This window comes from Pseudopipra pipra, chromosome Z (genome assembly GCF_036250125.1).
Source record: "Pseudopipra pipra isolate bDixPip1 chromosome Z, bDixPip1.hap1, whole genome shotgun sequence".
Classification (NCBI taxonomy): domain Eukaryota; kingdom Metazoa; phylum Chordata; class Aves; order Passeriformes; family Pipridae; genus Pseudopipra; species Pseudopipra pipra.
In genome coordinates this window covers 23,140,259-23,207,806 of record NC_087581.1, presented here as the reverse complement: position 1 = coordinate 23,207,806, position 67,548 = coordinate 23,140,259, and the positions used below count along the sequence as shown (strand labels likewise).

At 41.7% G+C, this 67,548-nt stretch overlaps 2 protein-coding genes across 4 annotated transcripts; both read left to right on the top strand.

The window, feature by feature from the left end:
• The first annotated feature begins 7,230 nt into the window (after window positions 1-7,230).
• Window positions 7,231-21,750, top strand: TMEM171 (transmembrane protein 171). Of its 3 annotated transcripts, none has more exons than XM_064643044.1 (7): window positions 7,231-7,376; window positions 7,691-7,736; window positions 12,246-12,300; window positions 12,812-12,894; window positions 13,361-14,054; window positions 15,763-15,904; window positions 21,428-21,750. In XM_064643044.1, the coding sequence occupies exons 5-7, from the start codon at window positions 13,424-13,426 to the stop codon at window positions 21,654-21,656; spliced, it is 1,002 nt and encodes a 333-aa protein (XP_064499114.1). In that variant the 5' UTR covers window positions 7,231-7,376; window positions 7,691-7,736; window positions 12,246-12,300; window positions 12,812-12,894; window positions 13,361-13,423; the 3' UTR covers window positions 21,657-21,750. The 3 variants fall into 3 exon arrangements, with proteins under 3 accessions (XP_064499114.1, XP_064499112.1, XP_064499115.1); XM_064643042.1 differs by having other exon boundaries at window positions 7,691-7,895; XM_064643045.1 differs by lacking the exon at window positions 12,246-12,300 and having other exon boundaries at window positions 7,691-7,895.
• A 3,007-nt stretch (window positions 21,751-24,757) lies between these two features.
• TMEM174 (transmembrane protein 174) lies at window positions 24,758-32,760 on the top strand. Its single transcript, XM_064643046.1, has 2 exons — window positions 24,758-29,059; window positions 30,018-32,760. Exons 1-2 carry the CDS (start codon window positions 28,428-28,430, stop codon window positions 30,112-30,114), a joined length of 729 nt encoding a protein of 242 aa, XP_064499116.1. The 5' UTR covers window positions 24,758-28,427; the 3' UTR covers window positions 30,115-32,760.
• The last annotated feature ends 34,788 nt before the right edge of the window (window positions 32,761-67,548 follow it).

Here is a 67,548-nt window from a genome sequence, read left to right as displayed (position 1 = left end):
AACACAGGGGGTAGGAAAGTATGTGTAGATAGTTTAAGGGTGATCATTTTAGGGTGATAAAAAGGAGTCTGTTCCAAAAAACAGCAACAAAAATGTTTATCTTCCACTGTGTTTTGGGATCCATACTAGCTGGAAATGCCAGAATCAATAAAAACACGAAAGAGAGAGAAAGAAAAGTATTTGATAAATATTTTGCCACGTTTCTTAAAGGATATCTAGATCATGTAGTCACATGGTGAAAACAGTTTGCAATCCAACAGTATCTAAAAGAGATATTAACACATCATCTACTAAAGCTAAATATTTTTAAATCATCATATCAGATAAACAACATCCAAGAATTTAGTAAGTTTAATAAGCCATACTATGGATCATTAATTTTTATTTCAGTGACTCTCAAATGCTGGAAAGTATTAGAAGATTAAAAAAAAAGATAACATTGTTACCAAAAAAAAAAAAAGAAAAAAAAAGGTGTCAATCCAAATAACTGTAATATAGAACTTGGTGAGAAAATTAAAAAAAAAAATTAAGATAATTAGTATCAATCATGGATGTACTGAATAGAGGTCTTAAACTAATTTAGGTTGAAAATCTGGATCATAAGAATAATAGGGTCAAAGGAAAAAAACATTTATATAAGATGCCTGATTTAGAAGTACACAATATTTGATTTATAACTAGAGCAATGCAAGAATATAATAGATTAAAAAATTGGTCTCAAGATCTAACTGAAGAGGGAATCAACTTTAAACACCTTTCTGATGGACTCCTGCAGACTTCATAATATTTCATACTTTTCCAGTTACTGATGTTAAAAAACCCGAAGTTTTGCAGATGACAAAAGGTTGGAGAAGAAAAAAAATCAGCTAGATCTCAAGTGCAAACAGTTTTTAATCATTTAACCATCATCCAATACGGCGAGAAGATACTTTAGGATTAGATAAATAAGGACAAAATAACATCACTTTGGGATAACTAAGGATGTTTCTGAACTATTCTTAGAAGTCATCCAGGGCTAGAACTTCTGACAGAAGATCTGAGGCTAGAGGGAACTCTGTACATCACCTAGCCTTTTCCCCTGCTCAGAGCAGGGACAAAGATCTGAAGTTTTACCAAACTTCCTGCAGTCTCCACCCTTATTTTCCTACATCCATGTCAGGCCAAATGAGGCCCTTAAAGACAATTAAGCTGTCTAGTACGATTCAAGCCCACAGTACGGACCAAGTCAAATGTTCTTGTCCATTAAATAAGAGTTCTAGCCACAAAGCTCTTCTAAATTCTATACACTATAATACAGTTAAGTACTGTGAAGAGAGACACAGACTTCACTTGGTGAAGCGGTCTCCTGGGCACTTTCTTCTTATGTTTCTGAAATCTTTACCCAGATAATCCAAAGCATATCAGTGACTCCCTGTTTGGATTATGGTGTAAAAAGGGAAACAGTCCATATGTCACAAAAAGGATATGATCAATATTCAGGAATTCTTCATGGCACGTAGACCAACCTTCTCCCTTTCTCTATCTCCCTATCTCTCTCTCTCTTGCTTTCAGAAATTACCTCTGGCTCCCAAATAAGTAAGAGAAATCTGAGTTTGAGAGAATTCAACAACCTGTGGTGCCACACAGACATTTAAATATTTTTCCCTTTGGGAAACAAGTAGCTTAGGTGTGTGGCAGTAGCATCCCATAGGTATTGTTAGTTAAAGAAAGACTTTCAGCTCCAGTGCCTGGATACATTCATACACAGACATGCACTTGCGAGATTCAGGAAGAAACAATAACCTGCCTTACTTCTGTGATGGTGAATTCCACAATATGGGAGAAAAAATCTTGAGGCTGCACGGAAATGAATTATCATCATCTATAACAGCAAAATAAATAGAGAAAGGAAGCAAAACACCATAAAAAAAAAAAAAAAGGCTTACGCAAGGCCCTAAAACAAACAAACAAAAAACAACCCATAAAACAAAACAAAAAAAACCTTATGCTGGGGTTAAATAAAATATAATTTATAATTATACCTGAAAGTACTGGTCATGATTAAGCTAACAGTCTTTGTTTCTTTTTTTTAATTTTTAAACCAGATGCACTAACATGTAAAATGCAGAGGTAGAGACATTAATCTTAATACTAATCCATTTACCTTACTTTAAATTCAATATGAAGAGTATTCAAAAAAACCCATGGGACTTGCAAATTGAGTGGAATAGAACACCAGTGACTTGGGTCTATTTTATACTATCAAAGCCTAAGAAATGACTTTATCATAGCTGAAATGCACATAGGTAGAGAAATAGTATTCCACGTGTGGCAACAGCACTATACAGGAAAAGTTGCCAGAAGCCTCCCCCATGTCCAACAGAGCCAATGCCAACCAGCTCCAAGATGGACCTTGCTGGCAAAGATGAGCCAATCAGAGAAGGCAATAACACTACTATGATAATATACTTAAGAAGGAAAAAAAAAACCCAAACCTACCTCACTACAATCTCCTTTCAGGTAGTTGTAGAGACTGATGAGGTCTCCTCTCAGCCTCCTTTTCTCCAGGCTAAACAGCCTCAGCTCCCTCAGCTGTTCTTCATAGGACTTTTGCTCCAGACCCTTCATCAGCTTTGTTGCCTTTCTTTGGACACACTCCAGCACTTCGAGGTCTTTCTTGTCATGAGGGGTTGTAGAAAGAAGTCCTTTCTCCTGAACTTGCTCATTTACATGTAAAAGTTAATTGAATTCAGTCAATGACACACTGTCAACGTGCATGTTTTTTCTGGTTAAGTGTATATCCAACCTACTCGCCTTGTGTTCCTTTTAAAGAAGGGCACTGATGATGAAATCTTAAACAGAAAATTATGTGTTTTTTAAGATTTCAAATATGCACAGCTGAGGTGGGGAAATATTTCCTCAAGTCCAGACTGGATCTCTGCATGCACTGGATGAGAAGTAGTAGAAGAGCTTTGCATCCCTCTTTGCTTCCTTCTTCAGCACAACAAAGCTGCCTTTCTGCAGGATTAAATTTCTGACTGCAAGAAGCAGCACAGCCTTCAGCAGGGAAGGGTTTTCTGCCCAGACCCCTATTCTGACGGATGTAGCATGTAAGAGCACTCACAGGGCTTATCCTCATTTCCTCTTCCCAGTGCCATCACAGTGCAGTGCAACAGGTTATGCGTTACCAGTGCCACCAGCTGAAATAGCTGTCATGCCTTTCTCTTAAAAGTCAAATGCAAGCAGAATAAGCAAATCCAAAAAATTAAGATGCAGATTTGAGATATGGATCTACCTCTCCTGGCCAAAACAAAGCTATTTTATTTTTATGATGGTTAATGAATAACCTCTTTGAATTTCATTAATTTTTAATCACTTGTCTCTCACTTCCTTTTGATACTTACAGGGGGCTTATAAGAAAGATGAGTATAGACCTTCAATCAGGGTCTATTGCAATAGGATAAAGGTTTTAAACTGAATTGAGGGTATATTCAGAGTACATATAAGGAAGAGATTTTTTATGATGATGGTGGTGCAGCACTGGAACAGCTTGCCCAGTTCGGTGGTAGGTGCCCCATTCCTGGAAGCATTCACAATCAGATGGGACAGGGCTCTGAGCAATCTGATCTAACTGGAGAAGACCCTGCCTATTGCAGGGGGGTTGAACTAGATGACCTTTAAATGTTCCTTCCAAGCCAAACCATTCCAATTCTGTGATTCCATGATTTACTAACACACATATTGAATAAGACTGTTCCATTCACACACTTTTTAAAGGGATGGAGCAGGAAGAGTGGGAAATAAGATTTAGGAAGAGGAGACAGTGACCATCAGCCAGGTCATGAACACCACTAGCATGCCCAGGCTCTGAAGAGAACAGTCAGCTTGGTCTTCTTACTGGGTCTTTCTCAGTTCCTCCCGGAGGAGGGATCTTCACAGGTCACTAGGGTATGCTGCATAAGCAGAGTGCCACAGACTCAGCTGGCTGCTGTTTTGTGGGGAGGGTGCCAGTACCTCATTCACCCTCCCTTCCCATATAGTCAGCATGATACTCTTTTCTGTGATTCTTTTGTAGCTATTTGCCAAACTGCAGAGAACTATTTCAGGATTAATTAAGTTTGGTCCAAAGCTTACTGAATGTTGACAGCAATGCTTTTGTCACTTCTGACTATTGACAATCCTAATAAAACAAACATTTTATATCCTTGTATTTCTAAGTATAGGTCTTTTGACTCTACCAGAACCTAAATAAAGCAAAACACACAGTTCTTAGCTATTCAACTGAGCTTTGCAATTCCTATGCACACTGACTGTTTGCTGTGAACTGGCTGTACAGAACTTAATGGGAGCTGGAGGACTGGGTCACTCTTGACTTGGGCATCATTGACTTGGGCATCTCATTTGGTCCACACCGTCACAGCAAGCAAGTAGCAATTTATAAGTTAAAATTTACTATGCATTTATTCCATGTGCTCTTCAGCAGCTCTTGCTTCAAAGCATACTAACAAGAGGTTAGCTCTGACTGAAACAAAGCAAGTAGCATCTGCCTTGACTCAGAGATGTTTTACAAAGCTTCAAAGTGTGCTGTAAATTATAAACACTGGGTATTTCTTTAGTAGTTACATTTTCACCAGGATACTTTAGGACAGCCTGAATTCTCTTGCTGAGTTTTCAAGCATCTGAAAAGGTTCTGCAGATCATGTTTAATGTTTTGAACTAAAGCACAATCTCTGCACATCCAGTATTTCGCATGTCTAATTTCAGCAGCTGTGGTTTTATTGACACATCTCATATTGCTCACAACAGATTAACATCTCTTCTGCACAGTGAAATTTTAATCTAGAAGTGACCAGTATTTAGTCTTAGTTACTGCACTTGTGCCCTCATTTGTAGAGAGCATCATCTTTAGTCAAACAATTCAAACAGTTCAAACATTTATAAGCATGTTTGCTCAATTTAAAAAAAAAAGAGGAATGAGAAGTTAGTAATTTCCATTTATATTTCATCGGATTATTGCCTTAAGTAGTGGCTTCCATCAGAACAGCCTCAACTGATTTCCAGTCAATAAATCATCAACCACTGTATTTCTCTGCTCATCATCACAAATGGTATTCTTCTTGTCAGTGTCTTCACGAGTGTTACTGACTGCGACCCCAGAAATAATTTCAAAAGCAATGACTTTCTGGTAGTTCTGGATTCTCTGTCATACTCCAGCTATGAATGTACTGCACTTTTCCATAGCTGTAGGATTGCGTTCCATGCCAGCCAAAAATACTTAATTTTCTCTGCTAACACTAGCATCCAAAAACTGTTATACAATGCTGTCCAGACTTAACACAAACAACTCTCTCAGTATTTTTCTGTATTGCAAAACATAATGTGGTTCCATTTTTGCCAAATATTACCACTTACACTTTGGAATTAAAATACTCATTATCTGTACTTAAACAGTTACTGTGTGAAAAGTTAAAAAAAATATAGTTAAAAAATAATTCCTGTCTTAAATCACAGGATATGGCTCAAGATTTCACTTTTATAACTGCAGTCCCATGACAGGAATCATCAGCCCCTTAATCCACTCAGAACTAATACCAGGCTGAGTCAGAATCTCAAGAACTGAAGACTGATGTCCCTGAAATCCCTTCTTTCATCATGGGGATCAAATCCATAAGCCCAACACTATAAGAAACCAAACTGGTGGATGGAGGGGAAAGGCTGATGACAAGCTTTGGAGAGAGAAATCATTTTTGGGTAGATACTAGCCAACAAGCTTGTTAACTTTTGTTAAGAGTGACCTTTTTTTGGTTTTGGTTTAGTTTTGTTGTTGTTTTTAAATTGAAATTCTTGACATGTTAGATTTGGTACAAGAAGTATTTACATAAAATGAAAAAACTGTTTATATAACAGCAAAAGAGACAGAACATATATCACAGCAGCGATAGTTTAAAAGTATCAGACAACTGAAGGAAGTTTGGCCTGACAAAGTACTTCATACTGAAATGTTTTTATTAATTATTTAAGCTCTATATTGGAAAAACAAGAGAACCAGAGTCAGGTATTAGGAAACTGACATATAAATGTAAGTAAATCTCCTTATGTCACTGTTGTCAGACATCATAAAATAGTCTGATTCTGCATTCTGATGCTCTTTCACTCTTTGCAACAATTAATCTTCATCTTGTGTTTCTAACAAGCAGCGCTGATCTTCTTTCATTCTCTTCGGGGTTTTTTTTAAATGCCCTGGGATTTTTTTCATTGAAATATTTTCCTCACTACAGAACACAAGAATTGTTACTTCCCAGTCTCTCCTTACCATGAGACCCTTCACAGCAGTATCAGAAGTGCTTCATAACTGAAGTCACCTTCCAGTCGGTGGTAGCTGAGTTGGGACATAAAACAGATCGGGACATAAATCCAGATCACCTTCAAAAACCTATATGTACTATTTCCTCCCAATCTTACCATGTAACCAAACTATCTCCCTGTCAAGCAAGACTTTAATCCACTCTCCTTTCCTCCTGACATCTATTTTCTGGGCATCACTCTATCCCTGTTCTGGCTCATCTTGTTTTGACTTGCATAAACTCAAACTATTCCCCCACACCTCACTGGCTACCAGGCTGCCACTAACCAGCTGGGCAAGATTTAGTCCCAGTGTCGTTCACCCAGTGTCCTACCGCTGCTACACCACTTACAAGTGGCACATCCTGATCTTTCTTCCCTGGCTCCTTGTCCTCTCACACAGCTGCTTATTACATGTCACAGCTCTCTGTCTCAACTTCCAAAAGTTGAGCCAGCTTCTTCCTCCATGCTGCCTATACCTAGCAAGAAGGAATCTTCTCCCGTTTCCAGTGGCTACACTGAAAGAAAACTGTCATATCTAGGCTCTGCCTGTCTTTAATGCCTAGCAAGTTCCCAAGTGTGCGGAAGTAAGGCAAACATTGGTAAGTCTAAAGTGACGACAAAAAGAAGGGCTCCTGAAGTCGGAGACGTGGCACTACCTCCCTCAGAGGGCTGCTCACCTACCTTACCTCGAAGCCACAGTATTGCAGGGGCACCCTAGACCTTTCTACGTACACAAGACTCTAGCAGTGCCTGCCACAGGCCTGCCCTGCGACCTGCACCCGTGCTCCTGCACATCACCCTGGCGCTGTCGCAGCCGGGCAGCGTACACACCCGCACCGCCCCGGGCCGGCTCGCAGCCCGCTGGGAGGATCCCGCCATCCCTCCGGGCCGGCCGGGGCCGCCGCCGGGCGGGGCGCTGGGCACAGGGGAGGCGGTGCTGCTGCGCCGCCGCTGCCCCGGGCGGCTCGGCCGGGCCCTACCCCGCGCTGCCGGGCGCAGGTGCTTAAATAGCGGCGCCGGCTGCGCTGCCGCGTCCTTCGCGCCGCGGGAAGGTAGGAGGGGGGCGGGCAAGGGGCCTCTTCGCAGGCCGCCTTTGCCCGCGCCGCCCGGGGAGGCCGCGGGGCCCTGCGGCTGTGCCGCCATGGCGGGGCGGGCTGGGGACAGTCGGGTCCCGGGGTGTTGGGGACGGTCCGTCCCGGGTGTGGGGGCAGCCCGGGAGCGCGGTGAGAGGGGCCGCGGGGCCGGGGGCGGGCGCCGCCGGGGCGGCTCGTCCTCCATCTGCCCCCGGCGAGGGGCTGCGGCGGGCGAGCGGGGTCGTGCCGCGTCTCCCAGCCGCCACCATTCCCGTGTTTTCACTCTCCTGCAGGGTGCGAGCGGAGCTGCCCCCGACCGGCGTCTGAATTATCAGGAGCGTAAGTGTTCGGTCTTCTTCCTGGAGAGCCCACGGCTCCCCATACTGCTTCCACAGTGAGCTTTACGCCATCTCTGTGAGAGGATGGGGTCTCTTCGGCTATTCTGCTGACACACAGTATTCTCGTGACTGATGCTGGCATACGACTGGGAGTGCACAGGTGAGGAGGCTCAGATGCTGCTCCCTCGCGGAGAGGTGGTGGACAGGCTGCCCTGTCCCACTCCTTGCTCCAGAATGATGCACGGGAGCTTTCGGGACATAGTCCATCCTGTTGAAGACCTTAGCGTGTCTTAAAACACCGATTGACTTAGAATAGGGCGTGCCTGATGGATGAGGGTGACTGGTGGATGAGGAGGGGTGTGCCATGGAATGCTGCCTTTCCTAGATGGAGTAGAGCTTACTTGCTTGTCCATTAAGTTGTCTGTGGCTTAATGCCCCAGGCCAGCCTCAAGAAGCTGGGACAGGATGGCTTCAGGTAGCTTTTGGAGCCCAACATCTCCCTGATGGTCTCCATGGTCTGTCCTGTGCATCGAAGATCTGTAAGTCTCTTTGTCTTGTGCCTTCTGCTGCTTTGAGGTACATCAGCCCTATGGGACAGAATTCCCATAACTGATCTGTCTTGTGTTACCTGTTTGAAAAATGTCAGCTCTGGCTTTAACTGTGTCTACCTTCTCCCCAGTCTCCCTTCAGGTACTCTAGAAAATAGGAGATGTTTTGCCATGGCTCTTGTGTGCCACTAGTGTGTCACATAAAAAGCATCCCACCCACAAGCATGGAACTGTTCAGAGCTAATTTTTGAATCTAGGTGCTGTCCTAGTTGCCTGCATGGCATCCAACCAACAGGTTACCAAGCTTTGTTTTGCAAGCTCCTTACTGTTTGGGATCCTTGCATCCAACTGCGGCATCAGTATTCTTCCCTGATGAAGTGAGTGAGGAACATATGTGGATCAGCTTTTACTGTAGCTGCTTTTCTCTTGAAGGCCAAAGAGACAGGAGTTGGCAGCTTTGCAGAATGCAATTCTGTCTAGCACAGATCAGAATCCCTGATAGTGCTGGTTTGTGGTGAGAAGGATCCCTGGATCCCTGAGGCACATGTGTCTGGAGACTGGCAGGATCCCACTTTCTGGAATTTCCCACTGCAGCTGTTTTCTAGCACTTCTCTAGACACTGACTCTTGCCCCACCTGCAAGTCATAAATCATAGCACAGCATTACCCTTCCTATACTGTGAGCTGAAACAATGATTTTGTCAACCTGGATGGGCAGAGTTTCTGGGACAGAGTTTCCCTCCTTAGTAATCTTTACGCACAGTGTCTAAATCTTGGAATCTTCCTCCTAAGATATCAGAGTTGTATATTCTGTGACGTAAGAGCATTGTCAAGCACTGATTAGAGACTGCATACATAAGAGATCAAATTGGATGTATTTGACATCTCGGAACTTGTTAGAGTATGTAGTCTTAACGTTGCTTGAAAGTAGAAAACTGAAAGTACATCCTTTGGGCATCTCCCCCTAGTTCTTCAAATAAGTTCCTCCATGGGGAGGGAAGAGTGTGGGGATGAAGGTTGCACATTCCAGTTTAGTTTAATCAGCTGTACTCATTGATGGGTGTCTCTGCTGAATGTCAGGTTAAGAGTCCAGTCCAGGGGGAAACTCTGTGTGTGTAAAGAACAGAAAATTATGTGGGTACGGAGGCAGATGAGAACAAAGAAGGAAATTAGACACAGGGAATGAGAAGAAGTAGGGAGCCATTCATGTTTTGACATGGAAGTTAAACTGAATGAAGTCAAGAGAATTTTTCCTTACAGGTAGCTTGACCTATAAGGAATTGTGATTTAATTTGAAACCTGGGAAGAAAAATAAAAGAAGACATGACAAAAAATAATCACGCAGTGGCAACTTCCCAATAGCAGTTCAAACTTTGGAAAAAGTGGAAAACTTGAAGTCCTTGAAAAGGATGGCTTGAAAATTCTACTGGGATTTCCATTGTGGACTACAGCTGACAGGGTATTATAGTTTTTGAAATAGCAATACAGACTAGACCTGAGAGGGAGAACTGGGCCTAGTCTGGGAATCATAAAACAGAGGGTTAGCAGTGTTGTAATTCTTCCAATGCTTTTTTTTTTTTCTTTTTAATTCTGTGTTCCTGAATTCATAATGTCTGCATGAGGCTATCAAATTTCATATGAGTAAGAGGAAAGTAAATTTATAGCCCTGCTGTTTGCAGTGGAAATCTTGGACAATAGGACTCTTTTGTCCTCTGAAGGCTGAAGAAGAATTGTATTAGAAATGTTTACAAATTATTGAAGTTGTCCATAATGTGAAAGTTATAATACAACTGTTACACACAGAAGTGGTAAGAAGTTGTGATGTTATTTCCTGTTCCATATACCTGGCATGGGCCTGACTTAGAAAAAGGTAAAGCACTATATAATTTAAGTTAAGCCTATATCCAGACTTCCATTACCAGCTATGTTTCCAATTCCCTTTTCCCCATAGGTAAATTCCCCTATATCAATATGCCTGTGGGGATATCAGATCTAGTGGAAATATTTCAAACACACAGTCAATTTAAGGCTTACTTCTTTGTTAAGATACTTTTTATTGAAACACAAGAAATAAAGCTTAATCTTGCGTGGGGTTTTCTGTTTAAATTTCATGATAGTGTAAATGAAAATTAGTCCTCTCTTGGATTTTGCAGCACAAAATCTGTGGCTTTCATCTTCAAAGCCACAACAGACTGTTGTAAATGTTCCTTCTTTTGTGGCCTGAAAGAATTGAAAAAATATGCACAAGCTTAATTTCTAATGTGTGTTTTAACTTAATCTCATAACAACAAGATTGGTGAAAGAGAAGCAGGCGCTGTGTTGGAGTAACGAGAACAAATCTCTAGATTTTTCTTTTTGAGGGCTATACATTTGTATTTACTTCTTCTTCCCCCCTCACATTTTTTTCTTTTGTCCTAATTTACTTGTACTTATGTCCGTGTTTTCTTCCCTAGAGGGAACTGCAAAGAAAGGCTTTAGAGTTCTGTCTAATTATAATGTGTTGTTGTTACAATGGTTAATGTGCCTCAGCAGAAAAATATCTCAAGACAGTTGTGTCTGGAACTGGGTTTTGTTGGGATTTTTTTTTTTTTTGGTGGTGTTTTTTTTGTCTGTGTGTGTTTCAGAGGCCCTTTAGTCAGTTTTGTGTATGTGTTGGTAAGTCAGTAAATCTCAACCACCTTGGATAATTTACGAGAATAGGGAAAATTTCTAGACAGGAAGGAGCATATGCAGTTATCAGAAACAATTTTATTAACTTAGGAAAGACCACTGTAATCAAGGAAGGGTGACCAACCCAATCCATTTTCTCTGCTCAGAAGAAGAGCCTTCAGACTGACTGTAGCTCGTGCAGTATTGAAAGTGTGCTGAAGTAAAGGTCTTCCATTTGAAATCAATCAGAATTTCTGTAGTTTCTTTTTTTTTTTTGTGACAAGCTGTCCTATCTTTGGTGCTCTTTATAACCAATTTTTTTCCCCAGTGTGAATCTGACTCTTCTACCAAGGGAGCCTCAGTAAGCAGTTTTTCAGATCAGTCTTAGTAGAGGGCTAGACTGAGTTCAGAACCTTGAAGAAACACTTTGCAGACATAGTTTACAAATTAACTGATCACAGTAATGGAACACATTAAGGGAAGGTCCTTCAGTTTTACTATTCAAGATAGCCAGATAGGAGATTTTGTTGCTTCCTGGAGTGGCCTTCTAGCTGTGTTTCCTTACTGTCAAGTCTTGTGCTTACTGTGCCTTTTACCTGTGTGATATGCTCTGCCTTCTCCTGTGCTGTTGGTGGACCTCGTTTGATGTTTAACAGTAAAACCTGTTGTAACTTCATCATTCGTGTGTCTGCTCAGCCAATTCTTTATTTGGATTCTGCTCTTACAAGTGGCTAAGTAGTGACTGAATAGATTTCCTTGCATTGCAGATAACTAATTATGTATTTGAGTGACTAGGGGGTTTTATGGTTGTGTTTTGTTTTCATCCCAGTGGGGCGCTGCAGTTACTGGGGAGTGACACAAAGCATGTTGTGGCTGATGCATGTTCAACAGTTTGCTTCCAGAAATCTCATGATACTTTGTTTTTCTTGGGGAATAACTGTTGGTGAGGCATGTGTAAGGAGGATCCAATCTAACTGGACTTTTTTTAGCTTCCAGTCATCTGAATTAGTAGCAGGGCAGTGGAAGCTGGTAGAGAAAAGGCTGAAGGTTAACTAACAAACAGCAGTAATTAAGTCAATTTCCTGCTTCCATCTGTGACAAACTTCACCAGTCCCTATATATATCCTTCCTCATATATCTAATTCATAGGTGAAATTCTTTGTCACAGGAGACTGCTAGTAAGGGGAAGAGGGCAGTAGTAAAACAGTGCAGCATGAGCATGCTTACTTCCTACACTTGGTATGGAATGGCTTTTTTCATGGTTTATCCATGAGACTTTTCTTTTCTGTAGTCTGAACTTCCCCTGTGTTTCAGGTTGGCTTTTGATGGATGGTAGCCAAGATCTCCGTGGTTGCTATTCACCATGGAGGTGAGTACAGATGTTCATCTGAGCCCTGTAGTCCAGTGTGTCAGAGCAGCACAAAATTCCTTGTCAGTAATGGCAGAATTTTTACTTTTTTTTTCCTAGAGCTCACTGAATGGAACTCTCTTCTAACTTTCAGTCAGGCTTTCCCAGCTGCAGTTTACCCACATCCAGCAGATTTGTTATCCATAGTACCATATGAGCTGTTATTGGCCTCAACACTATTTTCTATTTTCTTCTACTTTACTTCTGAATCTAGACTCTTGTGGGCTCACAAGCCTTCTGCAAGCTGCCTTTGTTAATTTCTTTTTAAAGATTTTTGGAACACAGACAAAGGATTCAGAAGCAGGGGAAGTTGAAGTGTAGGAGCACTATGCTTACTAACTCTAACTATGGAATCAGAGAGAGTTGAACTATGTGGTATTTATAATGGGGGGGGGTTGGGGTTTGGTGGTTTTTTGGTCATTTCAGAACAGAATGAAAAATCTTCTCTATGTTTACTTTTGCAATTGTATAGGACAGGAAGCTTATTTAAGAAGAGAAACAGAAAGGACTTTATTGCTTGTAGAAGGAGAAGCAAGACTTATGTGCTTTGAAAAGGTATGTACTAGAAGATTTGCTTGGTTAAAAAGTCCAATAGTCATTGCTTATTTGCAGTAGGATACTGTCTCTCAAAAGCTGTCACTCCCTGCTGGTCACAGAAGTTTCCTGTAGCTTTCTGTTTTCAAGGGGAAAGCTAACCTGTGCTTGTTCCAAATTTTCAGCCTTTGAAAATAATGTCCCCTTAATCATAAGACTGTTTCTCTAAAGAAACAATTCATTTAGCTGTGCAACAGCAATTACAGTTGATTTAAGTATAACTGTAAAGCAAGTTCAGTCTTTTTATTGGCATTTAACATCAGCAGACTTGATTAGGCCCTGTAATCCATAGTGGAGGTACTACAAAAGAGAAAGTACAGGAGAGTATACAATAAAAGCTGAGTAGCAAATTTGGAAGGAGAAAATACAATGTAGCTAGTCTCGCTGAGTTTTTTTTCTTTTGATTTGTGTATTTTCATGTTCACAGATCTGCTGTAGTTTGCTGCCATTTAATGCTAACAACTCATCTGCTTGAAGAGATTCTGTTGTAATGTATCCAGTGGCTGTTCCTGCACCAGGAGGTGAAGGAAATAATGGACAGCATGGGAAACTTATTTTTTTCCTTTTTGTTTTTGGAGCTGTGTTGCTGTGCACTGGATTCCTGCTTTCAGTCTTTATTCTCCAGTCATGCCCATCTGGAACCTTCAGTGACTGTAATGAGGTCCTTAAGGCTGCTGGGCCAGTGCTGGCTGTAACTGGACTGGTTTGTGTTTTACTGGCACGATCAAGGGCCAAGATGTATATGAGACAAAGACAATTGCAAAATGAGCAGGTGTACAGCCTTGTTTTTTGCCATGGGAACTGTCAGTTTGCCCAGTTTCTCATATTTGGATTCCTGTTTTTAACTAGTGGAATGCTCATTAGCATCCTGGGAATTTGGGTTCCTGGTTGCAGCCCTGGCTGGCATACCGTACAATTCAACCACACCGGCAGTTCTGATGTGAACCTCCAGGGCTGTGGATTCCTGTCACTTCAAATCATGGGACCTTTGATTGTGCTCACTGGGTTGTGTTTCTTCGTGATAGCTCATGTTAAAAAGAAACAAAACTTAAATCTCAACCACGAATCTTGTGAAAGTGAAGAACATCCTCAGAGCCCTGAATCTTTTCACGTTACAGTAGGTGAGTAAATAATGTTGGAACTTTATATTTGAGAGTTAGTAGGGATTTTTTCTCACTAATTATTTATCTCTGAATATTACTTATTCGAGCTCTAGGCATGTCAGTTCTGGCATTTCAAGCCAGCCAAAACAGAAAAATGTTGCTTTGTCTCGTATGTTTTCTGTATGGTCAGTTCAGCTACCTTTCTCACAAAGGAAAACCCCTCCTTTGGCATAAAAAAGAAGGTCTGACTGTCTGTGTAAAGGAAGCAACATAACATGACACAAATGAGTCCAATCCCAATTCCTTTCTCAAAGGATGTAGTTGACACTGCAGATCACAGGTCTAATGAATTCTGTGACTGTATTTAAGATTTCTTTTAGCCTTGAGCCTCTGACCCCTTAAACAGAAGAATCTGATTCATAAGCAGTGTATTGTATTTTTTTTTAAATTGTGGCCATATCTTCTATCCGTCAGAGATGTAATTGCAAGATGCCTCAGTTAATTGCACAGTATTTGAGCAAATGTGGTGTGTTAGCAGAGAATAATACTCTGTATGTAGCACTGGTTTAATGCCCGATGAATACATTCCATGTGTAGGTTGTTCTGATAATTCTGATTACTCTGATTATTGTAATAAACTCACTGATTAATTAAAAGTCAGTCATTGCTTGACTGTCATCTGATTGACTGAACTTGAAATCCATAATGAAATTCAAGCCTATTTATAGACCTGTAACCTGGTGACCTTTAGGAAACAGGAGGCTTTGAAGTCAGTTTTCCAGCCACCAGGATAGAGCAGTAGGAAGGAATTCAGATTGTCTTTTAAGGCAAGAAAGCGAAATTAGTGGATTCCTTTTATACTTCAGTCAGGAAAAGTAAAACTGAAAGGCTGAGGGTAGAGGTCTGATTTACAGTGTTGTTCTGGAACAGCGATGACTTTGTTAGAAAACACTGCCTACCTCACAAATCAAGAATTTTGATGCTCTCTGAACTGTCCCAGCACACAAATTACAAAGGAAGAAAGGGTACCAGGCAGCTTTGAATGTTTATGTAAATTATGCCAGCTCACTGACTGATACAAACTTTGTTTTTTAAAAAAAAGTTTCAAACTTTTCAATTCTGAAGTTGCAATTGACAGATATGCTGCATAGTATACTTAATAGCAAACTGTGTATCAGTAGTCCTGGTTGTGGTTATTGTTCCTTGATCTGCAAGTAATTCAGTAGAGAAACTGTCAAGACGCACAAAATCAGTCATCGGAACCATTAATGACTTGAATTCTTTCATTATAGCACTGCAGTAGATGTGCAGAAACTTAGACTAGCCTATTTTAGACACATGAGAAAAACTAAATGCTTACCTACCCTTAAAATGAGCCAGCAGTAACTATGTGCTTTGCACTTTCAGTTTCTGAAGACAGACAACAGTATTTGTGTCTCTTAGCTGGATGGAACAGTCCCCCTCCCCAGAAATTTAATTTTTTTTTAGAAATTTAATTTTCTAAATTAAATCTTTCATTTATGAATATGCTGCATCTTTATTTTTCAATGATTTTAGTTTTGAATGTACCTCTGGCGTTCTCTAATAGCCTAGAATATAACAATTCTGTATGTGGGATCATTGCACTCTATCTTAAAAGGTAGGCAAGTACAAATTCTAAGATACTGTTAAAATAACCAGTGATGCTCAGTTTTTCAGAGGTAATAATTGGTGTTTTTAATTCTAGGTGACGCTGTAATGGTATTCCCACCCCCACCACCTCCTTATTTTGCTGACCCTATGTCACCAACTGTGACACATTGTCTTATGTCGAGTGTTTTGCCTGCAAGTGAAAATCCTCCACCATATCACTCTATCTTCACTAATGGGTAAGACTGTGTTCTTCTCTGTCTTTGGAAATCTGAGCTATTTCTCAAGGTATCTGAGATCATGATCTTATATAATCACTGTGAATTAACTACTAGCCATGACAAAATTTTCTAGTGCATAACTCAGTTTACTTCAGCTACATTACTTGAATTGGCATTAAAACATTGTAGTATACAAGAGGAATTACAAACTGCAGAGTGTTCTTTATGAGGATTAAACTCTTACCAGTTTATTATGATTGGAAAGAATGTCTGAAGTGAGAACAAAGTCTTAGATCAGTGGCCCTTAGAGCAGACTTCTTCCACAGGTTGTCCAAGAGAAGATGCCCTTGGCAGCAGTGCTTCAATGGCATGATATCCACATTGCCATATTTTAGAAGCCTCTCTAGAACCAGTGCAGCAAGCCCTTCATGACATCTACCCACAGTCACTTCATCTGTCAGTATGCTCAGTTCTCCTGTGTCCCTTATCTCACTGCTTGCAGTGAGACCTGCTGTGCTGGTCTGCCTTGTTCCTACTCTGGCAGTGTGTTGAGATCAAAGGATACTTTGGTATTGCAGGAACGACCAGAGAGCTGATAAGGGAGGTTGCAAAGCCAACTTCATCTCAAGATGATGTACCTTACCTATGCAGCCATTCTTTAAATACATTTTGTATAGCTGATGTGCTAGATGCTGCCACCACCAAGCTCAGGGATTAGGAGCTGCCAAATTGCTTGTTGGAGCAAGTCTAGAGAAAGCCACCAAGTTTGTTATAGAGGTCTGGGGTATCTCTCCTTTGAGAAAACGCTGAGAGAGTTGGGTTTGTTCAGCCTGGAAAAGAGAAAGCTTCAGGGTGACCTAATTGCAGCTTTCCAGTATCTGAAGGGAGCCTCAAGATGGAGGGGGACTTCTTACAAGAGCATGTAGTGACAGGACAAGGAGGAATGATTTCAGATTGAGAGAGTAGGTTTAGGTTAGATATTAGGAAGAAATTCTTTACTGTGAGGGTGGTAAAGCCCTGGAAGAGGTTGTCCAGAGAAGCTGTGAATGTCCTGTCCCTGGAAGTGTTTAATGCCAGGTTGGATGGAGTTCTGAGCAAACTGGTCTAGTGAAAGATATCCCTATCCATGGCACAGTGGGGTTGGAACTAGATGATCTTTCAAATCCAGACCATTCTGTGATTCCATGGTTTAGTTTTGGGCCCTTCATGACAAGAAAAATACTAAGGTGCTAGAGAATGATGAGATGAGAGAATGGCATCAAAGCTCATGAAGGGTCTGAAGCACAAATCCTCTTAGGAGTGACTGAGGGAGTGGGAGAGTCTGAGTCTGGAGAAAAGGAGGCTCAAGGGGATACCATATTGTTCTCTCAACTGCCTGAAAGGAGGTTTTGGCAAGGTGAAGGTCAGCCTCCTCTGCCAGGTAACAAGTGACTGGAGAAGAGGAAATTATATCAGGTTGTGCTAGGGGAGGTTTATCTTAGCTGTATGTTAGGAAACCTTTTCACAGAAAGGTTTGTAAAGCGTTGGAACAAACTGCTCAGTAAAGCTGTGGAGTCACCATCCCCTGAAGTGTTGGAAAATCCTGTAGGTATGGTTTAATAGTGAGGACATGGTTTAATGATGATGGTGCTAGGTTGGACCGTCAGTTGGACTTGACAGTCTTGAAGATCTTTTCCAAACTTAACAATTCTGTTATTCTAAGAGCCCCAGCTACCTGGCTGTATCCAGTCATAGTAGTTGATGGACTGCTGCTTTAAGAGCTTTCCACTGTACTCCGAATTTTTCCACTCACATGAGGCAGTGTGTTCCATGACCAGCTGTACCATGTGCCTGATATCAATGGTACTTCAAAACTCTAGTGCTAATCTTCCTTTTAAAGCAAGCAAGCACAAGCCCTTTCCCTGCCTGAAGGCCTAAATGCCATTGGAAAGGGATGCTTGTGTTAGCACTGGTGTTTATTCTTGTTACCACACTTTGTACAGACATGTCTGTGTTGGTTTTTTTTTAGCAATCCTTTGAAGTACACCTGGTGGATTGTTGAGGTTCAGCTTCACTGTGTGATCGACTCGGTTCTCTAGTCAATCACCCTCAACAAGCTCATTGTACTATCTTGTTTTGTAGTGCCCTCCTCCAAACTCATTCTCCCCATCAGTGCTGGAGACAGCAAATGTCTCCTTCTGTTGCTGTTAGCACAACCCAGACTGTGGTTCTGCCTTTTGTCAAAATCACTTTCTTCTTTATTAACATAGAATAAACACCTCTATCAAAAACCTTACTCACTCTTCCTTGCTACCAGTATAACACTCTAGTGCACGGGGGGACTGGTCCCCCCCCAAAAAATGAGCATATTCATATCACCTAGGGAAGGGAGATACTCAGTGTTTGGTTTCCATGGGCCGAGGTTGTCCGGCTTGAGGTTGATGACTTGTGTTGAGGGTTGCAATGCCTGTTAAGGCCTAGCTATACACACAATTCATTCAGTTTGCTGCTTTTCCACCTAAATTGCTGTATAGAGAGTTCTTTTTGTACTAAGCTGATGAGAATCTGTTGATTACTCAGTGCCTACCTGCCAATTCAGGATGACAAGGGTAGATGTAGGGATGAGAAGATGTCAGAATTGATAGAACAAAAGTGCTTTGTGGAAGACAGCAGCTCTTATGACCAGGCATGAATTGTTGTGTGAAGAAACATTTTATTTTGTTTGGTATAGAAGTTTTTGCCTGTTGTCAGGTTGGAAGTAAAATATATCAGCTCTTGGAGTTATACTAATGCAATCAAAGGACAGAGCAATAGGAGAGCCAGTAAGCTCCTGCTGCTGAATAAGAAAATTTACATGACTAAACTGTTCTTCTTGGGCAGAGTGAAGGTGTCCGCAGCTGGATGGTGCTTCATACCAGCTGCTGCTACTGCTGGAGTTAGGCCCCACATTGAGCCTGTCTGTGCTACAGCTCCAGCATGTGCTGTAACTCCCTTCTGACACGTTCACTGATATATGTAGAAAGCAAATGAATGTGTGTGAAGAAATTACTTGTCCTGAGTGTGAACCTGGACCTGCTGTGGAGTTTCAAGCAGCTGAGAGGGTGACTTTTGTACCACCTGTCTGAAAAAGTACAGTGCAGAGCCACAAGTTCTCTCTATCCTGCAATTTCAGGCTCTGAGTTCAGATGTGGGCTGCCTGCCATGTGCTTGGTAAAATGTGCAAGATTCATAGCATCCTAGTATATCCTGAGTTGGAAGGGACCAGCAAGGATCATGGAGTCTGGCTCCTGGCCCTGCACAGGGACACCCTCAAGAATCACATAATGTGTCTGAGAGTGTTGTCCAAATGCTTCTTGAACTCAGACAGGCTTGGTGCTGTGACTGCTTCCCTGGTGAGCCTGTTCCAGGGTGAAAACCTTTTCCTTATACTCAGCCTAAACCTCCCTGACACAACTTCAGGCCTCTGGTCCTGTCTCTGGTCACCACAGAGAAGAGATCAGTGCCTTTCTCAGTGCCCTCCTCTTCCTCTCACAAGGAAGTTGTAGACTGCAATGATGTCTCCCCTCAGTCTCCTCTTCTCCAGGCTGAACAGACCAAGTGCCCTCAGCCACTCCTCATACAGCTTCCCCTCAAGGCTCTTCACCATCTTTGTTGCCCTCCTTTGGACACTCTCTAAGAGCTCAATATCTTTCTTATATTGTGGTGCCCAAAACTGCACACAACAGTCAAGGTGAGGCCACCCCAGTGCAAAGCAGAGCGGGACAATCCCCTCCCTTGACCAGCTGGCGATGCTTTGCCTGATGCCCCCACAAGGATGGCCACACAGTCCTTTTCTGCAGGAAAATCCTTTTCCTTTGCTTGGAAAGGGATTATCAAAGGGTGTGAAAGAACTCAAAGAGCTCATCCTGCACTGAAAAAAGTCAAACAAAGGGTGGTGAGAGAATGGCAAAAAAATCTAGTTCTTCAGACTTTTTCTGAGCTCTCCCTGCTGGTGCACATAGCAGCAAAGAGAGCTGGCATACCAGTCAACCCCTCTTTCCTTCATCAATTCTACAAAATCCTCTCCAGCTGGATCAACTGTCTCAACACAGAAATGTTCAGTTTTGGTGCTCTGAACTTTGTGTGATCTGGTCAGCATTGTTGATTGCCTGTCTGGACTTCTCTGTCTTGTGAGCATATATACACAAAGAGGCAGTTTGTTGAGTCAGTGTCTAGTAGAGTGCATAAAACGCCTCAACACTGGATGCAGAAACCCAGAATCTCTGACTTCCTACTTTGGTGTTCTGTGACTGGGGGTGCTCTAGCTGTTGCCCTTCCATGTTCCCTAGTGTCCTCACAGAGACCCTCTGAGTTGATACCACTTCTGGGTTTTTCACTCAATCCTGCTCTGTCATGGCTCAGCACTTGCTGGCAGACAGGGTATCTTGAATAATGCAAATTGTTTCCCAAGTGCTTTAATAGAAGAGAAGCAATGGCCTCATTGCTCATAACATAGTGCCATGATTGAAGATCCCAAATATGGCAGGGTATAGTGGCTACTAGGCAAAGGTGATTTGCCTCTCCAGTCCATTGCTTGGTGTTCTGTCAGCAAGTGCTGTGGTGAAGGCTGTGCTGGATGACTGAGTCATGGTCTGATCCCAGAATTATTTTTTTTTATCCCTACAATCTGTTACATAGCACCTCAGCATTTGTCTTTTAGTATTTCTCTCTCTATTAAACACGCACGCTCACCGATTCGTCACAGCACTGAAGACGAGGTGACTATGCCCTGTATTCTGGCTCCTCACTCAGTATTGGTACAGATGTATGCACAAAGGCAAGAGTCAGCTCTGGGAGCGAGGCATGAGGAGAGAGGAGTTCTCTTTCCTTGGAAAGCAGCTGAAGCAATGTGCTGAGGGCAAGATGAGCAGGGTATCAGAACACTGTGGGTTCAACCAGTTTGGATTCAGTTGTGATCATCAGAAGAGGACAGTGAATACTTGGCTGCCTGCCTTGAATGTCACTGGGAACTTTGCAATCTGGTCATGTCCGGTTGCTTCTGTTTCTCCAGCTCTGAGCAGGAATATGACTCCTTATGTCTGTCATGGATTGCTGGAATGCCTAGTAAAAGTTTCAGATGGCCTTTCATGCGAGATTTCAAATGGCTCAGGATGGTGATTTTTGTGATGCAGTTCTAAGTCTAATAACCGTCTTTCATAAGGGAAGGGGACAGTGTGTATGTGATATACTACAAAAGGGAAAATACTTTAGGAGCTATGGATCAGAAGATTTAATAAGATTGTGAGATAGCACTGCCAAAAGCAGCTAATGCCCATAAGCCAGGCTGTGACTGGTGATTTGAGAGGTTAGAAGGGAGCTTGTTTTGCCCTTCCCCTCAGAAATGATAGAATTTTCATATGAGTCATAATGTAGCCCACCGAATGAACTCCTAATTCCTGTGCAAGTTCTTTGCTTCAGGGATTTTTAGGAACTGTATGCATACATGTATGTTTATGTAAGTCAAGTAGAATTTCACTCTGTAGATAAATGAATTATGCTAATACACAGTTTTGTGTTTTATAGAGCACAACTTGCAGATGATGAAAGAATGGTTGCTGTTAGAGACTATGAAACCATATGTACAATTTCTGGAAGCAGCTCACCTTCAGATATTTTACCAATGCTATACCTCTGCTCTGAATCTCCTCCAAAATATGAAGAAAAAGCATCAATAACAAATAATGAATATTCACCATCTTCTTCCTCATCTTTTTCATCTATTTCCTTAGCCACATCTGACATCAGCTCATAGAAGACTCAGTTGACTTAATTTTTAAATTAAATTGTACACAGAGATTTACAATTTTTGAATTTATTTACATTTTGTAATAAAAGCAATAATGTTGGCTGTGTCTAATCTTTCATCAGGAAGAACAATGACTTTGGATTTCAAGAATAACATTCAGATAATGCTAGGCTTCTGCTAAAGTAGTCTGAAGGGAGTTCACTGCAGGAATGTTAAACACTCATCTGGTTCTGTTACAGCTTCAGTTTCTATTTTTAATTGTTCTTTTTATAATGAAGGCGTTAAGTAGAGACCAACTTTTTTGATTATTTTAATTAAATCTGTTTGGAGCTTCAAAAAAAGAGAAATAATTAGAGTGTTTTCATTTCTATTTTTGCATGACTTCTGTGGAAAATAGTGGTTTGCGAAGTTATTGACTTTGTAAGTATTCTGAGACAATTCGCAAATAAGGATGTTTAAGCTTGGTACCAGAGATGCTGTGAAGAACTTAAATGGTTACATTTTGTTCTGCCTGGTAACAAACACTCCATAGCTTTATTTAGACTGTCTCTGGTCCTTATGTAAGTATAATCCCTGTGAAAATCAGTTTTAGCTACAGTTAAGAGCCCAAAGGCAACCCTGAGGATAGTTAATAGGCTAACAGTTTAACTGTGGTAATGACTGATTTCAGGGGGATTATACTGCAGTTTTTTATCATTATTCATGGTTTATACAGGGAGTGCTGTGCTTGTTTTGTGAGAGTGAGAGCCACGAAGCAATGGTATCTTTCAGGTGCAGACATTACTTATCAGCAAATGCAGGAGAGGCAGTTTCATGGAAACACATGCAACAGATGTTTTTAACCAACACAGCACTTGACAGACCCTTCAGAAATACAGCCCTCTTTGCTTCTCCGTCCCTCTGCAGCCCCTAGGTTAGTGGTACCAGCCTGTCCTCCAGCTGGAGGTTCTAGTTCTATATTGTGGTTGCTTGCAGCTCTTCCTGAGCAGAAGGATTTGCTTGTAGCAGGTAATCTTTGATATTTTACAACTTGCTCTGAACCCTGTTTTAGAAAAACAGACATGATTCTGTGCCCAGAAAAAGAAGTGGCAAGGCTAATGTTTAGGCTTGGTTCAGAATGATGAACTTGCCATCATTAAAACATCTCTCAAGAGTGATGTCTGTATTGTTCAGCTGAGTCTCTGAACACCTGCGTGCTTTGGGACCTCACCTACACCTCAAACTTGTATTCTACCTTGCTGAATCTGGCTGTAACAGCATGCCAAACTATGAATTAAGCATTCGAATTCCCTCCTGTGCCTAGTGAAAGGTGGTTACCTTGTGTCATCCTTCTATGAACATGCCCCTCACCTGCTGAGTGCTTTAGGGAGATGTTCAGGAGCTCTTGCATTTGCCTTTTCCAACTCTGTGTTGTTCACTCAGTCATGCTAGAGCAGCTCTTTGTGTAGCCACACAAAAACAAACCAGCCAGCAAGAGGTATATTTAGCCAGCAATAGAGCTGAGGGGCTTATGCACGCAAAGTAATGAGCAAACACAGCACAAAGAGGGATTTTGTATGTGGGAGCTGATTAAACTGGCATGACTCAGCCATGGGAAATGTCTGTATGAAAAAAGGGAATCCACAAAAGCCAGTAGGCATATTGTCCTCTTTTCTCTCAAATGTTTCTTACCTAGTGAGTTTTTCAAGGATGCTGCTCCTTATATGCCATCTACAATACAAGCTATGGTTTGCCATCTTTTTGATTATTCTTTTTTTAGCTTTTGTTTGACCTGTTTTAACAGTGATGCCCACTGCTGTGCATGATTTGTGCATACAAAGCCTTGCACATGTCGAAGGAGCCTGTGTATCTCTGGATTTCTCTTGCTATTCTATAACAAGGACAGAAGCTGGGATATTTTACCTGAAAGATATCATGCAACCAGGAGCTATGCTGGGTTTGTGCTGTTGTCTGGAGCACTCATTTTCTCAAAAGGCTTACCATCAAAAAAGTGTTTAAACAAATCTTGAAATATGTCACCATCTTAAAAAAAAATACAGTTGCATCTGGTTGCTAACTGAAAAAGTATTAACCTTTTTTGCTGCCTGCAACCTGCTGAGTTGGTTGTTCCCAAGATGCACCCAAGAGACCAGACAAATCAAGTAGTATATGTTGACTCAGCTGAGTCCTCTGTAAAAGTGACATGATCTTCTTGCTTTTCTTCAAGATCATTGTGTTTTGATCATCTACTGCAGAGTCTTCAGCGTGGATCACTTTATTTCTAAAAAAGCAGTCTTCACAGAAAGCACGGTTTAGAAAGCTGCTGACCTGACTTCAGACTCAGCATCTGAGTTTCCTGTGAAGGCTAGGTGTTACCTCTGAGAACAATGATTGAAAACTGAATTTCTTTCTGTATAATTTTGAGAAGATGCTTAGGAAATAGTTCAGTGTGTAGCTGTATAAGCATCTTCTACTTTTGACTTGAAGAATCATTACTTGAACACTTAGAGGATGTACTGGGTGCATCTCCATAAAGTGCTCAGCACTGAGGGAGTTAACATAGCCAGTGCAACAGTATTTGCCTACTGTGGTTTTGAAATCTTGCAGCAAGGTCAGAAAATGTGAGTAAGGGGCTAAGCAGATCTGCCTTCAGCACTGAAGACTACCACTGGGTGAAGAGCGTTAGAGGGAGGAATTTTTGATGTGGGGAGTAGGAGTGAAATGTCTATATTAGAAAGGAAGCAACTCCTTGTAAAATTATAAAAGTAGCTTAAAATAATATGGAATAGCCTTTTTATTGAGGAAATGAGATACTTTATTGTCACACTAATGGTGCTATAACCCTCTTTCTGTCCTAAGGTTAGCTGAAGTGTTTGACATACAAATGCTAGGGAGCAAATCAAGTTGGTTACTGATTCACACTTAGTTAAACAAGCAAAGTGGGAGGTAAGGGTTGCTTATCCTTTCTGAGTGAAGTTAAGGTCTCTCTTGCTGCCAGCACTGACATTGCTCTGCTTCTAACTGCAGCACTGCAATCCTTTGAATATGAGAAGGATTCACAAAAATATAATTAATGCCTTTTCTCTAGGAGTCTTTCTTCCTGAATCACCAGCAACTGAAAAAAAAAATGAGGTTGCACAGATCTTTGTAATGTTGCTATGTTTTTAGGACAATGACACTCTCTGGATTGCACCCACTCCACCCTTGCCCTTTCTGTTGCTGTATCCATTTATCCCTTTTCCGTCCTATCTCTTCAGAGTCATGACTTCTAAGTCCAATCCCTCCACAATTCTGCAGTGAATGTGCCAGACTTCATCTAGATCAGTGCTCCTCCCTCTATCACACATGCATATATCTGAATAGTTAAGTATGGAAATACTTTCAATTTGGTGTGCCTGCCAACAAGATTTCCCTGGAGCACATAAAACTACCTTGCAGGTAAACATAGTTGTGGGCAGCTGGTTGAACCTGCTCCTCTCAATTTGTTTTTGCTTTGGTGCTGGCAGTGCAGTAGTTCAAAGCCCTGGAGTGCAAGGCCCACTTGTGGTGGTTCTTCATATGCTGGCCTTACACATATTATTTGTATTTTCCACTAAGGATGCCATATGCAGTTGCCTTTCTCTAGGAAAAAGTCTTACTAAGTCAAGTCATTGGCTAAATCTCCCTGCAACTGAATGTTTCATTATGGAGTGATAATTTGCACCTGCTCATTTTTAAGCCAGTCGGTGTGCAATACCATGTGTTATGTGGCTTCATTTGCATGTTCTTTGATAAGTCCCTGCCTACGTTACAGGCGTGTGAGAAAATAAAACCTTACTACAACAGGCTGATAACATGTACAACTGTGTAAAAATAAGTAACGGAAGGAGAGAAGAAAAGAGTTAAGTGAGGGCCTGTGAGTCTTTACTGGGGTGGCTCTTGAAACAGGTTAGAGAACTGAGGACATGCAGAGCACCTGCTTCCAGCAGCAAACACTGCAGGAGAAGTCTGCGTTGGTGATAGAAAATTACATAGAAGAACAGAAGGCAAAGCAGTGCATGTGTTGAGGGGTAAAGTCTGAAGCAGATAAGAACGACACTGTAGTGAGATCTGAAAACGGCACTCATTCTGAAAAACCTCACTCTGACCAATTTCTTAGGTTCCACAAAACTGTTTTGCTTAGGAGTTATTCAAGGTAAAAGGGGAGGCATATAGTAAATCAGCATCTTTAAATGAGTTCCCGGAACACACACTTATTGGCAAAGAGAAGTACTGGCCTTAAGAAAATCAGTGTGATCCAGTAATCTTTTAAGACCTTGACAGCTGCCTAAATGCAGCATTAGCATTGTCTGGGGAAATAATCGGAGAAGGCTTAGAGGAAACTATCTCTTACAAAGATAGGGCAGTTTATAGAGAAAGTAATTTTAATGTAAGTTTCACAGAAATTTCACAGAATATTCTGACTTGGAAGGGACCCACAAGGATTATTGAGTCCAATTCTTAAGTGATTGACCCATACAGGGATCAAACACACAACCTTGGTGTTATTAGCACCATGCTATAAGCAACTGAGCTAATCTCAGGTTAGATTCTACTGCACCAAATGGAAAGTGTTTTCCATCCTATTTTCAAAGTTCCAGTGGCAAGTAGCCTGGGAAAGAAAAAAAAGAAACCTGTATTCTCCATCTCTACTGTACACTTGCTCAACAATCATGAAGTCATGTCCTAGACCAGAGGCAAAGAGAGAGGCGAGGGGTGATGCAACACCCAACCTGGAAAATTCTGATTCCAAACAGCATCTAAGGACCATTGCTTAGGATTGAGGAAGTTCTTCATCACAATCCATGGCAAATAGCAGTTGCAGAGTTCTTGAATGAATGAGAGGAAAAAGGTGACAATACATCTGTATATACTATTAGTAAGAGAGCCATTATAATATAATATAGTGCTGCTTTTAAAAGGTTGTTGGAAAACCTGGAAGATTCAACAGTGGTAAGAATGATTCATGGTATGGAAGAACCTGATTTTCAAAGAGCAATCACGGAAGTTCATTCCATTAAGTTTAACAAACATAAGTTTAAAGATTGCTTAAATTTTGGCTGTAGTTACCAATACAAGGACAGATTATCTAGTATTTCAGCACTTTCTAATTTAGTTATCATATGAAACCACTGCATTGCAAGCCTGAACTCTTTGCTCCTTAAGAGGTGCAGAGAATCCTGACTGGACTTGGTACTGTGGGAAAAGCTGGTCTTGAGTGTATATGTCAGAAAATTTGCTGGCACCCTGGATAGTGGATGAAACATAATATTGACTTTGGTAACTTCACAGATGTTTTCTGAAGGAATCCAACACTAATATTCCTCAAGGTCTATCTGCTAACAAATGAGAAAGACACATCCTAATTGCATTCAGCAGTGGGGTTCAGTTTTAAAGGTGCCAAATTTGGTGGGCAGCCTCTTTCAGAAGAGAGCTGTTGTCACACTCTGTGATATGAATGCACAGTAGACTAAAGGCGCCTTTACTGACTTTGAAGAAGCAGGCTGAAAGGTCAATTTTCTCGTTCTAGAGCTATTTTTATCTTAAAAATCTCAGGATAAGCTTGCTTCCCCAGAGCTGCTGGTAGCAGGAGATAGTATTATGGGTTCTACTGCCTGAGTAGTAATCAATGTCCTGTGTATAGTCCTCTGCCATGCTAGTCAAACAGATCAAGTTGTTGGAGATTTTCTTCCTTAAGGAATTGTACAAAGACATTCTACCATAACCCTCCAACAGCAGTTACTTTGGTCTGAAACTCTTAGGAAACAGAAAATCCCAAAATTCAGTTAATCTTCCTGCTTAATATATGGCACATAAATTCAGCAGAACAATTCATTGTGATGTGAAAAAGTATTCGAGGTACTTCTGAGTACAGGATAAGATCCCTTACTCTACCAGGTTTAGCATTACAGGAGATGTTTTCCCATTCCTGCAGTGATGTGCTATTCAGGGTATGTAGGCATTAATCTGTATAAACTCTGAGGAAGGGGTGGAGATCCCACAACCAAAAACATCCACAATTAAGGGCAGTTACGCTACCTTCAAGCAGCTGGAAAGCTGTGGTTGGCTTGAAATAACATTTCTCCCATAACCAGCAGCTCTTCCAGGTTTTTCAGTGCTCACCACCCTGTTGCTGCTTACCCTCCCCCCCACCCACCCCCCCCCCCCCAGTGGTTGCCCAGCAAAATATCAGAAAGGCTACTTTGATATTTTTTTAAACCGTGGAAGCTCTGGACTGCAGAACCAGCTGCAAAAGAGGTCCAGGCACAGCTATAAATGTCACGTTTCAGAGCACAGCAAAGCATTCCTAGCAATGGCCATGCGTTCTCCTGCAGAAAACGGAGCTGGAAGTGGAGAGCCAGAATTGCCACACTGCTGTTGACTAAACAGATGCTGTCCATATGTTGGATGCATCAGCTAGCTGGGGCCTAGGAAAAGCTGCAATAGTTCTGGCTTCCCTTTTCTCCCGTCCAGCGTGGGCACAGTAAGTATCACAGGTGCTAAATTAGAGGATAAACAAAGAGATAAGCAGCCATTCAAGGGTGAAACCGTTTCGGAAGTGATAGTGGTAATTCAAGAAATTTTTTGCAATGGCTTCAGGCTTCACTTGCCAGACCTTTATTCTCCTAAGCAAAGTTTATTCTTTCACATGATGGATTCTGTTAACCATACACACACAAAGTTCTTGTATAACTAACCTGAACCTTCGACTTTAAATGCTCTGCCAAGTCCCTTACAAGCCCCCTTTCTCTTGAGGCAGAAGATACATTATACTCAGTAATGGAGCAAAACAACAACAGTGTAGAAGATTTCTCCTTGAATGTCTTTTCTGTTACTCCTTGTCAGACAAACAGATCTGATGCCCTGGTGTCAGACGGGGATAAAGCTGGCACCACTCTGCTCTTTTCAGGTGTGTTTTTGGGACTGGTGGGGATCACTTTCACCGTGATGGGATGGATAAAATACGATGGCATTACTCACCTGGAATGGACTCAGTTACTAGGACCTATTCTGCTGTCTGTTGGGGTGACTTTTATTCTGATCGCTGTTTGCAAATTTAACATGCTCACATGCAAGCCCTGTAAAGAAAGAGAGGAAAATGTGTCAGACCTCGACCAGTCTGCAAGCGGGCAGTCCTTTGTCTTCACCGGCATTAACCAGCCTATAACTTTTCATGGTGCCACAGTGGTACAGTACATCCCTCCACCGTACCCATCCCAGGAAGGCATTCCTGTGAGTCCCAGCTACCTTCACCCAGTGCTTAGCTGCTGCAGTGCTGTTTCCTCCAGTGCCTCTCCAGTTCCCACCCCAGGCTCTCCTCACTTCTGCCCTGCTTACCCTCTGGATAACCTGGCTTTTACTGGAGATGAGAACTACACCACTTATCCTGCAGAGAATACCAGGAATCACAGGTACATCTTCTGAAATGCCTTAGCATGTTTGGACACAGGCTTCTGAGTATTTTAAGTACTATGTGTGGTTTCATAGGAAACGAGAGCTAGTCTAGGGTATTTTCCTTTCTCAGACTTTTTTTGTCTTTGTTAGAAATTCTTCACAAGTAAAGAGTAAGGAGGCATACTTTTCTTGAAAGTATTTTTGTCTAATTTAAATTCACTTATAAATGCCTTTCAATTTTCTACTAAATCTCTTGTTGTTTTTGAAGATACTAGTATATGCTGATACTATATATGCTCCTGTCTGTGGAGGTTTTTTAATGCTTATCTTACTACCTTTAGGTTTTTGTATGTACAGCCAGAGGCTTCCATTCAAACGCAATCAAACACATAAGTCAGCACGCAAAGAGCATTTCTGCAACAATGCAGTAATCAGTCTGGTACCAGATGCTCTCCCTCCTGAATATGCCTGGTGACAACATGCTCCTTTCCTACTGTAGAAACCTTCCAGCTCTTACTCTTTTACTAGATTTGAGGCATAAACCAGATCACTAATATTACACAGCAGTATGAAACTTCTTAAATTGTACACAAAATAATTTTATATAGTTCTTTCCTCTAAGGAAAAATATTCTGATTACAGGAATTACTCAGAATTATATCCTTCCCAGAACACGAGTCACTGTTAGTTCATTTATCAAAGCCTGTTTGAAAAACTGCTGACTGCCTCATCCTCAGCAACATAGTGACAGGCATAGGCAGGATGAAGACAAAGGTCACCTCCTGGCATGTTTATACTTCACAAAAAGAACAGAGCAAACAGCAGAATCTCAGTAAAACTTCATCTCATAGCATTTTCTCAAGAAGCCAGGAAGTACTTCACCCAGATAAGGCTATCAGGATGAAGCACTGAGGTTACTTGTATGCTTTGTGTTTGGTAAATTCTTTTTGCATCTGCTCCTCTTCCTCTTTTCAGGTCAGAGGACAGTTCTAATGAGCCAGAAGAACTGGGGGAAGACTGTAATAACTTGTCACCTCCACCTTATGAGGAAATATACCCACTGTCTTCATGAAATCACCATGGGCAACAGATGACAATTCTAAGAAATGCCAACATGAAACCCAGAAAATCTTTTCTTTAAGCACTTGTGTGATAAGCAAGTGTGAGCAAGATCTTGGTATTGATACACAGTTCGGTATCACTGAAGATATTTATCCAATCCCTTCTTTTTCTCTGTCAAAATTCATTAGCCCTTTGTGATGCAGTTTAATAGCAAAACTATTAATAGCAAAGCTATTAAACTCAGGGATCTAAGTCCCTATTAGGACTCCCCAGTAAGAAGCTTGATTGCTCCTGGACATTCAGCATCACTGGAAAACATTTGACTTATTCTTGATATATTTTTACTCTTGATTGCTTGGGAAACTTCAAAAGTGCTCAAGTGTCTGATCCATGAAAGTGCATATTATATCTTAATTCTGTCTGATTCTTTAGACTAGCTTACTCATTAATAAGTCCAGTCTACAAATTAGACTCCCTCTGCTTGGTTTATCTGCACAACCCAGTCCTGTAGCACAGCTCAGTCCTGTAGGCATTTTTGGGGCACCCTGCTTAAACCAGAACATCTCAGAACAGAGAAAATACAAATAGTGACTTCTGCCCACTTTACACAGATCTCTAAGAGATCTTGCATGCGTCAAATTCAGTTCCCTTCTCCACCTGCTGGGATGCCAAGCACTGTCTCCCACCAGAAGTCCAAATAATAACTACTAGGTTAATGTCTCTAAAGAAAACGGCACCTTTCTGAAGCCTCAACAGGGGTGTGTGGTCCTACCACTGTTAAGGACTTTGACAATCACAGCTTCTACCTGCTGCACCCTCACTCTGTGGTAGAGCACACAACTCAGTCTGTAGGTTTCTCCAGAGCATTCAGGCAACTATGGGCCGCAGTGAACTTTCTTGTGCAAGTTCAGTTTTCAAGATCAACATGGTTCCAGGCATTGTATCCACAACAATGTATTAGCTCAGTTGGTTAGAGCACAGTGCTAATGAATACCAAGGTTGTGGGCTGGATCCCTAAATGGGCCTTTCATTCAAGTGTTGGACCTGATGATACTTGTGGGTCCCTTCCAACTCAGAATATTCTGTGATCCTCTGAAGTGTATTTACAGCTGCATCTAACAAAGAATGTGACATATAAGCTCTGAAATTTTGCAATCCAGAATGAAGGTCCAAAAAAACTTTGCTCAGGGACTGTTTAAACCCCAGAGCAATGAGATTGCTGTGAGTCTCTATGTTTTTATTTTGTATTTCCACACTCTGTGCCTAGAAGTGCCCTGACACAGCTGGACAAGCCAGTATTTCCCTATGCAGAATCCTGTCAGGTTTGCCTGTCTGCCTCAAAGGGCTCAACCCAAAAGCTGTTCTTAGCCCTCTCTTGCACGAGTGGACATCACACAAAATGCTCTAGAGGTAATGGTCACCAAATGGTCATCCAAAGTAACCAAGTGGTGCACTGCTGTTGGGCCTGTGGGCCAGTCTCCAAGCCTGGCCTAGCACAGCTAAAAGCAGGTGCCCATTATGGAATGGATCAACTTTCTCTTACTTGTCAACGCAGCTTTCTCAGCTCTTGCCAGATTTCATCTGTGATTGATCTCATTCCTAAGGGCTGGAGAAGCTTGGCACTTGAGCACTGACAGTTGCATACCAACCGGATGTATCTGACAGCTTGAAGTCATGGAGTTTCCATGCAGCCTCCCTAGGCTCTGGGTGGAGTGGTGCATTCAGAACATTGTCCAGTTGCATGGAGCTGCCGGTGCACACCAACCTCCTTGTCCTGTATACATAGAGGTTGCCAAGAAAAAAGCATTTTTGGAGGGACAAAAGCCAACCACTGCACTCCACAGTGGTGGACAGATGCTGACAGAGGTCATATTTGAGTCACAAAATGTAAACTGACTCAAAGCTGGATTAGCAACTGAAGCAGCAACTACGAAACAGTGACTACAAACTATGTGCGGGGTTTTTCTCACTAGAGAAGTATGGGGCGTGCTGGTTTTCAGCAGCGATGGCTGGAGTTAGCAGGTAGGCACGTGTGGTTGGAGAAAGGGAGGCATGCTGTTTTCAGTATGATCTCTATGGGATTGAGTGAGAGAACAGATGATCTAAAAATAAATGCAAGTTTCTCTTATGGAAGTCTCTTACTCCTCTTCCAGAATTTACGCAGAGGTGAACTCATCCTCCCTCCACAGCAGGAAACTGGAAGGTCCCAAATCCCCAGTTAGTTCCACATGGACAGATCCCTGCACTTAGCACGTAGTTCTGCTGACTCCAGCAAGCACTGCAATAGCACAGAGGTCAGGCTTGATGGATCCAATTGCAGGACTAGGGTCAAAATTTCTACTCAGTCACCCTCCCCCACAACAGGAAAATTCCTTCAGTCAGAAACCACAGACTTTTCCTGCTGCTCTTCCTTCCCGTGTACATGGCATAAATGTGTTTCATGGGGTAATCATATCTTTATTGCATCAAATCATACTGTCAGAGTAAATGAAAAAACCTAGAAGGTTGCACTGTGGACTCCATATTTATTTTAAAGTTTAGTTCTGTAGACTCTAAATTCATTGTGAGAGTCCTCAGTTTCTTTTTGAAGAGAAGACTGAATATTGAATTTAAATAGCTACATATTAAAATGATCTTGACCGATCAGATGAATTCTGCCTGAATTCTGTGGGAGTGTTTTAATGCTGAACAGATATGAGAGGCTCCAGCCTGATGACATTTCCTTGCTGTACTGATTGCTGATTATTGTTTTTAAGAACAGGGAAAAATTCTATGAAGGCTTTTCTTCCTTCTCCTCCTTCTACCTTCTCCTTTCATCCATTTTTTATAAACAATTTTTTTATCTCTAGGGTGGTTTTTTTGTTTGCTTGGAGGTTTTTTGTTGGGGGAGGTTGTTGTTTTTTCTTGGTGTGGGGGGGTATTGTTTTGGTTTCGATTTATTTTACTGTGATATAACCATCACAGGAATTCTCCTCTCAGCATTATGAATTCTTTCTGCTCTATAATGAGTGAAGGAACAAACCTGTTTGCAAAGGTCTTCAACCTAGGTGAACTGTCACAGCCCTTCTAGATTATACTGATTTAGCTCCACAGAGCATCTGGAAGATTGTATTTGAGATTTTGCTCAATCTAGTTTTCATTTAAGCTGGAGCTCTTCAAGCAAAATTACGTTGTTCGACATTGCTTGCCTCGCTACTGCAGAGCTGTAGAATGTTGGGGGTTTTGTAGTTAAAGGCACCTTGCATTCTAGTCATAGTGACAGAATGTTGTATGTGAGTTTTCAACTATGTAACCCTGCATGAGTTGTTGAGATTTTTCCTAATAGGACTCTATTTATAAGATTTTGACCATAAGCTGGTTAACATATGAAATCGGTTGAGACATCTATTGATACGAAGCTGAGCATGACCTGTTCATTGCAGTAAAAACTTTGCACAGTGCTGCTCTAAGATCAAAAACCTATTTCCAGACACTAAATACCACATGCCAAACGGAGCTGCAGGGTGCGAATTTCTTCTCGGATAAAATCTAAATCCGAAGTCTGATTTTTAACATCGGCACTGCCGCGCCTGTGAGGCAATACGGGAGTACAGGAGACAGGGTTCGATTTGCTTTGCTCTAGCAGCACTTTCTCACAGCAGCGGAATCCCACCAGCGGTACCCGCTCCTGACACCGATGCTGCCGTGAGAGTGATGGTCCCCTGCAGGCGCTTATCCCAGCGCAGAACCTGCGATGGCGAGGGTGCTGAAATCCTCCGAAGAGCTATTTTTAAACTGAATTGGGATTTAGGAAGTCTGGGTCTCGAAACAAAACAAACCAAAAGAAAACAACCAACCAAACAAAAAAACCAAAACAAAACAAAAAACAACCAAAATAACCCCAACCAACCAAACCAAACCAAACCGACAAAAACAAATAAGCAAACCAAACCGACCAACCAACCAACGCACCCTGGTAAGTAGGGCTTGTTCCTTTCCGGAGAGCCCCAGGGACGCACACGGCGGGCCCTCGGCGCGGCGGCCCCTCCATCCCTGGGGGCTCCCCCCGCCCCGGAGCGCTCCGCCCGCAGTCCCGCCGGCACCGCCAGGGGGCGCCGCAGGGCGGGTGTGCCCGCGCGGCCGCGGAGCTGCTGCGGTGTGCGGGGTCCAGGCGATCGTGTCCCCCCACTGACCCCACAGGGGCACAGCTGCCGAGCCGGTACCTTTTAACCGGCTGCTTCGTTATGTGGCACCTGGTGTTTGAGCCCGGGGAGCCGAAGCTTTTCTCCTTTGCTACGAATGCTAAGATGCTGTTGAAAAGTTCCCTGCCATCGCTCACGACCGAGAGTTGGCTTGCTTACGGAAAAAAATACCCGTGGTGAAAGACCCAGGGAAACCGCCAAAGGTATCCTGGCTCCCACAGCAGGAGTGGACATCTGGAAAGACTTCGGCTTGGGGGAAGACGCTGCACAATTCACTCACATGCACCGCCTGCCCTCCTCCTCCTCACCCCTGTGACCTAATGGACAGGCTTCTCTCCACATGAAGGAGCAGGGGAGAGTCCAAGGGTCATTCGTGAAGAACTAGGGCATGCTGTTTATATACAGCACCTACCATAATCTGTGCCTGCTGCAAGTATCACTATTGGCTCCACTTTAGCTGTCAGGATGAATAGACATCAACAGGATGTGCAGAACATCGCTGTTGCCACTCCATCCTCAGTGTGAATCAGTGTGTCTGTTGGAGAAGCATACAGCAGAGCCAGGTTGTGCAGTGCTGCTCAGCAGGAGTGGGTCTGAAAAGGAAACAGCAGGTGCAGAAAACTCGGTATCCACATTCACTGCATGTTGGAGAGGTTTATATCAGAGCTAGTTATGTGGACTGGAAGCTGATTAGTAGTTGAAATACAAATATTGTTCTCCTATGGTGTATTTTCTGGTCCATCTTCATCCAATAGAAGTTACTCTGCAAAGCCTCATAGGGCAAGTGGGGACTGTAGGGAGAGTCTCTTCAAAAGTTCCTGATTTAGAGACACTCTTTGCCCTACAGGCATAGGGTCATTAGCAGCAGATGCAGAAGTTGCATGTGGTAGAGCAGACCTATGCAGACCTACCCGAGAGGCTTGGCTCAGCTTCCTGACACCAGCAATCTCACGGAAGAGCCTTTCCCAATACTGATGGAGGTTACTTTCCGAGGTCTCAATGTACAATGTCCACACCCTCCAAAGGTACATGTTGTCTCATCTTGAGATGCAGCAGGTTTGTGTCTTCCTGAACAATATTTGCAAAGAAATGGAGAAGTTTTTCTACAAGGAATAGGAAAAATGGCTCCCCACCTATTGTGTTCTTGTACCTCGCCCCATATGTGATAGTAGCACAGGGTCAAGGGTAAATCAGTAATGCCATGATTGTTTGTATCTGTGGCTTGTCTAATGAGCAATTGATTGCATCTACGCACGCTATTTAGCAAACACCATGGGAATGCTGAAGCAGAGCAGTTGCTGTACTTCTTTTATAAAATCCTATGATGAAATTGTTGTTCTCTTGTTTGGGTTATATTGTGTTAGATTTTATTTATTTGTTTGTTTATTTTTGCAGATGAATCATTAATCTATATGTAAGATGCTGTTCTTTCTTCTTAGGGAAGAGGGCATGCTATTTAACAGCTCTGGGCAGATGACCTGATAATTTCATGTTTTGCATAGCTGCAGCATCCTCTTTACTTACAGTTCAGTGGGTCTTATCAAGAGCTTAGCTCTAAGGTAAAGCTTCAGGCTCTGTCAGCTAGAAGACATACCTAAGGAAATATTGAACAATAATGCAGTCCGAGTCCATGACTCAAAAAAACCGAACAAACAAAAAAACCCCCCAAAAAAACCCCAATCCCCCCAACCACAAACAAGCAAATCATCACAAACCAAAACGAACAAAACCAACCAAACAAAAACCAACCCAACAAACGAAAACAAAAGGACCAATACCAAAACAAAGAGGCGTGCATTTTAAACTTCTAGCCATGGAACTGATGGTAGCTTCCATGTTAACGGACACTGCTTGGGGTATCCTTCTTGTTTTTCTGCTGCTCCACAACCCAAACCCAGGCAGAAACAGTCAACGTTGGCATTCAAGGCAGCATTGACTTGTCACATTGCCTTGTGTCCCCCAATACCTGTCACACATCTCTGTGGTCAGCTGACACAGCTTTGCCTACACAGAGGCCTGGCACAAGCTGGCAGCTTGAAGGCTGTGATTTACACCTCTTTGCTGTATTATTTTGTCATCCTTTGCTTTTAACCACCTTCTGCGTTCATGTAGAGCAGAACAGCAGTTAGCACAGCACATGCGTTATGGTAACTGTTAATTATCATTTTCAAAGAACACATTCATTAGATAAATAGTTGGCCTCACTCTGCTCATACCCTCAAAAGGGAGGAGAAAAATAAACTAAGACTTCAGCAAAAATGAATCTCTTTAAACTTGTAGAGGTGCTATAGTACTTTTTTTTTGCCACAAAACAGCAGCTCCCTGAAAAAATTTCCATGAAAATGAACAGAAAAAGACAAATTATTGTAAATAGCGAGTCACATAGCTACAAATTTTACATCTATAATCCATCAACACACTGGTTTTACTAATCCTGATAAAACATTGGGGCAAGTTAAGTATTATTTTTACTGTGTTTGCTCAAATAAGGCTTATATATCCCACTTCCCCAGATTTTGCCCTCAAATTGGAGGTACTTAACTGTTTTGCAATGTGCCAACACTCCGCATTATTGTAGACTCTTCTGTGTTGTTTTGATCTTGCTCTCCTTGCTCTTCATGCTCTCCATGCTAGCTGGGCAGGACTGATCAGGACACCCATAGACAGCACTGTGCTGCCACAGAGGCAAACATAGATACACATGAACTCAGCACACACACTCAAAGAGTAGAATGACTGGTTTAAAATCACCTTCTGTAGGGCTGTTCAGTGGGAAGTGGACTAATGTGGCAATTGATGGCAGACTGCAGCACTGGGAGCATCAAAGTGGAAAAGATTTGCACGACTCCTGCTGTGGTAGGAAATGCACGAGCCCTTTCATAAATTGTTCAAGCTCCATGTTAAAATCATTTAGGATTTGGCCTTGCTTTTAATAGAAAGAAGGAAAAAGTCAAGAAGAGAGAGTAAGTCTTAACATGGCAGTAAAGAGAAAACTAGGTAATGGCTGGGGGAAAAAAAAAACTTCTTTTGCACATTATGCTACCTTTTTTAAAGCCTCTGCCTTCTCAGCCTGTACTCTATGTGTTGCTCTTACTATTAATGGTTAATCAAAATCAAGCAACAAATGTGTTAATCTTCAGTGTTTACTTAACCATACAAACCAGGAGGTGGTGACCCACAGGGTAGCATTACTAAGATGTTTTAGTTTTATGTTACATATTCAAGTATTTTATGTTACCTTCCTGTTATTTTCACAAAAAACAACCTCTACTCCATCTGTTTAGGAAAAAAAAATCCAAATGAGCTGCAAAACTATGCCCCTGCTTCCAAACAAATAGTGAAACCTTAATGTGAATAAACATGCCATCATAAGCAAAGCCTTGTTTGTGATCTAACTGGATAATAATTCACTTCTAATATCATCAGCTCAGAATGAATATCAGCCTAAGTACTGTTGGTGCAGGTGTAACTTAATGAATTCAGGCTCATTTTATCTGGCACTTAGTTGCTTATATTGGTGTTGGGAGCATTAGGTCCCTCAATTTTTCATAATGAGCAACACCATTAAACTGCCACAGAGCAATATAAATCAGAGATTTTCCTTAGACCCCATAAAACAACTAAAAAAATGTTACGGTTGCCAGATTCATTGTGTGCTTTTATATGTCCAGCAAGCAGAACCGACTATAACCCTTTTCGTCTGGCTATTATTTTTGCTATTATTTCAACAGTGTGTGAAAATCAATGTGGCAATATAAGACAAGAAGGCTAATCTGAAGAACTCACTCTCAAAGGCATAGAGGTGATAACAGGATCCTGAACGCAGAACAGGATCTCTGCTTGTATTCTTCTCTGCTGCACTAGACACATATTTTAGTCAAGTGAAATTCACAGTACAAGCAATGATGTCAGAAGACGGTTTATGTGATCACAGAGTCATGTCATGAGCCCACTTAGAACATCTTGGGTTGCATGATTGCATGTAGTTGATAATCACATGTGGTCATGCCAAAAATGCACACATCTTGATTGAACGTATTAACAGGTGTCTGTATTAAGTTGCTGTAGACTGAAAAGCAAGAATGGAAATATTAGGAAAAAGTATCCATTGGTATTTTTCAGAAGTTGATATTATTGTTCATTATCAGAGCATAAACTATTTTCATTGTTCCCATTGAAAGGAGTTACAATATGTTTTATAATAATAAAAATAATTCAAAATTTGTATCTTGCAGTTAAATTTTCCATCTTCCATTAACTAAAGAGCCTCTTAATCCTAATTTGGTGGCCATCAACAGTATAATTTTATGTTATCCAACTCTCTGTCCTCTCCCTACTGTGAGAGGAATCTTTGTCTGACCTGTCACAGAGAACTGAGAGAAATCCATCTGTTCCAGAAGTGGCAAATTACACACTGCTTTTCATGATTCATACATGAATATGTTTTTTCATCTCGCTGTGAAAACTTCTAAGATGTGCATTATCTGCAAAACTGGAATAAATTCAGCCATGGTTTCCTAAGTGGAACCAACTAAAATAGTGTTACTTGCCCACTATTATGCAAGATTGGTCCAATGCATCTGAAAAATAATTACCTTCATATAAGGTATTTGTTGTTATTTACCGGCCAGCTATAGGAGCTGAAGAATATGATGAATGCTTCAAATCAGTTTTAATTAAATAGCTGACAGAAAATGCCCAAAACAGAAATCTTGGCTGCTTTTATAAACAATTTGTAACTAACATATGAATAAACTGCATATTTGAATTTTCACCAACACAACTGTTTCCCCCAGGAAATCACAATTAAAATCTGAAGTGAATGTTCCTTTAGAAAGTGCACTTTGTTTATAGAAATAGTCTTAGCAGTTAATGGCTGGCAAAGCTTCAAACTCAGAATTACATTACATTGGTAATTTTAACTTTGTCATCTTAAATAGATCCAGTTTGGATGCATGAATACAAGCAAAGTAGGACAGCCCTCAAAGAACTGCCTTTAAGCAGGCTTTATTCTATCCCATGAAGCTTTGTAATTCCTTCTGCTATTATTAATAGCTGTTAAGTGCTGACAGCATGCTTGGCATTGAATGAAACGCAGGAGCAGACATGGTTCTTGTTAAGGGTGGCCCTCGGGAGGTCATTTACTGTGTGTAACAACAACAACTTTATTGGAGTAGTAACCCACTAATACAGCTGCAGCTTGGGTATCAGGAGATGTCGCTGTTTAGACGAAATAGTGATGTGCACATACATGCAGATATGACTCCTTTTACACACTAATTTTTTCATAGGTAACATAGGCTATCAGCTAAGTAGAAAAGAGTTTTGGAGGTAGACAAAGAAAAGCTATGGCCCAGAATGCCATTTTTGCAGGGTTTTCTCCCTCAGTAGTGGATACTACTGGGATAGGTCAAGCACTTAGGAGCATGACAGGCTCTGGGCACAATGGGATGGAAGGACAATCCTCTAGTGCTAGAGGTTATGGAAGGTTGAGCCACAGGATTAAAGGAAATTTCAGAAAAGAACAGGCAAGAATTTCAAGCAGAGGGGCCTTGAAGGTGTCTTACAAGATAGCTTCCTTTTGAGCCAGGAGCTACAGATGTGATGAAAAATAGTGTGGAGGGGTTGGTGTGGGAGACAGCTGCAGACCCTGAATCCTAGGCATCTAGAGAGAGCTGGAACTCCAGAGCAGAAGACATGATCTCCTTCTCTTTCACTGCAGGGAAAGCTGGTATGCCCAGCAGACACCATCTGCCTACAGTCACATCACTGTAGGTATGCCCCATTCCTGACCTTTAAGGTCCTATGAGATGTCATTGGCCAGTTTTAATTTAGCCATGAGAGACCTCTGCTGCATCATCATCTGTGGAGAGTAGAAGAGAGGGAAGAGAGGTGGTGGTGCAAACGTGACAAGTTTGCACTGTAAGATGTATGTGAGTCAGGAGCTTTGCAAGAGATGTTTACCCTCCAGCTCCTGGTCAGGTACCTGTGCAGTGCCCAAAGCAGAAGAAATGGTGACTAACTCCCCCACTCAATGACACCAGTGCTCACGTCCACCAGTGAGTCTGACCTGACACATAAACGTCACAAAAGCAGGGTTCACCATCCTCTGCCACTGTCTCCTTTGGATCTTCCCTAATACTCTGTCCCTGTGTCCAAGTAGTACTTTGATATTGCAGGTGAACTCATGTTTGTGTCTTCTTCTCCAGGGCTCTGCCCTGCTACTCCAACCATAGCCACAACTAACCTTACCTTAAGCAAGTCTTGCTGGGGGCTTCTGACTTGTAAGCACGAGAGATAAAGCTCCACATAAACAGGTGCTGCACCATGCAGAAGGTAAGTTACCCCTGGGTATACAGGTGCTGACCAGTGATAATGGCAGGAGAAAGTACGTTCGAACAGGTCAAATAGTTCTCTTGAAACTGTTTATCCTAGTTTTATTTTAATTGCCAGGATGTCTTGTTTCCTGCTGCACCCCTTCAACACCACCTACTCTCGAAAAAATACGAACCAGCCTCCTCCCCTCTTTGCTGTCTGTGTCATAACACTAATTTTAGATGCATGTGCTTTTTGAGTACCCTTGCTAAAAGCAGCCAAACTGTCAGAAAATGCTCAATAACACTCTGAAAACCACATAGCTTTAAGGTGTTGTATCTCGGTACTCAAAAAAATATTAATTCGGAAGTCACTAGTCACTTGTGGCCATTTGGGCTATAAAATATATGAATGAAAGGGATTTTTTAACATCCTAGGGAACAGAGCAGCCTTGCTTTCCATTCTCCTATACACAGTGTTTCCAATGTTGTTAAAATCTGCTTTTCTGTAAACCCATTGATTCTTGTGGTTTAACCCCTGTGTTTGCAAAGGCTGTTCTCTGTACAATGTTTAGAGAAGTTATACCCAATGGATCATGATGTATTTTTAGAAGAAGCATTGGAGGGGATGGCATGAAGTGGATATCTGGAGGAACTGCACAGCAACTGTGCAGAATGAGCTGATTTCCGTATCATTTCTCTGCTGGGAACATGCTCTCATACTTCACACAAGAGCAAAGCTTTGACAGTGTGATTTGCAGTCAGGCACCATGAGATAGATGTTTTCCAATGCATCAAAGGGATCTGAGATCATAGGTATCCTGTCCAGATTGCTGAGATCTGTGACTGCAGTACAAGAGGCAGAAATACCAGTGAGGCTAGAGCTAGTTGCCTCAGGTACTGAAAATCATGGAGAGGGAGTAGCATGGAGGGCTGAACAAACTGTTTTTAAAGCTGACTAAATATGCAAACAATTCACCCATAATGCTACAGCTGGACTAATAAGAGTGTCACAGTTGATTTTCAGCTGTGCTGCATCACATTGCAGTGGCTATGGAACAGACCTCCTCCCTGCTTCTTGCACCACTGTGATGCCTATACAATCTTAGTCAAAGGAAAGACAAAAGGTACAGAATTCCAGCCAATTCATAAGTGTCTCATTTTTCAGAAGATTTTTACTGTGACAGCTGAAATAACATATCTGTTACAAGATAGTAAGTAGGAAGCACTTCACTGAAATGACTGTTCACAGAATATTCTGAGTTCACAAAATATTCTGAGGTCACAGAATATTCAGAGTTGGAAGGGACCCACAAGAAATATCAAGTCCAGCTCTTAAGTGAATGGTCCATACAGAGATCAAACCTGCAATCTTGACTTTATTGTCACCATCCTTTAACCAACTGAGATAATCTCAGGGTTATCTGTATTAAAATCAGTATTTACATATCCTTGGTTTCTCCTTTATTTTAAAATTAAAACCTGAATTTAAAAACTTGGGAAGATGTCTCCCTCACACTCACTGCTTGCTATGTTTCACATATTATTGTTCTTTAAAGCCAGAGCCCTTGGCCCTTCGCCCTCCTCAACAATGCATTCACTTGACATGTCTCCTATCACTGATCCTTGTTTCCTTCTGAACTTCAGCACAGAGCATGCTTGGTTCAACTGTCTTTTAAACATTAACTCATCCACCATCATACTAAGAAGAGCAACTTTGTGTATCTACCATAGAAGCAGCCTCTTTATTTTCCTATCATGTTAGTAAATCAAACAGCACTTTCTGATTTTTTCCAATTCCAGAACTTTTTCCTGTTCCAGCACTTTCACTTTCCCAATATCATTGCAGAAAAGACAGTCATAAAGACATTTCAAGGAGGCTTTAAGAATAAAACAGAGTTGCAAAAAGTCTTAATTGAGACACAAAATAGGCCTGGCGATCTTCATGGTATGTCATCTTCTTCCTATCTCTTAAATCCAATAAACTGCAAACCAGCACTATATTGGAGTGTTGTATCTGCTATAATTCATTTCAACTTGGATCACCCCCCCCTTTTTTCTTAAACAATGTTTGGCAGCTAATCAAGTGTGAAAACTAGACTGTTTTACATTAGTCAGAAGTACATTTAAATCATTCTTATTAAATGATTTACTGTGGATTACAAATTCTTATAAGTCATTTTAAGTTAATGATTAGGCACAGTGATGTATCACTAGAATGACTGGGTGCATATGTATTTTGCTTACATGATTCTAAATTTCTCTTTGGTTTGGAAGACTTCTCTACACTTCTTTTCCCCAGCTCAAGGAAAAAAAATAGAGGAAAGAGTAGAAGACTCCAACATTTCTGCCTGCCTTCTCAAACTACTTATTAAGTCAAGAGGATTTTCCTCCCTGCAGGAGAGTCAGGTCATGAGGAGACACTGTAAGTTGATTGGTGCTCTTCAAACAAGTATTGGCAGGTGTCAGTATTGCACAGCATTTCCACACCGTACTGTGTCCCAATGACGGGAGGAAAAGCTGGACAGAAAACTTTTAAGACTTTATATCAAATAAAATAGTGAATAAATCATCTGGAAAGACAAAGTGTTATGACAGAATATACAAAGTACCTCACAGGAAAAACAGAACAAAACACAGGAAAAACAAAACAAACCCAATAACAACAATTAAATAAACAAACAAAAATCAACAAAAACCCTGTACTCCTTTCCCATGCACAGACTTTTCTGCGGAATTCTAGAAATTGTAAGTGTCCTACAACAGTGGAAAAGAATGGATTTTCTGACTCTGTCTAGCAAGTGGACTTTGAAACCCAAGTGAAAGAATGGCAGAACACACTAATAAAACATGAGCTGTTCTGCCAGATGCTCACAGGTGACTGATATTCTTAAAAAGAAACAGAGAAATACAGTAAATTATTTGTTTAATTTATTACTGTGGGCCAGGATCCTGCAAGTGCTGAAAGATAACAAGCAACTTTGCATTTACAATATAAATGAAATAAGGAAGACAATTCTCTCTGCTTCAGAGGTCATAAAAATAAAGGAAACCATTCATCAGTGCAAAGTTACCTGTATGTAACTGTGTACAAATCAGGACTTGTGACCCTAACCCTCCAGCCTGTTGCACACAAACAGCTGCACAGTTAGTTTCACTGGGGCTGCAGTGATTCATGCATATGAGCCTTGTTCTTGGCATAAAAAACCAGACAAGATATGCATTGCATACTCATTTTGGCATCAACCACATCTTTCATCTGCAATTTCAGATGGTTGGCAAATAACAGACAGGATTACTGCAGCATTTATTTAATTTATTAATGTCCTTATGTCCTTAGGTCTTACTCAAAGCATACAGGGAATAAAAAAGAATAAGTGCCAGAAATGAAGGAGTGATCTGATATTCATTATTGACTTCTGTTTGGATTTCCCTAATCCCTCCTCAGGTTTCCAACATATTCTGTAACAGATCAGACTCTATTCACTCCTCAGAGAAGTCTGCCACAGGGGGTATGCAATTTCTGCCATTGACTCTTCACTAAAACTTTTTAAAGAAAGATGCCTCTCTCTCCCTGCACTAAAACCAAAAATGTTAGGCCTTCTTTCTCAGCCGATGCCAACACTCAAGAGACAACATGAAGAGAGAATAATTTACTGGGACAAGATTTCAGGTCATCAGACAAGGCCAATGCTATGTGTTGACCCTCGGACAAAACTGAGAACCACTGCCAGTCACAAATCATAGGCACAAAGTTTTTTGATGGAGAAATAGACTGAAATGTGTGATGTTCAGGAGGAGTGTTAAAAAGGAGGGTTCAAGAGAAATCTAATCCTAAAGTGAAGAATGCAAGGATTATTATAGCAATGTGAGCTTACTTGGAAGAAAAAACCAGATTCTCACCTCATAAAATCATGAGACTGCAACACAATAAGGAATGAAAGATGACACAAACTAGGGCCAACACCAGTCTGTCTGGACTGAATTATGAAAATCCATAATTCAACCTAAAGTGTACAGCTTTCCTCTACAGTGCCTACACAGGTAAGAGGAGAACTAAGAAGAGGGCCTTAGCAGCTACAAGATGGGAACACAGAGCTGTGCAGAACAGGCTAAAAAAGAATGATGGGTACAGGGGAGCACATGAAATCTCATCTGACCTTCTGCTGTTTAAGCATTTGATGGATATATCTGTAGGAAACTGTCTTCACCTACATAAGCAATATGGCCCAGTACCCTGTTTAGATGATACTGTCCACACAGAGTATGGGGTTATCTCAGGTGAAGGAAATGTTACCATTAGCTATATGGGGGGGAAGACATGGTTCAGAGCATTTTCTCTGGAAGCAGTAAGGATACCTTCATTTCATGGAAGACATGGGAGGTCTGTAGCTTTCAGTCTTCTTCTGAGGTATTAAAACCAAAACCACTAGATTAGAAGTATTAACAGAACAGGAAACAGGTACCAGAAGCATAACTGAACACCTGAAAACCAAGGATCCAGAGTTGTACTCCCTTCCACTGGCAGTGCTGCTCTGCTTAAGAAGGCTGATGACTCAGATATTCTCATGACAAATGGGAAACATAGATTTCGTTTAAAATTTTTCAGCCTCTGAGACTGAGAAGGACTTTGAACCCTCACACTTCTGTCACAATGTTATATATATATAATGGGCTCCATCATTTAGCCCTGCCTTTCAAGATGGCATCTGGCAGCATATTTCATCCAAAATGAATTAGGTCCTAAGCCAGATCTTCCTGGTGTCTTCTAGATGAGCTTAAAATTCTCCTGTTCAAAGAGGTCACATGGGAAAGGGAGAAAACCTGCCAAAAAAATTTAATATATTAATATTTCAGTCTGAAACTGGACTCTCAGGATCCATATTGCATTCATCAGCCTTTGGGGAGGAAAGGGGGGAAGAGAAAGACCAGATAGTAACCTTTAGCAAAATTGCACAATGGAGCCCTTACAGACTGAAAGTCCTCCTATGTGTCCAGCGAAGCCTGATATTAAGTTCTTTCTCAGCCCTCTCTAAATGCCTGTATGTTTCATTGTATCCCACCCAAGAGATTGCATAAAGGGTCCAGTGTTACAGAACAGGATAGTGATGGCAAGACAACACTAAACATTTGATTTCACTGCTTCCTCTTTCCAAAAGGTGAAGTCTTGTACATAAGAGTTTTGTATGTACTGATTCTGAGCTAGACGAAAAACAATATTTGCCAAACAGTCTCCTTATAAAGACCCAAGACACAATCCTCATGGAACTGACTTTTTTCTTCCAGCTAAGACAGCAGGATTGAGCTTTAAAGCATCTTTGTTGAACTGGTTAATAGATTATTGTCCAAAATAAACATATTTCAGTAAGTGCAAGACTTTTTTCCTCCCTCTTTCCGTCTTTTGTTCGACTTCAACTCAGCTATTTATGATTCATTTCATGAGCCACTAGGTTTTCTCTGAAGGCACTAAAAAGGGCCAGAGCTATCAAACAGTTTTAGTGACTAGTGCCAACAAGGAACTGTTTTCCTCCATGCTGTAAAACAGGCACTGTCAATAGACTACAACCGGCAATAAACTATTAAAAAAGGAATTTATGATGGCTACTTATTATCCTCCTGAAATAATGTTGTTACAAGGCTGCCCTTTCCAGTCCTCTGCATGGATCACATGGCAAGTGTCTAACAAAGGGAAAGGCCCAGATCTTCGGTGACTGTCTGTAAACAGCCCGGGAATTGCCCCATGTTATGTGGGCACACACACCACACCAGGGTTTCAAAGCAGCAGAGAAATTGCCACACATTGGACTTGGGCTTGTTACACATCAGCGATTGTTTTAAGGTGGGACCTTGATTAATTTATATATAGAACATGTTGAATTGTTTTAATAGCTAAATATCAAATTATGGAGGAATGTCTATTATTGTTTTGCGAGGAATTGGTGAACCACAAGGATAAAATAAGAAATGGCACAAGCCTCAAATGGAATCAAATCTGCCTCTTTTTTTAGATTTAGAAAAACCTCCCAACTCTAGCTCTTTTCCCTTCCTCTCCAACCCCATAACAGGCTTCTTTTTTGCTTAAGTGTCTGCTTCTGTTAGGTTGACATTTGACCACGATACAGATCTGTAATTGCTACAAATTGTGGTATACCACTTGCATTAATAGAGCTATCCTATCTTACTGCAATTGATGAAATGTTACCTTCAATAAATATTTTAGAAAGAGAGGAGAAACGATACAGTTCAAACTTCAGCATCGTTTGGATTGACTTCTTTTGATCTGGACCTTCACCCAGTGTGCCCCTTGAATTCTTGGTATGTCAAACTGGAGACATACAGGCTGCAGTCCAGGCTGAATGCACCAACCTGGAGGGATGTCTCCTAATAACTAGAATCTTTCAGGAGCGACAGAGAGGGTCCTAAAGGTGTGTGGGGAAAAGAAAGCCATGGTTTGAAAAGTTTAAGAGAAAAGGAAATTTGGGTCTAGAGAAGGGAGAAGTAGGCTGGGCTGAGAAAGAGCAAAAACTGAGGTGTGGAGAAATGGGATGGAAGGGGATAGTTACTGAGATTTGGATTAAAAAAAAAAAAAAAAAAACCACAAAACAAGCAAAACCAAAACCAACTACACAAACACATTGGCAGTGTTAAGATTTCTCAATGTCCTGTTCACTCTCAGTAGTGTTATCAAGAAGGGTTCTCCCCTTGCCCATGTGTCTGCAAACAAGGAGTAGTTGCCTGATATCCTGTTCCCCAAACAGTGCATCTGGAGAAGAGAAGAACGATGTTATTTAATAGCAGATATTATCCTGAGAAAACGACACTTACTCTCAGCAAGGCACTACTCCGAAGTTTTTAAATCCACTTTTATTAATGTTATGAATTCCAAACAAAGAATGTACACCACAGAAAATCGTGAAATAGCATGTATAGAGACCTCGACGAGAATGAACCATTTTATTGCAGAGGACTTTTTACGAATAGTAGCATCTGTATGCTAAAAGCCCTGGTGAGCATGAGTTAAACTGCTGCTGAGACTATAACTCTGGGTTTACAATGTGTTCAGTTATTATTTCTCAGTGAAGGAGACGGTCCTACCTGTGACTGTCTCTTGGTGGTTTTTTGACTTCACAATTCAGCTGTGTCAATACTATATCTCTACAGCAAGAGGAGCAACAATTAAAGTACCAAGCCCACGAGAAGACATAAATCCCACAAAACCATTGAAACTAGAATTTGTTCACTTATTGCTTAATAATAATAATAATAACAATAACAACAACAGCAAAAAACTACCGGCCACCTTTCATTTCCACAGCACCTTCTGCCCCTGTGACACTCCCACGGCCCCTAAGCACCCACTCAGAGGGTCGAGGCGCGGAGGGGAAGCCCAGTCTGCGGCCGGCAGCGCAGCAAAATCTCCACTTCCCTGGGACCCCCTGCAGTGAAACACGCTCGTTAATCCTTATTTGGGTCTTTTTATCAGCGCAAGAATGGTCTAAAGTGAAACGATTACCTTTCATTTAGCCCAGAGGGGATGCAGGAAAAAAAAAATTAAATCTTTAAAATCTACGAATGTTATAAGCAAAGGGCTTCGGAGGCAAGAAAAAAAGTGTTTAAGTGTGCACGAATAGAGAGAACCATTTAATTAAAAGCATGAAAGAGGACTAAAGACTACATTCATTCCTGCTTTTCGGTAACATATGCCTATCCTATAATTGCCTGTAAATAGCCACAGCAAAAGCAACTCAGATTAGTGGGTTTCTGAATGAGGGATGGAAACTCTGACGAGTCCAGCTGTCGAAAGCTCACATGAACTAGTACTGTACCGGGGGTGGGGGGGTGGAGGGGGTAAAATGCGTTGGGAAGGGAATGGGGAAGGGAAATTAAAATAAAATTTAAAAATAAATAAATAAATAAATAAGCTAAACATATACGAACTCTGGCTTGCAGGGGTATTTTTCTAATTATCACCTTGGCGAGATACAGTTCCGTACTTCCAAAGCCAATCTCTCCCTTACCATGACGGGTTTTGCACTGTCACAAATGTTCACCATTTCCGTCCCTTCCTCCCTCTCCCTCCCTCTCTCGACCTTTCCACGGGTTTGTACAAATCACCCACAAAAATGCCCCGAGTGTCGCTTTGCAGTGCTCGGAGCCGGCGAGCGAGCAGGGCTGTACTACAGGCTCCCGCTCCCACCGCACGGCCACGGCCTCTCCGGGGTAGAGACAGCAAAAGCCGCTCTTCTGGGCCACCCCATGTACTCCACACAGGCTTGAAGCACCTTTTTTTCCTGTTGAGAGGTAGTCCTCTGCCAAGCGTCTCGGTAAGACGCCTCACGTTCTAGGACAGGGCCGCAGAGCCGTGCGTGGGCAGAAGGAAGAGGGTCGGAGGAGGACAAAAGCAGAGGTGTGCCCACAGGGACCCCTGCGGGCCCCCTCACAAGCCCATTGCCCCCAGAGCGGACACAGCCGAAGCCCCACAGCGGCGAGGTCCCCTCCAGCATCCGCCGCCCGAATCCGGGGCGAGGTGGAGGAATGTCGGGCTGCTCGCCGCGGGGCGAGGCGGAGAGCGCTGGGCTGGGGGATCCCTTCCCCGGCAGCCGCCGGCACCGGTGCCTCCGCAGGGCTGACGGAGCCTCGGTAACCCCAGCGCTGAAGATGCGAGGGACTCCGTGGGGGAACGACCACAGAGAGCTCCGTGCGCCCCTCGGGAGGGTGGGGGGCTGCGAAGGATCTGCGGAAGGGCGGCGTTCTGATTTCTCAGCCTTTTTGTTAATAATAACACTTTAACGCTTTGGTAACTGCACGGTCGTCCTTCACAGTATCGTTGTGCCGGGCTGATTTTATGAAGGGACCGAACCGAGAGATGGGGATTTACACCGAATAGTGCATGTTGTCCACCTCGATGTTTTAAAACACGCAGATTGGTTACGTGGCTACATCGACAGCTTGTTTCAGGCACAAATATTAGCATATCAAGCTGTCACAAATTCCACCCCCTTCCCCGATTTGCGTCTATGCGATTGCACTGCGACAACGGCGGATGTTCGGGAAAAGATTTGTTCCTAAAAATTTATCGCCCGCACTTCCCCTCGGCCGCCGCCAGCCGCTCGTGAGCACCGTGAGCGGCTTCCCGACGCCCTCCGGCACTGCTGCGGCTCCCATCCGCTGTCCGGCGGCAGCCCCCGAGCCGGGGGAGACGCGTCCTCGCTGTAAGCTTTCCCCGCTCCTTGAAAGGCATCGCCAGGACGCTTCTGCTGTTCATACGGCACCGGGCAGACCAGAGAGCGGCGAGGCAGGCAGACTCCCTCTGCGCCATTTGACCGCGGAAATTTGGTTTTAACTAAGTGTGTGTTTTTGCGAGAGAGAGTTTTCCGTTACCTGTTGACTGGGATCACGTATACAGGAGGAGCTTTCGATATAATGCTGTTTCCGCTCACTGTAAATCCCACATGTTGCAGTCAAATTCTTACCAGCTGGGAGAGCCAGAGCAGTAAAACCCAGCAATTCTCTTTCATCATAAATCAAGTTTATGAACTGTAGTACAAGGTAGATAACTCTGGAAGCTGCACTTTTTAGTGGTAAATGGCTGTTGAAATATTCGACTGCGGCATTTTCAAATTCCCTTTTCCACCTAAAACTTGACGCGATAATTCTTACAGCTGTCGGCGTCTCTTCCTTAATTTGAAAGAAATCCACCTGGCATATAAGTAAAGCAGAAAAGTAAACTCGAAGTGTAGCATTTAGAATAAAACCCTCAGACACTGATGCAGCATACAGCCTACAGGTTTGATCCGCATATTTATAATCAGATGGGTACAGGCGCCCGGCCGCGGCAGGCTGTCACGCAGTGATAGTCAAAGAATAAGTGACCTCGTTTGAAAAATAAATGTAAAAGTACTTCTTCGAATTCCGTTTTAAAGGCCACTTTCCTCCCTATCTATACTTACAATATGTACCAGGTCGGAAGTACACCTGCACAAGGCAAATCCCAATTCCAGGTTACGTGGTATTTCCTCCTCACTTTTAATTTCTTACTGATTTACTCTAGAGCTTCTTAGGAAAAGAGAAGCTGAAGGAACAAACACACGGTGTCCTCTCATTCGTGCTTGGATGCTGATTTGTAGTAGACCGAGATGTCTCCTGTGTTTCTCTTTCAAACTTCAGATTATTATCTACACCGAAGTTCAATATTTCTTATTTGGGGTTTGATTCTGCGCTAGGTAGGAAGGTTGCCCAGGAGTATCTGGAGAAACGTAGCTTAGGGTATTTTTTGCTACTAGTGTTTTCATACCTATGTCTGTGTTTTCTAGTACCTTTTCAGAACAAACTACGGCGTCTAGCAAGTCACCGACGATTATTACCATTATAATCACAACCATGAATATTGCGAAGACTACCAATAAAATATATTCATCGAGAAGCAGAGAAGGCAGCAGTACGGCAACTGAGAGTTGCCATAATAGAAGATTTCGGTAGACTTCTCCGAGTCCCGGCAGTCAGGATAGGTCTCTATCAGGGCTCTATCAGCTTGTCGAATCTTGTCTAATCAGAGGAAGTGAAAGTGAGGTAGAAAAAAAATTGAGATTTTGTCGTGTATCTTTTCAGCTGGGAGGTGGGTTAGGGATCGAGCAGAATAGGCTTTGCTTATGCCATGCCGGTGAGGCTGCAGTGGGCATTTGGGCTAGGAAATATCCCCGACAAGGTGTCAGTTTTTCTCCGTAAAAATCACCCGAAATATTCTCATGAGAAAGAGCTAAGATTTTACCCTTGGGGGAAAGAAAAAAAGAAACCACACGCTAGACACCCACACACTACCTCATACAAATAGTAACCTGCTATACTATGGGGACCCCCGGGAATCTCAAAGAAGTGCCTCGTGCGTTTAAAACAATTCAGAGATACTTTAAAACTAATTATCGCTGGATTTAATAATTGTTCCATTTCCCGGTCCACAGATATCCGCAGCTGCCTCAAGAAAGTACAGAGACGTACTCCATCTTTCCCCATGGGACCAGGCTTACATTTTGTGTTGTAATGTACTTATTTTAATGTTTCTCCATTCAAACATCCGCTCATTATTTTTGTGCAACTGAGGAAAAAAAAACAACAACAAAAAATAACCGCGAGGATGCTCTTGCTGGCATTGCCCGTGTGAGAAACCGTATTTCCCTCCAGAGTTTGCTATCCTAACTTCTGTGGGGGATTGTGTTGTCGCAGGCATGGACGGAGTAGGCAAAGGCAGGGCAGAGGCAGAGGCAGCCTGCCTAGCCTGGTGCTGCGCCTGCCTGGGCTCTGAAGAGATATGAGCACGGACGTGGGCGACTTATATGCTTACTTGTTTTGGAGCTGTGGAAACAGACTGCAATTTTATATATCCTTAACATTTTTATATATGACTAAATTTTTTTTCTTTGTAAAGTATAGACAGTCTGTCTACACAGACAGATTTAGATTAGTTCCTGTGAATTGTGTAAAATCCAGGATAAACGAGAAGAAATCTGCTATGGTTTGTAAGTTCTCATAATATTGCAAAATAAGATTGGGAGTTTTAAACCCTTTTATCGACTCTGTTCCTCGGTGTATTTTGAAGTCAATCACCTTCCGTGTGTTTGGGATTTTACAAGGGAGAAACTACATTTTTTTTCTTTGTTTGTTTTTGTGGAGTTTGTTTGTTTGTTTGTTTGTTTGTTTTTAATGGTCGTGATCTCTAGCAGTGGAGTCTGCTCTGCTGGAATTAGATATGTTACCGTTTTCTGTGCCTCACTTTTCCCCCGTCACTCTTCAGACCAGTTTTGTATGTTAATCCGTGTTCTAGTTTAGCCTGCAGTAGTACCACACCACCCAATCGACAACAGTTCCAAAAACGTATGTCGATGTATGTTTGCAAGCAGCGCTGCCACAGCGGTAGTGCTGCTGCTAAAGACCTCGTTTACGAAACACGCTCGCGGTGCCTCATTCTTCTGGAGGAGGAATATAGGTCCAAATTCATCTTCGCTTCACAGATGAGAGCCTTGCTTTACCTCCCCAGTGGAAAAGGAAAGCATACTGTCCAGCGCCTTAACGCTATCGTATGGACCATTAACACACAAATATAATCTCTTGTTTAGAAGTTTATTTGGTCCGATTAGGCAGCAGAGTGCTGGCTGAGCCGACCCTAATGCGAGCCAGAAGAAGAAGGAGACAGGACCAGGCGAGAGACAGAAGGCGACCGGGAAGAGCTTTATTAGATAAATGTATTAATCTGGATCCCAGCTGTATTTGCAGTGTTTTCCAAGATTCCTTTCAGAAATCATTCTTGTCGGATGTGGGTTTCCCTAATTAATCACTCATGCCGTTGTATACATTACAGCTCGAGAGTATAATTTTTGTCAGTTGTTTTGAAGCGCGTTTCTTTTCCCATCTGATTTACATTTGTCTATTAAGCGTACAAGGAACGCAGCACTTGTAGATAGCAGTCCCGATACCGGCTCCCCGCGGCACCCGAGCAACACGCACATCCCACCGCCTCCCGGGGCTGCCCCTGGGCGCTGCCGCAGCCCCGGGCAGGGCGGACCGGGCGAGACCCGCCCCCCGGAGCGGGACCCGCCGCCCGTGGTGCCTCCCTCGGGCCGCCCGGGTGCGGGGCCGGGGCCGCCGAGCCCCGCTGCCGCCGGGGGCCCCGCAGCGCCCTCGGGCGGAGCCGGCCCGGGGCGCGGCCACCCGGCCCGCCCGCCGGGGGAGGGCCCGAGGCGGGGCCGCCCCTTCGCCCCGGCCCCGCCGCGCCGGGTGCCCGGGGACGTCTCGCTTCATCTGTCACCAGCTCTGTTCGCCTGCCCAGCTGTCAAAACAGGGGGTGTCTTTTTCATTCCAGCTCACAAAGTACCAAAGGGGAAAGGGGCTTTAATGCCTGTGTTTGGACACAAGCAATTATCCCTAATTATTGTTTTTCTTTTGAGCCTGCCCGTCCTGCTGGAGAGCCAGCAGATGAACATGCCCTAATCCTCCCCAGTCGGTTGATCTCAGTGGGTTTTGCGGGACTAACCGGGCGAGAAGGCTTCGTAGCTTTCATCTCGATGTGAGTTTTGAACTGATTGAAACTCATTGCGATGGAAGAATTAACCTCGGAGCCTAGGCTTTCAATGGCCCCTGATAAGAGATTATACGTGTTGATGGCAAGCTTTTCTTGGCAAAATGTTTTCAAAGGACTCGGAGTTGTTAAATCAAAGCCCTATTGAATTGCCAGTAGGCCCCTTAGAGCTCTCCCTCCTTCTTCATTCCCCGGTACTCTGTGTTGGCAATTGTACTGGCAAGGATGGGAGAAGGAAAGCAGAAAATCCCTCCTCGGAGGTACATACAGACATGCGCACAAGGATGATGAGCAACATCAGCCAGAGAACTACGAGGAAGACAGAGGAAAATGTTCTTAATTCCACGGAGGATAATTCCATAAACAGTCAGGCCAGTGCAAGGTTAATCCTTTTCTGCTGCAGTGTCCTGTCATATGTCTGCTCCTTGTTTTTGTGAGGTTGCAATAGCATTCCAAGGACTCATACTTCCATGTTATTTCCTCGATAATTCATTGTCTTAAATGTGTGAAAAAGAACAAGGAAATAAGAAATAGACAGAAAAGTGAAGATCTTTCAGCCACAAGTATATGTGGGTGTAGGTAATATTTAAGAACAACAAAAATGTTAATGAGATCTTTTTAAAGAGGAAATGCTTATTCTTCAAGTTTGATTTTTCTCCACCAAAGTGTGTGTCCTGGATTATGGAATTACACATCTTGGTAAAGACTTACCATATTTATGAAATCTGGGTGATATTTTTGTTGAATACTTTCCCTTCCACTGTCTCCAGAATAGGGACTTTCAAAAAGTCTGCATGCAAAAGTGGAAGTTGTCTGCTTCCATCACTCTTATGACTTAGGGAAACGCTATTCACTGATGCATTCTGGATTTTATAAGCGAATGTATGTTTGTTCGGAGACTGTTCTGGGGTAATGGATGTGGCTCTTACTTTACTTGTGTAAGACTAAGGCCTAATAGAAGAAAATCTTTGATGAAATAGAGGAAGAAATAAGTACTTTCCATCAGAAAGACAACCTACTTCAAGAGAAATGCTGAGTATGGTACCCACTGCAGAAAGCCGCTGAGCTGTAGAGAGAGAAATGTTTAGCTCTGCATCGGTATCTGCTGAAAGACAAGGAGAGATGTTTGGATGAGCCAAATCTTGTTTATTTATTATGTACAGCTTTGGGACAGCTTTACTGAAACGACATGCCAGTTGGATGTTAAGAGAAAGAAGACATTGGTATCCAAGACCAGAAACATATGAACAAAAGAATTTTAGGAGTGCTGCTGACAGTAAAATATTACCTTCTCCAACATGTCAACCCGCAGTGGTAATGAAGAGGCAGTGTAAGTAGCAGCAATATGAAGACAGACAAACAGCTCGATGAGTAAAATAGCTGGAAACTGCCTTAGAGGGAAGAAATCAAGTGTGGCCAGGAGCTGGGTTGCTGTAAATCCAGACCACAACTGTGAAGACATTACAGCTGTCTGCCTCGGCTGATGCTCCAGCTGAAGGAGGAGGCCCAGGTTCAGAGCTACTGAAAGTGTGTGCTGCATGGTGGTAGTTACACTACCCTGGCTGTCAGTTTTTAAAATTGATGTTTCATTACATTTGCTTTTTCTCTCCAATAACGTATTTGAAGTTCTATGTTTAAAATCTTTTCATGCGAGGGAACATTTTTGGTTTTAGAGTGCTCTGCTGGATACTGGTACGCCTTGGCTTCTCAGCTTCTGATCCAAGCTCTAGCCAAAGCTTGTCGGCAAGAATGTGCTTTCAGAGTTTATACCCTCCATAGAAGCAAGCAACTGCAATGTGGATTTTACAGCTTACACAGGATGAAAGAAACCTGCAGTAGAACAGAAATCTGTAGTAGAATAGATAGAATAGAGTAGCTTTATAAATATTTGGCAACTGTGAAGAGATATCTGAGGCTAAGGCTGTTTCACTGCTACTTCAGAAATGCCTGCAAATCCCAAATTGTTGAAAATTTTGCTACCTAAAATAGTGTGTGTCCTATTTGTAAAGTTAAAGGTCTGGTTTCAGCATCAAAGCCTTTACAATTTGTATACTCAATGAGAAGCAGCACTTGGATCCAACAAGCCCACAGTGGTAATGTGGTATATCAGCAATAACTTTACCAGCAGCTGCAGCACACCAGCTCTCAGCCATGGTCAGACTAACATCCCAAAAAGATGTAGTCTCTTTCACCAAAGGAGAAAGACCAACAGTATATGATACAATTAACAAAGCTTTTGAGGTTCTTGGGATCAGGAAACTATTTTGATTCAGTAGCTTCCACAGTCTTGACATGCTGGAAGAGTTTTGAGTCCAACAGCCTCTGACCAAATTTGTGACTTAAAAACAAATAACTTTCCCATTTATACTTCTCCATCCCATTCATATCAGGACTTCCAGTGTCTCAGCTCTCACTCTCTGGACTCTGCAAAAGAGTCCTTGTTCCCTGGATCGAGAAGGCTGTATGATTATTTTCTATTCAGATATTTCCCAGACAAACTCCACACATGGCAGGATCTCTGAGGGTCACATAGACTGACTAACCAACCCAAAAAGAGGGTTGCTATAACCATTTTCTCTACTCATACAGATTTGCCATCTAATCACATACAAACAACTGTACAGTACAGTCCCGTCTACTGCATTAGTCTTTGCCATAGCTCAACAAATACTTCATTCCTCAAAACAATAACTAGACCATGTAGAATTAGACTTCAGTTGTTGCTCAGCAGGAACAAAGGGGAAATCTTATGTGAAAGTACTGTGTGGGCCAAATTCCACAGCACTTATTTTTCTACATGCTACTTTCCTGTGAATATTTCCATTGGTCTCCAATTGTTTTCAAAACTTATTACCATCAAAAATGAAGAATAGTGGGAATAGTTACCTTACACACTATGTACTTAATATATGGTATCGCAGAAAGACAGAGGGAGAGAGCAATTTTTTTAGCTGGAATCTAGTTGCCAAGTATTAAGTCATTTTTAGCTGAAAGTGAATCCTGTTTTTCAACTTTCGTTTGTTTTATAATAATAAGGTTACTTTTTAAAGTAAAAGATAAATGTTTATTCCTCATGTAGCAAAAATTTGCCTAGGTAAGATAATTGTATTTCTGCATATCTTTATATAATGTAGCAGGATTTGGAAAAAAAATTGGCCCAAGGAAATCTGCAAACACTTAAGAACCATTCTTTATGGCTTCTGGAACCAACAGAAAAAATATTCCAGCCTGTAGTAGGTGCCAAAAACTGCAGAGAAGAAAATACCAAGAATAATTATATGCAAATGTACAAAGGGAAAGAAATGCTAACCAGTAGAGTTTAATGAAATTAAAAAATACTAAGGCAAGTTAAGATGCACAACAGTGGGCTCATACATCACTCGGTGGTTAAGAGACCCTGTGTTGACATGGTGTTAGGTGTTTAGTTCATTCTGACACACTGTCAACATGTTACCTTCCTAAGATGCAGAGTATTACATACAAAATCAGGTATTCTTTACAGAGGAAAAAGCTTGGACTAACTCACTTTTGCTATTGTGTTTTCCATAGCCATATCAGAAAAGAATCTTAGTGCAGAATATTTTACTCAATGTCCCTTACATATAGGTCAGTAAATCCATTATATTATTGACATTATTATTTTTATCAATTGTTTCACTTATTATTCAAGTCTTGTTCTGTGTTAAATACCATTAGTTTTTAAAAAACTAAATACATAATTCATAAGTATAAAATCTCTTCCCATTGCACATTCTAATGAATGTGCTCATTTCCCAGCACGAATCTATGAATTTTTCCCAAACCCTGTGTTTTAGGCCAAATGCAATACCACAGCTTGCCCATGCAGATCCCCCAGACACTCCTGTACATTCAACTGCAGAATTCATATCAACTCACAGTCTTCCTTTCAGCTTCAAATGGACTGTCTCTACTGCCATACATATGGACATAGAATTGATCAGGGATATGTGTTGAAAGCATTTATTTAAAGGAATCTTACCTTTATTTAAAGTTTTGAATATTTTGTCACCTTAGGACCTTAGCTTGTTTAGAGGTTCATTCTAGCCTGTTTAGTGATTCACAGGGATAAACAGCCTTGTGCTTTTCAGAAGTTGTGCAGATGACAAACACTTTCAGTTTAAAAACACCAAGACTGTGGTGTTTTCCCTTTGTTTTTTGTTTGATCATTTTTTTTGATCATTGTGATTTTTGGGCTGGTCTTGGTTTTGTTTGCTTGTTTGATTGTTTATAATTGATGTCATATTTATTGAACAATTTTTCTGAATTCTGACATTTAATTTCTGTTCTTGTGTTTCGTTTTGATAGTACACCTTGCTCTCCTCTCATCTGCCATCCTCAAAATACACCTGTGCAAATTTCCCCGGACACAGTGAGAGCAGAGTGCAGTGCAAGGGGCATTCAAGCATTAACGACTTGAGAAAGCAGCTGCAGCAAGGATTGAGTAAGTATTTGGCTGAATGACAAGTGGAGCTGAAGTTCTCAATCTTATGCAGCTAGCTGGGTTAGGCAAAGAAATACATCTGTGCATTCAAATATCCTGTGCAGCTTTGAAATCAGGATGATGTCTGCATGAGGGCTTTCATACCCACAGAAATGAGAAATTAGAAACACAGGAGATCTTAGACAACAAACTCTCTGTGATGATAACACTGATTGAAAAACCATCAACAGAGACCTTGGAAACTGATGACTTATAGCCAAGTGACCAATCTGTGACTCACAAACTGTGCAGTTTGTAAGCAGCAAGTGCCACTCCTGTAACTCATGATTTGTGTCTGGCTGTGGCCAAATACTCCATGAACTACCAGACAAGCACCGAATATCCTAAAGACACCGAGTTCACCTTGAGGTGTAGCTCATATGCAGCCCAGCCTTGTTTCCTGGTGGAGCAGTGGAACCTCACCTAGCCTTTGCCATATCTCAAGTGCTCTCTGCTTCCTTCTTTTCAGAAGTGTGTGATACACGTCTTTCATTTCTCAGTCCCTGAAGATTCTGGCATACAGCTGATGTCCTATGAGATGGTTCTCATGCTGGCCTAATGTTCAGAGCCTGGGAGGCTTTGACATAAACATGGCAATCTGAAGTCCCTGCAGAAAAGCAAGGGATGAATGATACGTTTGACAAATTATCCTGGTTGTTTCCTCTGAATCTGAAATGATGGCATACAATCAAAATCCAACAGCAAGCGACAAAAAGAAAAATCATATTCTCTGTGCTACTTGACAGCACCAGTACAGGGCTTCACTTCTACTTATGACCAGTTTTGGAGTCAAGTGACAACCCCCTTGACTAGAATAAATATGCTGCAGAATGTGCTAGAGGAAAAAATACCTTGTATTCCCTTTGCAACTGCTAGCTGAAGCCATAACATATGACATACTTTACTTCAGTCGAGTTTGGGCAAATCTTTTCAATGAATAATACTTTTCGATGAATAAACAACTGAGATGCTTTCACTTGAAATACTGAATACAATTAAACTCTCCAGAATTAGTTTAATTAAGACCCAGGAATAAGACCCCTGTGTGTGAGAGACTGAAATGGTTAATGGCTTAAACATTATTAACATCATCGGAGGACTTTCGTCCATTGTAGCTAACTGTGCAAAGAATCAACTCCTCATGAAAGCCCACCCCTCCCCTAATATGCCTACTAAAGGGAATTTGGACTACGACTGGCACTTGAGATAAGATAAAGGTGGTATTATTGTCCAATTGTCTATCCACACGTGTGAGAAACTGGAGCGCTGATGGCTCAGACAATCGAGGTGAAAGCTGACACTGTGCAATGTAACCACCCCTGTGCTGAGAGCTGCACAGCTGCCATCTCAGGCTACAGGCTGAGTGTTGGCCAAGATGAGAGGAGAGGCAAATCCTGGGAGGAGGGGTGGCGTTTCTTTGTCCTTCCACAAATCACTCAACTGAGATAACTCCCCTCTGGGAAGTACCAGAGTATTCACACGAAGCCTGAAGGTATTCGTCGCTACTGATGGGTCATAATGGATCATAATTGACTCAACTACACTGATGTAATAGGTAGCTTAGAAGGTGTCAAAGACTACTGAAATGTCCTGTGATCCAGTATTACATTATCCAGTGTAAAACTCACCAGGGGAAGTACCATGGTGTTTCCATGTAACCTAAGCAAAATAAAACTCCTATGGGCTCTGTGTTTCAGGGACTTTGCTCACCACCCTGGGCTTTCCTTGATGGATCCAGAGTGCAAACATCACTTCGACAAGACTGGAACACTTGCCACTGAGAAGACCAGAAGAAGAGGACCAATGGAACGCTGTCAGAATCAACAGAGCCAGTGTCAGCTTGCTCCAAGGTGGACCCACCACTGGCCAAGGCCTAGCCCATCAGCAATGTTGATAGCATCTCTGGGACGACATATTTAGAAAGGGAGAAAAGTTACTCTGCAGGATCAAACTGCAGCCAGTGAAGATAGGAGTGACAATATGTGAGAGAAAACTGAGGCTAATGAAATAGGAGGGGAAGGAGGTGCTGAAGGCACCAGAGCTGAGATCCCCCTGCAGCCTGTGGTGAAGACCATAGTGAAGCAGACTGTCTTTCTACAGCCCACGGAGGATCACAGTGGAGCAGAAATCCACCTGCAGCCTGTGCAGGACCCCCTAACAGAGGAGGTGGATGCCCTCAAAGGACCTGTGACCCCATGGTAAGCCCATACTGGAGCAGGCTCCTGAAGGACCTGTGTCCACGGGAGAGATAACAGACCACACTGCTTTGCTTTTTTTTGCCAGGTTTGCTGGTAGCACTTGTGACCCCCCCTACTAGAGCAGTCTGATCTTGAGGGACTGCACTCCGTGGAAGAGATCCATGCTGGAGCAGTGGAAGAGTGTGAAGTATTCTCCTCCTGCAGAGAAAGGAGTGGTAGACACAACAGTGTGTTGAACCGACCACAGACCCCATTTCCCCTCTGCACTGCTGGGGAGGAGGAGGAGATAATTTGGGACTGAAATTGAGCCCAGGAAGAAGGGAGGGGTGGGGGAAGTTTTTTTAAGATTTGGTCTTATTTTTCATTATTCTATTCCGATTTAATTGGTAATAAATTAATTTCCCCAAGTTGATCCTATTTTGCCTGTGACAGTAACTGGTAAGTGATCTCTCCCTGTCCTTATCTTTATCCATAAGCCTTTTGTTATATTCTCTCTCCCCTATCCAGCTGAGAAGGGGAGTGACAGAGCGGCTTTGGTGGGCACCTGGTGTCCAGTCAGCTTCAACTCCCCACAGCTGTGTTTTGTTTACCTTTAGGTGAGAAAACACTTGCCTTCCTTCTAATAGTCCATGGTCCAGAAAGAAGTGCACAGATGGATGGATAATAATGTTTCAAAGCTTAAAAATCAGTGTAAATTGATCTAGAGGAAAAGGAAAGCAAAATTTTTCCCGGTAGACAGTAAAAAGTGATTCACACAATTGCCTTACTTCTATTAAAATCTCTCTGTCTCTGACTTAAGTTTCCAACAAATGTTTTTTTAGAAGTACGAGAAAGGAACTCTTGATATATAGCTAACTGCATTAATAAGCTCAAAAATAATTTATATGATAAATTTTGCTCTTTTATCTCAATCTTATTGGGTTTACATTAGCAGATGTCAGCATCTTAAATGCAGTTGGAACACGTAGTCTGAAATAATTGTTAGACCCGAAGTCATTTATGATCAGCTGCAGTAACGATGTGCCATATATTAGACCCTAAAAAGCAGAGTATTACAAGCACACTCAATCTATAGACTATCTCCTTGCTGTGTTAGTTTTTGGTGTCCTAGAAATAAGTATTCAAAGATATTGAAACCATCTCTTTCTCCTGTTATCACACTGGATGCTCATCTTCTTGCTCTATACATCAAAATATCACTGTCAAAATTTTCATTATTTCACTATTACTGCATGAACTGGAGAGACTTTGATCTAGAGACAAGATGGTTCAGTCAACATTATGTAGCAGCCACCTTTAGTACATTAAAACCAAAATTTAAAATACTATTTTTATTATTATTCTGCAATAATACAATAAGCATGAATTAAAGGTAAATAAAGTAACTGATAGCACAGTCACAAAATAATTTTGAATCAAAAATTATTTTGAAATTAAACAGAAAATGCATTTTCAGAAACAATTTTATTTTAAGCTTTTTTACATTTCTGATTCTCAGGGAATTCAAAATATCTGTTTTTTTTCTAATTCTGTGAAAACAGAATTCCAAGTTTCACTACAATCTGTAAAGTCAAAGATAATTCTGAGTGCTGACTGGCATTAAATGTTGCTTGGACCCTGTGAAACCTTTAAGACAAGTAATAAAAAGTAAGGAACTTTCAAAATGCATCTCTGAAATGACAAGGGATCCTATGAATAATGGTAGCATGATTGAACAAAGGGAGGAGAGGAAAAGAACTTAAAGAATAGGAAGGAAGAAGGTGACAGCTGAATCTCTATATGTTGTCACAGGAGATGGTGTACATCATTTATTTGAGAATTAAAGGAAGATTTCATACACCTGTATGTCTTTGGCAGAACATGAGAGGTGGTTTACAGCAATTAGTGAAAATTGTGATTCTTTTCTGGACATGATCATGAAAGCATTGCTCACAAATGTGCTTGTTTGACAAACTGCATAAACACATTTATCAAGGACTCATCTCCCAGATGTCCTCAATACCTCATGCAGTCAGCAAAAGCAATTGACAGCCTCCCTTGGGTCAAAAATAAGGACCATTAGAAGCATTGCTCTCCTACCCATCTGCTGAAACTGTTATCTGAGGCAGCTAATTATATGTTTCACTCTTTCATTTCCAGAATCAAATATATCTATCAGTCTCTATCATTGATTGCATTAACTGGAAATATTTGCAGGAATCGTGGACAATGAAATTTAATTCACCCTGAAGACAGGTATAACAATCCTTCCACCTTTCTGTTTTACTTTGTAAAACTGTTTAGAACAGGGAGAATAAACAGGGATAATTAAAAAAACTTTAAGCTATTTTTGCATATGTCTCATTGATCATCATGGTCAGAAAATCTGACTTTGGCCTAAATCCAGGAAAATCTAGGACTTTTCGGGACTTTGTCCTAACCTCTCCCATTTCCTGATTAATCACAGTCAGTTATCTGGCATACTTCTTCCACGATAGATAGTTATGAAAGTTGTTCATAATCTAGTTATTGAAACATATTCTATGGGATCATCAATATAGGCCTAATAAATACTTTTTCTTATAGTTTAGCACTGTATCGATGTAGCAGATTGCAGCAACAGGGAGATAGCTCACTGTTATATGTGAGGAAAGTGTTGCAGAAATGTTTCAGTGAATTCCCTAGGGTGGGCCACTGATAGTATCTTGGTGATCAGCAGTACCTGCTGGGCAAGGACTGTTGAAGACCCAGATTGGCCATAAGTGAGAAGAGAATAGTGGTGAAGCTGTATCACTAACAATGGGCTACTGGGTGCAATTTAAACCACTAAAAGGCTCTTCTACTGTTATCGTTCATATCAGCCTTCATGACCAAAACAGACTTTATCAACAAGAAACGAGTTGACTGGCATAGCTTACTCTACATTAGGAATAATTAGCCTTAGTTGCCTAAACATTGCTTGCACACTTTCCAAAATGTAATGTCAAAAAGAAAACAAATCCTAAATGTACTTTAATCCAACAGAAATTACTTCTAACGTAGTATGCTTTCCTCATTGGAAGCTGTCCATACAGAATCCAGTTAGTATATTTAGAAACTTACATTATTAGTGAGAATTATATTTCTCACATTTTTTTTTATCATTTACCACTATTCTTGGCCAAAGTTGTGGGATGTAGCAAGAATTTTCTCATCTTTTGTTCTTTGGGGTTCTTTTCTGTAGGAGCAATTTCAGCTTCACTGAAAAGGCACATTTGGAGATGATACGAAACCAGAAAGTTTCCAAAGTCATTGTCATTGAAAAGGGACTTAAACCAGAACAGTATGTTCAGATATATGTCCTCCCTTTCTCTGCAAGATGTCCTTAGATTAGATTCATAAAGCTGTTTACTTGCTTTTTATTTTCACTTCTGTATTTTGACTGATATTTTTGCTTTACATTATCTGATGGAGATATATGCAAACAGAAAGAACACAGGAAGAGATTGAAGACAGTTTTCTTTATGAAGAAAATTTTATATACCTTCATATAGCATTTGCAATTTAAAGCTAAATTAAAAGTTAAAATTAAAATTAAATATTTTATGTGATGTTCTTGAAATTCTTCAAGAGAAAACTTGAGACAGTCCTTGGGAATGTCAGAGAACCACAGAATGGTGTGGGTTGGAAGGGACCTCAAAGATCACCTAGTTACAATCCTCAGTCATGGGCAGGGAACCTTCCACTAGACCAGGTTGTTCAGAGCCCTATCCAACCTGGCCCCAAACACTTGAGGGATGGAACATCCACAACTTCTCAGAGCAACCTATGCCCCTGCCTCACTACCCCCACAGTAAAGAATTTCTTCTGAATATCTAAGCTAAACCTACTCTCTTTTGGTTTGAATCCATTCCCTCTTGTAGGGAATGGATTACCCTTATAAAAAGTCTCTCTCCATCTTTCTTGTAGGCTCCCTTCTTGTAGGCTTCCCTCTTGTAGGCCACTATTACGTCACTCCAAAACCTTCTTTTCTCCAGGCTGAACAGTCCCAATTCTCCTAGCCTTTCCACATAGGAGAGGTGCTGTCCATAAGTACTGCTTCTGCATTGTGTCAGTATAACCACTCTGACCTTTATGATGTTGGGAAGTTGCTTATTTTGAGCTGGGTGACCAAAACTTTGTTTTGATGGCTCTGTATCACTTAGGGATGACTCCAGATTAAGAACACAGGAAACCTATATTTTGTATTAAATGCTTGTGTAATGTCCGCCTGGTTTTTCAGGCATCACTTTTCACATCCTGCGATAAGAAAGTCTTAGTTGCATACAAACCTGCTCACAATAAGCCAATGGAAATTTGTCGAATCCCATTGGAACAGCATTACTAATAGCTCAGTAGCTCTGAAGTTAAGAGAAGGGAAAAATGCAACTCATGTACTGTGCAGTACATTAGAGATGTAGTTAATCACACAAAGATATTTTATTTGCTTTTCTGCTGGTAGATGTGTGTGTTATCAGCTGTGAAATTGGTTACAGTGCTGGAAACAATCCCTTTCAGACCCAGCTTTGTATTCTTGTTCTTTACATGGGAATTTTGAAAATACTGTTTACCTGAATGCTGGCAGGGTATTTGTTATATTTTGCTGACATACCAGCAAAAATACATATAAAAACTGTTTCAGAGTTTTGGGTCAAATTTTTGCACTTCACTATGCTAGTATTACTACAGAGAAAAGCTACTGCATTTCCATTTGTGTAACCAGAAACAGAGGTTTGCCTTAAGGAACACGAGTGCAAATGACAAGGTATTAAAAACACAGATGTAGAGAGAGAGGTCCATGTGTGGAAATGGTTTATATTAAGAGGCAGTTGCTGAAGCAAATGAGAGTTTTGCCCATGCAAGGTCCATTTGATTCTGTATTTTTCTTTGTAAGTTGTAGTTTTAGAGAAATCTGTAATTAAGACAATTTGTTCTGCCTAGCCATGACTGCTTCAGATCATTCCCATCTCCTTGCACTCTTCTGGTATTTTTCTGAACTGCTGCTGAATCAAACCTCCAATTCTAATGGCCCATATACTCAACTAGTATTGATAGTGGAGCCCCGATTTTTCGATGTTGTCAAAACATTAATCCCTTCTAATCAGAAATGTTTTAATTGTGATAACTGGCTGCATAGGATACATGATCAGTTTCCATGTGCATTAAAGGCTTGCAAAATTCTCCGCATAAAATTTTAGGGCGTCATTGCAACACCTGAAGAAATTTCTGATGAGAAAAGTTCAGTGAAAAACAAATTCAGACCTTCTTATATTGAATGGAGATGGAGGTGATAGAAAATATGAAGTAAACCAGCTTCTGTTTTCCATTGCCTTCTAAGCAACCTTGGCACCTAGCTTCAGCATTTCTAGGAATAGGCTAATAATAGGTGAGTAATACTACAATAATAGACTAACATTCTAGTAATAGATGAATAATACTCTAGTATTTTGATTAGCTTTCTGAGATGGAGATCTTGGGAACTGTGGTCTGAGCTTCTTCTCTCTTCATCAAAATATTCCCCAGGATCAGGTTTGACTGTGGAGTTAGTGGCTGAATTGTAACAAGCAATCATAACAATAATAAAGTTGGCAATTTTTGAACGTTTTATTTTTCAGGCTGACATTTACTTCATATAATTTAGACTCGAAGAAAATGATACAATTACTTTTAAGATGGATTCTGTTGTTTTGCCAGTCACAGGACTCTATGCTGTTTCCCACGCCTCACAATTCTGAATTGGTAGAAGTCAATAATTTTTGCTTTTGAAGATTGAATCATTGCTAATATGTTTTGCATTGAACGATGCAATCGAGCCTATGGAGCAGGTGTATCTCCTGCTATTGTTTACCACCAGGCTAGGTGGTAAACAATAGTTTAGGTGGTCTCTAGGTGGTCTCTAGGGAGTGTGTGTGTATGCAAGTGGACACACGAAATTGGCAGAGCTCTGGGAACATGCCAGGGACCTCCATCTTGGCTTGTTGCTAATGTTGTCTACCACAGGAAACAATGATGCATTTGTTTCAAAGTCATGCACACAGTAGAGAATATTATTTTATTCATAGTAATCCAGCATAAATCCAGGAGATTTTTGTTGGTGAAGCTGAAGAGGAGGCAGGTCCTGAAAGCAAAGGTAATGCTTTTTTTCTTACTTAGCTTTGTGTTTTGTTGTCTAAGCCTGGTTTTACCTGAACCTGGAAAAAGCATGAAGCATTCCAAAATTCTGCTGTGTCCTCACTATGTTGTGGCAGACAGCATAAGCACACTGTAAGTGCAGACACTGTGATGTGACACCTGTGACAAGTGACTTTTTGCTGTCCCAGGATATGGCAATGTCTCAATGGCAGACTGGATATATGGTATGTGAAGTAATGTGGCTGGGCAGACACTTCTGAGACTCATCCCCATTGCAGGAGAAAATGTTTTAATACTTGGTGTGCACATGAGGTTTTCCCTGAGCAAACTGGTTGAACGGCCCGAAACTGGTCAAAAAGTGCAGTAGGTAAGCCATGGTGGACAGATGGAGAACTTAGGTTCAATGTCACTTGGTATTGCAAGGTAGATATGATCACCTCAAAATTAACGTTTGCTGAAAATTAGCACTGGTTTGACCAAATTTAAAATCCTGCAGTAATATACTGCCTTCAGAGGGGGCACAGTTATTTGTCTTGCCAGTTTGCCTTGTTTTTCTGTTTGATTTCTACAGGTTTTAATAGTCTGATCAAACAGTCAAAAACCTCTCACTCATAACCAAGGAAGAAACAGTAGTCTTCCGAGTTCCAGATATCTGCATTGGTTTAGCGTCTCTGTGTGCATAATTATTCATTATCATGAATGGCAACCTCCACTAACATATGCAGAATTGCTCCTAACTTAGTACATTCATTAAAGCTGATGTTATTTCATGCAAATGTATTTTGAGTGTCTCTTAGTGTGGCGCCAGAAGTGAAATAAATTTCACTGCTCAACTTCTTTGCTGTGGCTGACTGAACGACTTCAGGCATGGCTGTGAGCAATACTTCATTCTCTGGTGCAATATGTATACATGGCTTATTTTTGAAAAATTAGCTTTTTTCAGGAAAACATGGAAAACAGTGCAAAACAGATAAAGGAAGGACAGTTATCAGGGTGCCACACTGAACATAAAACATACGGCAGAAGATGCTTTTTGACACTGTCTTTAGAAC

Bases quoted from the DNA above. Each gene is read 5' to 3' on its own strand.
- TMEM171 (XM_064643044.1), top strand. From the start codon at position 13,424: ATGTATCCAGTGGCTGTTCCTGCACCAGGAGGTGAAGGAAATAATGGA. The intron at 14,055-15,762 runs GTGAGTAAATAA...TTTTAATTCTAG, and splicing joins ATCTTTTCACGTTACAGTAG to GTGACGCTGTAATGGTATTC. The intron at 15,905-21,427 runs GTAAGACTGTGT...TGTGTTTTATAG, and splicing joins CACTCTATCTTCACTAATGG to AGCACAACTTGCAGATGATG.
- TMEM174 (XM_064643046.1), top strand. From the start codon at position 28,428: ATGGAGCAAAACAACAACAGTGTAGAAGATTTCTCCTTGAATGTCTTT. The intron at 29,060-30,017 runs GTACATCTTCTG...TCCTCTTTTCAG, and splicing joins GAGAATACCAGGAATCACAG to GTCAGAGGACAGTTCTAATG.